This window comes from Rattus norvegicus, chromosome 13, assembly GCF_036323735.1.
Source record: "Rattus norvegicus strain BN/NHsdMcwi chromosome 13, GRCr8, whole genome shotgun sequence".
Classification (NCBI taxonomy): domain Eukaryota; kingdom Metazoa; phylum Chordata; class Mammalia; order Rodentia; family Muridae; genus Rattus; species Rattus norvegicus.
Window position 1 is genome coordinate 4,985,080 of NC_086031.1, and position 72,089 is coordinate 5,057,168.

Genomic DNA, 72,089 nt, shown 5'->3' on the forward strand with positions numbered 1-72,089 from the left:
TCTTAGAGGACTGCTATATCAGGTTTCTGTCTATAAGCACAGTTTGGTATCAGTCATAGTATCAGGGATTAGTGCCTGTGGACAAGATGGTTCTCAAGGTAGGGAGATCTCTGGATGGCCTTTTCTAAAGTATTTTCTTCATTTGTGTCCCTTCACTTCCCTTAGACAGAGACAATTTTGAGTTAATGTTTTTAGATGAGTGTGTGGTCCCATCCCTCCTATGGGGACCATTCTTTTTTTTTTTTTTTAACTTGAGTATTTCCCATATACACCTCGAGTGTTATTCCCTTTCCCGTCATCCGGGCAAACATCCCCCTCCCCTTCCTTATGGGTGCTCCCCTCCCAACCCTCCCCCCATTGCCGCCCTCCCCCCAGCAGTCCAGCTCACTGGGGGTTCAGTCCCAGCAGGACCCAAGGCTTTCCCTTCCACTGGCGCTCCTACTAGGATATTCATTGCTACCTATGAGGTCAGAGTACAGGGTCAGTCCATGTATAGTCTTTAGGTAATGGCTTAGTCCCTGGAAGCTCTGGTTGCTTGGCATTGTTGTACATATGGGGTCTCGAGCCCGCCCAAGCTCCCCCAGTTCTTTCTCTGATTCCCCCAACGGGGGTCCTATTCTCAGTTCAGTGGTTTGCTGCTGGCATTCACCTCTGTATTTGCTGTACTCTGGCTGTGTCTCTCAGGAGCGATCCACATCCGGCTCCTGTCGATCTGCACCTCTTTGCTTCATCCATCCTGTCTAATTGGGTGGCTGTATATGGATGGGCCACATGTGGGGCAGGCTCTGAATGGGTGTTCCTTCAGTCTCTGCTTCAATCTTTGCCTCTCTCTTCCCTGCCAAGGGTATTCTTGTTCCCCTTTTAAAGAAGGAGTGAAGCATTCACATTTTGATCATCCGTCTAGAGTTTCATTTGTTCTAGGCATCTAGGGTAATTCAAGCATTTGGGCTAATAGCCACTTATCAATGAGTGCATACCATGTATGTCTTTCTGTGATTGGGTTAGCTCACTCAGGATAATATTATCCAGTTCCAACCATTTGCCTACGAATTTCATAAAGCCGTTGTTTTTGATAGCTGTGTAATATTCCATTGTGTAGATGTACAACATTTTCTGTATCCATTCCTCTGTTGAAGGGCATCTGGGTTCTTTCCAGCTTCTGGCTATAATAAATAAGGCTGCAATGAACATAGTGGGCACGTGTCTTTTTTATATGTTGGGGCATCTTTTGGGTATATGCCCAAGAGAGGTATAGCTGGATCCTCAGGCAGTTCAATGTCCAATTTTCTGAGGATCCTCCAGACTGATTTCCAGAATGGTTGTACCAGTATGCAATCCCACTAACAATGGAGGAGTGTTCCTCTTTCTCCACATCCTTGCCAGCACCTGTTGTCCCCTGAGTTTTTGATCTTAGCCATTCTCACTTGTGTGAGGTGAAATCTCAGGGTTGTTTTGATTTGCATTTCCCTTATGACTAAAGATGTTGAACATTTCTTTACGTGTTTCTCAGCCATTCGGCATTCCTCAGCTGTGAATTCTTTGTTTAGCTCTGAACCCCATTTTTTTTTCTTTGTTAAAGTTTATTTTGCTATTTTTTTTTTATTAACTTGAGTATTTCTTATATACATTTCGAGTGTTATTCCCTTTCCCGGTTTCCGGGCAAACATCCCCCTCCCCCCTCCCCTTCCTTATGGGTGTTCCCCTCCCAACCCTCCCCCCATTGCCGCCCTCCCCCCATAGACTAGTTCACTGTGGGTTCGGTCTTAGCAGGACCCAGGGCTTCCCCTTCCACTGTCTGAACCCCATTTTTAATAGGGTTATTTGTTTCCCTGCGGTCTAACTTCTTGAGTTCTTTGTATATTTTGGATATAAGGCCTCTATCTGTTGTAGGATTGGTAAAGATCTTTTCCCAATCTGTTGGTTGCCATTTTGTCCTAACCACAGTGTCCTTTGCCTTACAGAAGCTTTGCAGTTTTATGAGATCCCATTTGTTGATTCTTGATCTTAGAGCGTAAGCCATTGGTGTTTTGTTTAGGAAATTTTTCCCAGTGCTATGGGGACCATTCTTATCTACTGGACGTGATCTCTTCAGGTTCTCTCTCCCTGGTATTGGGTATTTAGGCTAATGTCATCCCCATTGGGTCCCAGAACACTCTTGCATCTTTGATGTCTAGACTTTCTAGTAGTTCCCCAAGTTACAGACACCATATGTCTACTTATTTCTATTCATTCTACTGTCTCTCTGGACTTCTCTCCTGTCTCTTCTCATAATTGGTCCTGACACCACTTTTCCTTCTTCTTCTCCTGTCCCCTCATACTATGCTTCCATCTGCTTCTTTGGTGATTTTGTTCTCCCTTATAACTGAATTTGAAGTGTATGAACTTTTTCCTTTCTTTCTGTTATACTTCATACTATCTGTGAATTTTATTGTGTGTTTTCTGAATACAACAATGTTATCAGTGAGTATAGACCATGTATGTCCTTTTGTGTGTGGGTACTTCACTCATATTTTTTAGTCCCATCCATTTGCCAACAATATTCAAGAAGTCTTTTTTTTAGTTGCTGAGTAGTATGTAGTAGTTTAAATCTATTATGTTTTCTATATTTATTCTTCTGTTGAGGAATATCTTGATTCTTCCAGTTTCTGGCTTTTAGAACTAAGGTTGATATAGACATACTGTAACATGTGTCACTGCTATATGTTGGAGCATCTTTTAGGTATATCCCCAAGAGTGGTACATCTGGGTCTTCAGGTAGAGAACTCTTTCCACTGTTATGAGGAACTAACAGATTAATTTCCATAGTGTAATCCAACCAGCAACAGAGCAGTTTTCCTCTTTTTCACATTTTCACTTACATCTACTGCTGCCTAAGATTTTGACCTTCATTTGGTGTAAGTTGGAATATCAGGGTCATTTTGATTGTCATTTTCCTGATGAACAAGGAAGTTGAACATTTCTTTAGGTGCTTCTAGTTCATTTGAAATTCCTCAGTTGAAAATTCTTTGTTTAGCTCTATATGACATATTTAATTGGCTTATTTGGTTGTCTGGAATATTATTATTATTACTATTATTATTATTATTATTACTATTATTAATTACTGTACTAGAGATGTCACTATTTCAGAATACAGTAATGTAAACATGAATATTGACATCCAGGCACCAGTTTTTCTCATGTATTCCTGATTAGCAAATATGTCATTCAATCTTCACAGTAGAAGTTGAAAATGAGAGTCAATCTTGAAACTTTCGTCAGATGAAAATAAACTGAGTGCTTTGGAACATACTGGACCACAAAGAGAGTCCTAGACTATAAGACTTACTGAGTATATTTATGTGCTCCTAACTTGTGGACCCCTTTGAGAGTCAAAAGTCTCTTTCACAGGGATTTTCTTAGACCACTGAAAGACACAAATATTTACATTAAGTTTCATGATAGAAACAAAATTGTCTTTAACCTAGGTACAAAATGAAGGCACAGATAGCAGGTCTTTTCTTTGTCTGTGGGTCTGTGAGGAATCAGTGCTTTTTATCTAAAGCAGTTTCTAAATCCTCATAACAGGGTACCACTCAGTTACCATCTGACACCTCAATTATCAGTAAATTTGTTTCCAGGGCCTAATTAACAAATAATTGAGGTGACAAATGTAAATAAGATATCAATTGGAACTGCTGCTTAGATGAGTAGGAAGAACCACCACATGTAATTGGAAGGTCCAAGAAAGAGGTTGACAATGGAGGTTTTACAAAATGAAACTGAATGAAATTTCAGTCAGTAATGATGAAAAATAATTATTTAAGAATGTATATGTATCATGAAAAACTTTATAAGAAAAGAAACCCAGACCCAGAGTAGCCAAAGATTAGTTTCCTCATTTGTAGATTCTAGTTTCGATTTTTTTTTACATAAACATATAACTGCATGTGTCTGTAATCATAGATCTATAACATAAACCAAATTAGGAAAATATCAACTGCTATTTTAGCATGCTGTAACATGACTCTGGAAGAGAGAGGGCATTCACATTTTTGTGTCATATTTGATACTAAGCTTGAAGGGGCTCAAACCCCATATGAAAAACAATGCCAACCAACCAAAGGTTCCAGAGACCAAGCCGCTCAAACCTCATAGGTAGCAATGAATAGCCTAGTTAGAGCATCAGTGGAAAGGGAAGTCCTTGGTCCTGCCAAGACTGAACCTCCCAGTGAAAATGATTTTTGGAGGAAGGGTGGTAATAGGGAAGGATGGGGAGGGGAATCCCACATAGATGAGGAGGGGGACGATTAGGGGGATGTTGGCCTGGAAACCAAGAAGGGGAATAACAATCAAATTGTAAATAAGAAATACTCAAGTTAATAAAGATAAAAAATTCAAAAGGAAATAAGTTCCTAATTAAAAAAAATTTAGAAAGTCCAGGACACAATTAAAAGACCAAACCTAAAGAAAATAGGTATAGAATAGAGTGAAGATTCCCAACTCATTTTGTGAATATCAAATGTCATTCCTTATTTTTTTGATAACTTTCGATTGAAAGTCATTTTTTTTTTGGTTAAAGTGGCTACTCCAAGTTTGTATTGTGACCATGTGCTTCAATTATTTTTACAGCTTTTTAATTTGATGTGGTGTCTGTATTTGTTGCTGAGGTGTGCCTTCTATATGAAGCAAAATGGTAAGTCCTGTTTACTTATTCATTCTGTTAGTCTATTTCTCTTTTTCATTGAGAAATTGAATCCATCGAGGCAAAGATACATTAATGACCAGTGATTTTTGCTTCCTTTTATTTTTGTTGTAAGAAGCAATATTAAGTTTGTTTGGCTATCTTCTTTTGGGTTTGTTGCAAGGAAATAAACTTCTTACTTTTTCTTGGTGGTAGCTTCCCTCCTTGTGTTGGAATTCTCCATCTATTTTCCTTTATAGGGCTGGGTTTGTGGAAACATATTATTCAAATTTGGTTTTGTAATAAAATATCAGGGTTTAAAAATCTATGGTTATTGAGAGTTGTGTAGGTATGGTGACCTGGGTTCACATGTTTATTTTCTTATGGTCTGTATGACATCTCCCCAGGATCTTCTGACTTTTAGAGTCTTTATTGACAAATTTCATGTGATTCTGCTAGGTCTACCTTTACATGTATATATTTTTTTTACTTTTCCCCCTTAATGCTATTAATGTGCTTTCTTTGTTTTGTTTTTATTGGCTGTTTTGAACATTATGTGAGTGGAGGAATTTCTTTGTGGTCCAATCACTTTGGAGTTCTACAGGTTTCTTGTAGGTTTATGGGCATCTCTTTCTTTAGGTTAGGGAAGTTTTCTTCTATAATTTTGTTGAAGATGCTTGCTGGCACTTTGAGTCCCATAATCCCTAATGTAATAGAAGCAGTCAATAAGTTTCCCAACTAAAAAGAAACCAGGTGCAAATGGTTTCCTTGCAGAATTCTAATAGACCTTCAAAGAAGACTAATTCCAATACTCTTAAAAATATTCCACAAAATAGAAAAAGAACAAACACTACCAAGTGGTCTTCAGCATGTAAAAGAATGCAAACTGACCCATTCTTATTCCCTTGTACAAAGCTCAAGTAACAGTGGATCAAGTACCTCCACTTAAGACCAGATACATTGACAATAATAGAAGAGAAAGTGGGTAAGAACCTTGAACAAATGGTCACTGGAGAAAAATTCCTGAACCTAAAACCAATGAGTTATGCTCTAAGATCAAGAATTGACAAATGTGACCTCAAAAAATTAAAAATTGCATCTGTAAGGCAAAGGAAAGTGTCAATAGGACAAAATGGCAACCCACAGTTTGAGAAAAGTTCTTTAAGAACCCTATAGTCCATAGACGTCTATCCAAAATATACAAAGAACTCAAGAAATTAGACTCCAGAGAACCAAATAACTCTGTTGAAAATGGAGTACAGAGTTAAACACAGAATTCTCAATTGTGGAATTTTGCATACCTGAGAAACACTTTGAAATGTTCAACATCTTTTATCATTAGGGGAATGTAAATCAAAAGAATGTAGCTTCCACCTCACACCAGTCAAAATGACTAAGATAAAAAACTCAGGTATTTGCTGGTTTTAGGCAGGATATAGAGAAAGAGGAACCTCCTCCATTGCAGATGGGATTGCAAAATGGGGCAACCTCTGTGTTTATCAGGCTTGTGTGCCCTCACAAAATTCTACTACCTGAGGACACAGCTATACCACTCCTCAGTATATACTTAAAATTTCCTCTAACACATAAGATGGACATATACTACACTATGTGCATAGCAGCCTTATTTAAAATAGTGTGAAGCTGGGAACAACTCAGATGTCTCTTAACAGAGGAATGGATACAGAGAATGTCGTATTAATAGTTACACAATGGAGTACTAAACAGGCATTAAAACAATGAATTCATGGAATTCACTGGAAAGATGTACGGGACTGAAAATGATCATCCTGAGTGAGCTATCACAGTCCCAAAATAACACACACGGTATGTACTCACTGATAAGTGGTTATTAGGATAAAAGCTTAGAATATGCATCATACAACTTATAGATCCTATGAAGTTCAAGAATATGAAAGACCATCCCATATGGATCCATCCCATATGCAACACCACCAAACCCAGACATTATTGATGATGCCAAGTGCTTGTTGACAGGAGCCTGATATGGATGTTTCCTGAGAGGCTAGGCCAATATCTTACTGATACAGATATTGATGCTTGCAATGGATCATTGGACTGAGTAGTGTGACCTCAGTGGTGGAGTGAGAGGAAGGATTGAAGGAACTGAAGGGGTTTGAAACACCATAGGAAGAAAAACAATAACCTATCAGGCTCCCTAGAGCTCTTAGAGAATAATCCACCAACCAGAGAAAACATATGGAGGCACCCAAGTCTATAGCTGCATGTAGCAGACGATGGCCTTATCTGGCATGAAAGGGAGGGGAGGCCTTTGGTCCTATGAAGGCTAGATGCTTCAGCATAGGGGAAAGCTAGGGTGGTGGGGCAGCAGTGGGTGGTTAAGCACCCTTGGGAAGGCAGGGGGAGGTGGAGTAGGAGGCTTACTTTTCTGAGTGAAAACTGTGAATGGGGATAATATTTTAAATGCAAATATAACCGATAAAAACTAAGACTGAAAGGAAGGAAGGACAGAAGGAAAGAGAGAAGGAAGGAAGGAAGGAAGAAAGAAAGGAAGGAAGAAAGAAACAAAGAAAGAAAGAGAGAAAGAAAGAAAGAAAAAGAGAAAAAAAGAAAGAAAAAGAGAAAAAAGAAAGAAAGACATAATATCCCCAACTCCATCATTGGTCATCTCTGACCATTTATTGAATACCTCATTGATATTAAACCTTGACAAAGATTTGCATTAAAAATACCTTGACACTTTGGAATTGTTCAATGGGAGAGTTCTTTCCTATCATCTATAAGATCCTGTATTCAATCCCAGAACCAGAAAATATAAATCTAAAGATTGAAAATGGTGAGATGACCAATCAGGAAGGGTATTTCTGGTGGAAGCATGATAATCTGCAGTAAATCACTAAACTCCACATGATAGAAATAATCAATTACCGCAAGCTGTTTTTGACGTCAACACATGTGACATGCCATGCACAATCACACGATCACACAAATACACATACAAATGCATACAGGTATGTACATACTAAATATATAAGTAGATTTAACAGAATAAATTTAAAAGAGTGATTTTGCTAAATCCCTTAAGCTTTTGCTTCTCACAATTAACCTTCTCCCTAATGTAACAACCCTGTAACAAATTTGACTGCAGTAAAACTCAGATAAATAAGGGTACAAATTCAGCCTGTCTTATCTTTGCAAAACAGTACAAAGCAGAATTCATTACAAGGTTGCTCATCTACTGGAATGCAAATTATCATAAACTGCATATGAGCATTTGAGGCTATTGATAACACAATCACTGCTCTCCTGCCACCTGCTTCTCATAGGAGTGAGACATAGTGAATGTCAGGGAAGCACAAAAGCAATAAATGGCAAAGCTTAAAACTAGTCTGCTTTATCTGAAGTCATTATAACATATTCATCTGCTCCAGAGCATTTCTGTTTTATATCTCCCTCACTTAATTGTGACCCAGAGTTCAAATTGATTCCCTACAAATATCGTCTGTTATTTAATATGGAGTAACTATTAACAAATCATCCTAGGATGCACAGTCAATTATTATTTTGATGTCACAATTATCATACTAAATTCATGTACTTTTAAATGACCTCTGGGGGAGCATGAATATAACATGACTCTAAAGGGGTGTCAGTGTTACCTATGCTCATTCTGAAGTGATTAAGAAAATAGCCTTATTTTATAGGAATAGCTCTAGAATCTATCTGATTAGTAACTTTAGGGAAAGTCCTGACAATGATAGAGTTACAGTTAGAGGATCTTGATTTGATTTCTAATATTACTTAATATGGTTAAAGTTAAGAAATAATGCATTGTTGCCCTAACTCACCTTGGCCTGTGTACATCTCATGTGTTCTTTGTAGCATCAAAAACAGGGCTGCTAGGTAATGTGTAAATGTCTCAGTAAATGAAGAGTTTGAAACATATATTTGGATCTCCAGAACTCATAAAAGAACTCGTGTAGTGGCAAAAATTTTAAACTCAGGAAGAAATGAAGGTTCTCGGGCATTTAGAGCACCTGGTCATGAGGAATCAGTACAATTGAAAGCAAAAGAGGAAAATATACAATGTCAACCTGATTCACTTAACAGGTGTCACACACCTTCACACACACATGAACACATGTCTTCAGGAAAAACACTAAAGAATGTGCTCTGTTACCTTAACATCCACTTATAGAATATAACTGAAAACAAACTGAAGAAAATCGGGTTTGAGATTCTTCAAAGACCGATAGTGGGATTTACCAGAAGACAAAAGGTATATCAGGTTTAATACACAGAACTTCATGAAATGACAGTTAAAAATTGAAATAACAAAATGGATACTACTCTTCCTTCTCTGTCTTCTCTCCTCCCCCTCTCATCCTCTTCTACCTCTTTAACTGTCCGCAATCTCAAAAATATCCAGTCCCCCTTTTTCCCTCCTCTACCCAGTCATAGGCTCTATCCTTTATTGACCTGTTAAAATAGGGAGAAAGTTTGTATGAGATCACCTTACTAAGTTATTGACTGCTCACCAGGGGCAAGCTCTCTTGAGGAAGCAGAACGACCATCAGGACACAAAGAACATCAGGACAACCCACAACAAAAAGTGACTTAAATGTGCTTTTAATATAATAAAATAAAATCAGCAGACACAATTTCAGAAAATGGCATGAGGCTATGGTCTTTGTGGCCAAGTGTTCTGCTATATTGTAAAATGACAAAATGGTTCATGTGGAAGGGGAGAAAGAACTTACACATATTTCATTAATTGTTTTAATGTGTGTGTGTGTGTGTTTGTGTGTGTGTGTGTGTGTGTGTGTCCAGATTCTTGCATGGTATGGAACCTGATCCCCAAAATTGACTGCTTTTTCTAGCCTCATTGGGAAAGTATGTACCTAGTCCTGCCGTGACATGATGTTGCAGAATGTGTTGATACAGGGGAGGGGTGTTTTCCTTTTCTCAGAGAATAATTGGTGGGTGATTGTAAGCCACAATGTAGGTAACATAAATTGGAGCCCAGTCCTCTGCAACAGCAGAATGTGCTCTTAACTGTCAAACTATATCTGTAGCCAAAGCTATTTTCACTCCTTAACTCCCTAGTGAAATTGAAGCTTCACCCCTTGGGTCTTCCATTTTTTTTGTTTCTTTTTTTGTTTTTTTTCATTGTCCATTTCTCTTTTTTTTTCATTTTTTTATTTTTTTATTTTTTTTAACTTGAGTATTTCTTATTTACATTTCAAGTGTTATTCCCTTTCCCGGTTTACAGGCCAACATCCCCTTAATCCCTCCCCCTCCACTTCTTTATGGGTGTTGTCCTCCCATCCTTTCCCCATTGCCACCCTCCCTCAAAAAAATCATGTTCACTGGGGGTACAGTCTTAGCAGGACCCAGGGCTTCCCCTTAAACTGGTGATCTTACTAGGATACCCAATGCTACCTATGAGGTCAGAGTCCAGGGTCAGTCCATGTATAGTCTTTAGGTAGTGGCTTATTCCCTGGAAGCTCTGGTTGCTTGGCATTGTAGTTCATATGGGTACTCGAGCTCCTTCAAGCTCTTCCAGTTCTTTCTCTGATTCTTTCAACAGGGGTCCTGTTCTCAGTTCAGTGGTTTGCTGCTGGCATTCACCTCTGTATTTGTTGTATTCTTGCTGTGTCTCTCAGGAGAGATCAACATCCGACTCCTGTCTGCCTGCACTTCTTTGCTTCACCCAAATTGTCTAATTGGGAGGCTGTATATGTATGGGCCACATTTTGGGCAGACTCTGAATGGGTGTTCTTTCTGTCTCTGTTTTAATCTTTGCCTCTTTATTCCCTGCCAAGGGTATTCTTGTTCCCCATTTAAAGAAGGAGTGAAGCATTGACATTTTGATCATCCGTCTTGAGTTTCATGTGTTCTAGGCATCTAGGGTAATTCAAGCATTTGGGCTAATAGCCACTTATCAATGAGTGCATACCATGTGTGTTTCTCTGTGATTGGGTTACCTCACTCAGGATGATATTTTCCAGTTCCAACCATTTGCCTACAAATTTCATAAAGTCATTGTTTTTTATAGCTGTGTAATATTCCATTGTGTAGATGTACCACAATTTTTCTATCCATTCTTCTGTTGAAGGGCATCTGGGTCCTTTCCAGCTTCTGGCTATTATAAATAAGGCTGCTATGAACATAGTGGAGCACGTGTCTTTTTTATATGTTGGGGCGTCTTTTGGGTATATGCCCAAGAGAGGTATAGCTGGATCCTCAGGCAGTTCAATGTCCAATTTTCTGAGGAACGTCCAGACTGATTTACAGAATGGTGTACCAGTCTGCAATCTCACCAACAATGGAGGAGTGTTCCTCTTTCTCCATATTCTCGCCAGCATTTGCTGTCACCTGAGTTTTTGATCTTAGCCATTCTCACTGGCGTGAGGTGAAATCTCAGGGTTGTTTTGATTTGCCTTTCCCTTATGACTAAAGATGTTGAACATTTCTTTAGGTGTTTCTCACCTATTCGGCATTCCTCAGCTGTGAATTCTTTCTTTAGCTCTGAACCCCAATTTTAATAGGGTTATTTGTCTCCCTGAGGTCTAACTTCTTGAGTTCTTTGTTTATTTTGGATATAAGGCCTCTATCTGTTGTAGGATTGGTAAAGATTTTTTCCCAATCTGTTGGTTGCCATTTTGTCCTAATCACAGTGTCCTTTGCCTTACAGAAGCTTTGCAGTTTTATGCGATCCCATTTGTCGATTCTTGATCTTAGAGCATAAGCCATTGGTATTTTGTTCAGGAAATTTTTTTCAGTGCTCATGTGGTTGAGATGCTCCCCTAGTTTATCTTCTATTAGTTTGAGTATATCTGGTTTGATATCAAGGTCCTTGATCCAATTGGACTTAAGTTTTGTACAGGGTGATAAGCATGGAGCAATCTGCATTCTTCTACGTGTTGACCTCCAGTTGAACCAGCACCATTTGCTGAAAATGCTATCTTTTTTCCATTGGATGGTTTTAGCTCCTTTGTCAAAAATCAAGTGCCCATATGTGTGTGGGTTCATTTCTGGGTCTTCAATTCTGTGACATTGGTCTATCTGTCTGTCTCTGTACAAATACCATGCAGTTTTTATCACTATTGCTCTTTAGTACTGCTTGAGTTCAGGGATAGTGATTCCCCCTGAAGTCCTTTTATTGTTGAGGATAGTTTTAGCTATCCTGGTTTTTTATTATTCCAGATGAATTTGCAAATTGTTCTAACCCTTTGAAGAATTGGATTGGTATTTGATGGGGATTGCATTGAAATTGTAGATTGCTTTTGGTAAATTGGCGATTTCAGTATATTAAGCCTGCCAATCCATGAGCATGGGAGATCTTTCCATCTTCTGAGGTCTTCTTCAATTTCATTCTTCAGAGTCTTGAAGTTCTTATTGTACACATCTTTTACTTGCTTGCTTAAAGTCACACCAAGGTACTTTAAATTATTTGGGTCTATTATGAAGGGTGTCGTTTCCATAATTTCTTTCTCGGCTTGTTTCTCTTTTGTGTAGAGGAAGGCTACTGATTTATTTGAGTTAATTTTATACCCAGCTACTTTGCTGAAGTTGTCTATGAGCTTTAGTAGTTCTCTGGTGGAACTTTTGGGATCACTTAAATATACTATCATATCATCTGCAAAAAGTGTTATTTTGACTTCTTCTTTTCTGATCTGTATCCCCTTGACCTCCTTTTGTTGTCTGATTGTTCTGTTTAGAACTTCAAGAACTATATTGAATAAGTAGGGAGAGAGTGGGCAGCCTTGTCTATTCCCGGATTTTAGTGGGATTGCTTCAAGCTTCTCTCCATTTAGTTTAATGTTAGCAACGGGTTTGCTGTATATGGCTTTTACTAGGTATAGATATGGGCCTTGAATTCCTATTCTTTCCAGGACTTTTATCATGAAGTGTTGTTTAATTTTGTCAAATGCTTTCTCAGCATCTAATGAAATGATCATGTGGTTTCATTCTTTCAGTTTGTTTATATAATGCATCACGTTGATGGTTTTCCTTATTTAAACCATCCCTGCATGTCTGGGATGAAGCCTAATTGATCATGGTGGATGATTGTTTTGATGTGCTCTTGGATTCGGTTTGCCAGGATTTTATTGAGTATTTTTGCATCAATATTCATACTGGAAATTGGTTTGAAGTTCTCTGTCTTTGTTGGGTCTTTGTGTGGTTTAGGGATAAGATTAATTGTGGCTTCATAGAAGGAATTCGGTAGTGCTCCATCTGTTTCAATTTTGTGTAATAATTTGGATAATATTGGTATGAGGTCTTCTATGAAGTTCTGATAGAATTCTGCACTAAACCTGTCTGGACCTGTGCTCTTTTTGTTTGGGAGACCTTTAATGACTGCTTCTATTTCCTTAGGAGTTTGGGTTGTTTAAAAGTTTTATCTGTTCCTGATTTAACTTCGGTACATGGTATCTGTCTAGGAAATTGTCCATTTCCTGCAGATTTTCAAGTTTTGTTGAATATAGGCTTTTATAGTAAGATCTGATGATTTTGTGACTTTCTTCTGAATCTGTAGTTATGTCTCCCTTTTCAATTCTGATTTTGTTAATTTGGACACACTGTGTCCTCTTGTTAGTCTGGCTAAGGGTTTATCTATCTTGTTGATTTTCTCAAAGTTTGTACTTTTGGTTCTGTGGAGGGCCGTCCTCACATTGTCCATTGTAAGATGGCACTGATACCCGGCAGGATGCACCTAATAAAAGGGCAATACACAAGCGCCTGGTAAATTCCTCACTCAGGGGGCCACGTATGCTGTGGTACGTCATCTGGCACATCTGGCAGCGACCAGACAGAGAGTGACACGTCCGAGGCGAGCATAGTTTCCTATATAAGGGATGGTCTTTCCCTCACTCGGGGACTCCGTATTGCAAGCTTGTGCTCTCGCTCTCAAGATGCATTAAAGCTATTTCTGCAGAAGGATCCTTTGTGTCCTGCGTCATTCTTGCTGACGAGATGTAGCGTGGGACATTTGGTGCCAGAAACCCGGGAAAAAGACCTCATCAGCACCTGCGGAGACCCCTTGGTGACAAGGAGGATTCAGAACTGCAGGTAAAAAAAAAAAAAAAAAGTTCAGAGAGGCATGCCTTTCTTGGATTTTGGTCTGGGGTTGTCGCCGCCTTGGGAAGGATTTGTTGAGGCTATGGTATTTGTTCTCGGAGCCACCCTACTCTTTCTTAACTCTTTCTTAATATTATGTACTGTTTTCACCATTTCCGCTGCTAAAAGGACAGCAGCTGGAGGCGCGTCTCAGTCTCTCGTAAATAAGTGAGCTTCGCGCAGCTCCCCTTTACTGTTGGGGAGCAGGGACGCGATAGCACCGCCTGGGAAGTGCGCGTAAGACTCCCGTATATAAGAGAGTGGCATGTCTGTTTCTACTCACGCTTTGTCAGACGGACGTTGATAAGCCGCTGGGCGTTCTTGGTCCCTCATGGGATCCTCACAGTCTGTGATCACGGCTCTGGAAACGGTGCTAAAACAGAGGGACATTAAATTGGAGGAAGAACACTAAAAACTTTGTGAAAGAATTGGACAGGGTGGCTCCGTGCTTTGCCTGCTCAGGCTCGTTTACAATTGCTTCATGGGACAAACTTGGAAGGGACCTAGACAGAAAATTGGCGGAGAAAGATCTGCGTCTAGGAACTAAAGCCATATGGAAACTAGTCAAAAATTGCTTAGCAGATGAAGTGTGCAAGGCAGCACTTGTAGGAGGGCAGACCACACTTGAAATATTTCGAGAAAGTATGTCAGAAACTGAACGTAGTGAGAGATTAGACACGCGTAAGAAAAAGGACGTCCTGAGAAAGAAAAAGAGCCCTCCCATTAAGTCCGCGGACAAGGGAGTGTTAAAGCTTTCAGATTCCGGCACTTCCCTCTCTACACAGCAACTGGGAGGGGGAGCCAGCATATACCCTGTGAAAGAGCTAGAAGTGCTGAACCTCGACAGTTCTGATAGCTCTGAGAATGGAATCTTAGATTCAGAGGAGGAGGCCGAGTTAGATGAGGAAGCAGCGAGATATGAGGAAGAGAAATATCACCCCGAGGAACAAAAGAAAGGTAATAAAAAGCTTCTGCCGCGGCAGTAGCCAACCGCACCCCCTCCGTATAAGGCGCGCTCTTGCGCATTCTCTTTAGTCCCCGATAGGGTGAGAAGGAAGCTGCGGATGACATTCCCGGTCTTTGAAACGCAGGAGGTTGAGCGGGTTCATGCCCCAGTGGAATATAACCAAATAAAAGAGCTGGCGGAGTCTGTCAGAAAGTACGGAGTTACAGCCAGTTTCACCCTAAGCATTCTTGAAAGGCTGGCTCTAAATTATTTGACACCCGCCAATTGGCAGATGATTGCAAAAGCGACCCTTGTGAACATGGGCCAATATATGGAATGGAAAGCGCTTTGGTATGAGGCGGCTCAAACACAGGCCAGAGCTAATGCCACGGCGTTAATGCCTGAGCAGCGAGAATGGAAGTTTGAACTCTTGATAGGACAGGGTCGCTTTGCAGCGGACCAAGCTAATTACCATTGGGGTGCCTATATTCAAGTCTCCAGCTCGGCCATTAAGGCCTGGAAGGCACTCACTAGGAAAGGTGGGGCCGATAATCAACTTACTCGTATCATCCAAGGACCTCAGGAACCGTTCTCAGACTTCGTAGCCAGAATGACAGAAACTGCCGGACGAATATTTGGTGATGCGGAGCAAGCAGCACCGCTCATAGAACAGCTCGTTTACGAGCAAGCCACCCAGGAATGCCGGGTGGCTATAGCACCCAGAAAAAACAAAGGATTACAGGACTGGCTCAGAGTCTGCAGAGAACTCGGCGGGCCACTTACTAACGCAGGCTTCGCGGCCACCATTCTCCAGTCCCGGCAACGCCCCCTTAAAGGGACAGATACAAGATCATTTTTTCGATGTGGAAAAATGGGCCATTTAAAAAGAGACTGTAGGATAACCAAGGGATACAGGAGGCCTGCAACTATCTGTGCCCGATGTGGCAAGGGCTACCATAGGCCTGACCAGTGCCGCTCAGTGAGGAATATGAAGGGAAAATTACTCCCTCCCTTGGAAGCTCAGCCTAATGGGATGTCAAAAAATTGATCGTTGGGCCCCCGGTCCCAGGGCCCTCAAAGATATGGGAACCGCTTTCAGAAAGCCATGACCCTGACAGAGGAGACTCTCCAAGAGGTGACACAAAATTGGACCTGTGTGCCGCCTCCAACTTCATTCTAATGCCCCAGATGGGCATTCAGCCAAATCCTGCTCAGACTGTGGGGCCTTTGCCCCCAGGAACCATAGGCTTGGTCCTTGGGAGAGGATCTCTCGCCCTACAAGGACTGATAGTCCATCCAGGCCTTGTTGAAGCTCAGCACTCTTGATATTCAGATTCTTTGTTCAAGTCCCGATGGGTTTTTTTCCAAAAGTGAAGGAGATAGAATAGCACAGTTATTACTCCTTCCGTGCTCCCAAACCACAATTCAGGATACCAAGGGGCCCATGGGGCCCACTGGTAATGATTTGGCATATTTGGTGGTTCATCTTAACAACCGCCCAAAATTGAGCTTAGAAATTAATAGAAAGAAATTTGAAGGCATTCTGGATACTGGGGCTGATAAAAGTATAATTTCCTCAAAATGGTGGCCTCAATCATGGCCTACCATAAGATCTTCTCACTCGCTACAAGGCTTAGGCTACCAGTCGTGCCCTAAAATCAGGTCTGACACTCTAACTTGGACGACTGTAGATGGCCGACAGGGACAATTTGTTCCCTATGTACTTCCCCTACCTGTTAATCTTTGTGGGAGAGATGTTATGCAGACCATGGGACTAACCTTATCTAACGAATACCCCCCAGAAGTGGCCCACATGATGTCAAGGATGGGCTATAAGGAAGGGAAAGGCCTAGGGCGATTAGAACAGGGCTGCCTCACGCCCATTGAACCAGTCGCAAACCCCCATAAACAAGGCCTGGGTTTTTCCTAGGTGCCATTGAGGGTTCTATGCCCATACCCTGGCTTACAGAGGAAGCTATATGGGTTTCTCAATGGCATCTATCCTCTGAAAAATTAGAAGCTGCCACTAAATTGGTTAATGAACAATTGCAGCTTGGTCATTTAGAACCGTCCATTTCACCATGGAATACTCCTATTTTAGTGATAGAGAAAAAATCAGGAAAATGGAGACTTCTCTATGATTTGAGAGCCATTAATGCACAGATGCGTTTATTTGGCTCGATCCAACGAAGCCTACCCTTACTCTCCGCCTTACCTAAGCAATGGAAGATAATAATTATAGACATTAAGGATTGTTTCTTTTCCATCCCCTTGTGTCCACAGGACAGACAGAGGTTTGCATTTACTATACCAGCTACTAATCATCTTGAACCTGATAAGAGATTTCAGTGGAAGGTGCTGCCTCAAGGCATGGCCAATAGCCCCACTATTTGTCAGCTATATGTGCAACGAGCCCTTGAACCTATAAGGAAGCAATTTCCATCTTTGCTTCTGGCTCATTACATGGATGATATGTTAATATGTGATAAAGATTTAACAACCTTACAGACCTCATATCCCATCTTAATCAAAACATTGGGACGATGGGGACTACAAGTCGCTGTAGAAAAGGTTCAAATTGCAGAAATTGGCTCAGTTCTGGGATCGGTCATTTATCCTGAAAAAATAGTTCCCCAGAAATTAGAGATTCGCAGAGATCATTTGCATACCTTAAATGATTTCCAAAAGTTATTGGGAGATGTAAATTGGCTGAGACCATTTTTAAAGATTTCCTCTGCTGAGTTGAAGCCCTTATTTGATATTTTGGAAGGGGACTCTCATATCTCCTCTCCGAGAGCATTGACCCCAGCTGCACCGGGCCTTACAAGTTGTAGAAAAGGCCTTACAGGATGCTCAATTGCAGCGCATTGATGAAACCAAACCTTTTGATTTGTGCGTTTTTAAAACTATGCAATTACCAACAGCTGTCTTGTGGCAGAATGGGCCTTTATTATGGATCCATCCCAATGCATCTCCTGCTAAGATTATTGACTGGTATCCCGATGCAGTCGCTCAGCTTGCACTCCGTGGGTTGAAGGCAGCTATTACTCATTTTGGGAAAGAACCCAAAACTTTGATAGTACCATATACAGCCATTCAGGTTCAAACATTAGCTGCTACCTCAAATGCTTGGGCAGTGTTAGTTACTTCCTTTGCTGGACAGATAGATAATCATTATCCTAAACATCCCCTATTATGTTTTGCTAGATCACAACCTGTTGTTTTCCCTTGCGTCACATCCCACAGACCGTTAAAAGAAGGGATAACAGTGTATACGGATGGGTCAAAAACAGGGGTGGAAGCATATGTGGTAAATTCCCAAGTGTTCTCACGACAATATTTTGAAACCTCACCCCAAGTGGTAGAATGCCTAGTGGTCATGGAGGTCCTTGAAAAATTCCAGATGCCTCTAAATATTGTTTCAGATTCCTCCTATGTGGTCAATGCTGTTAATATCCTTGAAACCACCGGCGTAATTATACAACTAGCAAGGTAGCAGAGATTTTCCAAAAAATCCAAATTATTTTAATAAATAGGAGATTCCCTGTTTATATTACTCATATACGGGCCCATTCTGGACTCCCTGGTCCAATGAGTTCAGGGAATGATTTGGCTGACAAAGCCACAAAAATGATAGCTGTGGCCCTGGCCTCTCCTCTAGAGGCCGCTAAAACTTTTCATGGTAATTTCCATGTTACCTCGGAAATTTTACGCCGCCGCTTCTCTATAACTAGAAATGAGGCACGTGATATAGTCACCCAATGCCAACAGTGCTGCCAGTTCCTCCCAGTTCCTCACATCAGGGTCAACCCGAGAGGAATACAGCCATTGCAAATCTGGCAAATGGATGTTACTCATAATTCTACTTTTGGAATATTGCAGTATGTGCATGTATCTATAGATACATGTTCTGGCATTCTACATGCCACCCCACTTACAGGAGAAAAAACAACACATGTCATTCAGTACTGCCTTGAAGCATGGAGTACTTGGGGAAAGCCAAGATGTGTAAAAACTGACAATGGCCCTGCCTATACATCTCAAAAATTCCGTCAGTTTTGTGCTCAGATGCAAGTTACCCATCTGACCGGCCTGCCCTACATCCCTCAAGGACAGGGAATCATAGAGCGTGCTCATCGGACGCTCAAATCATATTTAATAAAACAAAGAGGGGGAATTATGATAGAACTCCCCTCAACACACCGAGTGGCCACTGCTTTGGCCTTTTTTACCTTAAATTTTTTAAATCTTGATGAAGCTGGGCAAACAGTGGCTGAGCGACATTGCTCAGAGCCCAAAAGGACAAAAGAATTAGTTAAATGTAAGGATGTATTGACAAACGAATGGAAGGGCCTGGATCGGATCCTGTTTTGATAAGATCCAGGGGAGCTGTTTGTGTTTTTCCACAGGATAATGAAAATCCAGTTTGGGTTCCGGGACGACTTACTCGGAATGTCAAGACAGAGGACCAAGAAGATGACAACTCTGGTGATCCTCATGCTGATCCAGGGAGTGCCAATAAAAGTGCAGAGCGAACTACGGTGGGGAATTATGTCAACCTTCCCCCTCCCAATGCCAGTGATGTATAATGCCCAAGTGTTTCCACATTTCTTTACTACCAACAAAGAATTGGGACTAGCCTATTTACCACTAGATTCCCAAATAAAGCAAGTAATAGAAAATAGGATTATTCCCCTCAAGGGCAGCCTTTGTTTTGGCATATTCAACAAAATATCTTCTGATCTTCCTTGCATTATGTTGAGTAATCAATCTTCTGCTTGGTTAAGGGAGGCCACATGGGGAACTGGTGAGGAAGACATTGTGGCTAACGCCACAGTTCTCTATGGTTGGTGGCCTTACATTAACTCCTCCACCTACCCTCTCCGTCAACCAAAGTTGGCACCCTTTTGTAGAGGGACCCAGGATGAAAAACTTACTTTGCCGTGGACTGGTTGCCAGTCCCGGGACTCTGCCTGGGCAGTCCAGAATTTTTTCTCCTTCTCCCCTGATTTGGGAGGCGGAGAGAACTTCACCACCATTGATCCTAGACGGTCCAATAATAATCCCTTTGATCAATGGATGCTTTGTGGCGTTAATGGTAGCTGCACTGATCTTACACCCATGGCGATGCTACTTGGAGGAAAGGGTGAAAAGGGACGGTTATCATTTTCCTGGACGGGGAATATCCACCCTTCAGCCTCTGTCTGGACAGCTACTCGTATAAAATATAAACCTTACTGGAGCATGGGGTTTAACCCTGCTCTGGTTTGTGTCTGGCCGCCATTTGTGTGGATTATAAGTAATGCCACTAAAGTTTCTAAATTGAATTGTACAGACGGTTCATGTTTTTATGCCCTGTGTTGGGATGCTAGCCAATATCCCATAGCGGTAGTTACCCGTATGCCTCGCTTTATCCCGGTCCCTGTTGAGACTCCGGGGACCCTGACCTTATTTAGAGGAAAGAGAGATTTTGGCATTTCTGCGATCATTGTTGGCATTATTGCTACAACGGCAGTTGCTGCCTCAGTTACTGCTTCGGCATTGGCCTTGTCAAACACAGTACAGACAACCCAAACTATCAATAATTTATTGGCTACCGTCTCAGTGGCTCTGGACAGACAGGCCTCGGCTAATACTCAGATACAAGGAGGCCTCATGCTTGTTAACCAACGTATAGATCTGGTCCAAGAGCAACTAGACATCCTATGGCAACTGGCCCAGCTTGGCTGTGAAGTAAAGCTCCCTGGCCTTTTTGTCACGTCTATACATTATGAACAATTTAACAAAGCTGCCAATTTGTCTAAAACCCTTTCACAGCATTTGTTACAGAATTGGACCTCGGATTTTGAATAGACGGTCAGGGAATTGAGAGCGGCCATCATTCAAGTAACCTCTACCCGACTGGATATGTCTTTGACAGAAGGATTGTCATCCTGGATCACCTCAGCAGTCTCTTATTTTAAGGAATGGGTTGGGGTGGGACTTTTTGGAGCAGTCCTCTGCTGCGGATTAGTGTTACTCCTCTGGTTGCTTTGCAAATTAAGATTTAAAACAAAGAGGGACAAAATTGTGATCGCCCAGGCGCTTATAGCCCTTGAACAAGGAGCGTCAGCCGATATTTGGTTAACCATGCTTAAGTAATAGGTCGCCGGCTGGACAGCTCTTGCACTCCTAGAACCTCGGTTCATTGCACAGGATTAGAGTGTCCGGCTTGAGCAGACCATGAGGGATGACGAGCTTAGCATCGCACAGGGAAGCTCTACCAAACATGCTCCCTGGAAGGCATGTCATATTACATGAGGGTATCTGCCCCAGTTTTCCCTCCCTCGAAAAAATGGCAGTGCGACTTGTCGGGAGTGCCCTGGGTCTCAACAACAGCTTAAGGGTATCTCTCTTGTACAGGTTCGCCAACTTTGTGCGAGGATATGACCTCTGCCTTCACCCTCCTATTTATGGGTGTCCTATTTGCTTAAAAACAGTTAAGGGGGAGATGTGGAGGGCCGTCCTCACATTCTCCATTGTAAGATGGCGCCGATATCCGGCAGGATGCACCTAATAAAAGGGCAATACGAAAGTGCCTGGTAAATTCCTCACTCAGGGGGACACGTATGCTGTGGTACATCATCTGGCACATCTGGCAGCGACCAGTCAGAGAGTGACACGTCCGAGGCGAGGATAGTTTCCTATATAAGGGATGGTCTTTCCCTCACTCGGGTTCTCCGTATTGCAAGCTTGTGCTCTCACTCTCAAGATGCATTAAAGCTATTTCTGCAGAAGGATCCTTTGTGTCCTGCGTCATTCTTGCTGGTGAGACATAGCGTGGGACATGGTTCTGTTGATTCTTTCTATGGTCCTTTTTGTTTCTACTTGGCTGATTTCAGCTCTGAGTTTGATTATTTCCTGCCTTCTACTCCTCCTGGGTGTATTTGTTTCTTTTGGTTCTAGAGCCTTTAGGTTTGCTGTCAAACTGGTGACATATGCTCTTTCCTGTTTCTTTCTGCAGGCACTCAGAACATGAGTTTTCCTCTTAGCACAGCTTTCATTGTGTCCCATAAGTTTGGGTATGTTGTACCTTCATTTTCATTAAATTCTAAGAAGTCTTTAATTTCTTGCTTTATTTCTTCCTTGACCAGGTTATCATTGAGTAGAGCATTGTTCAACCTCCAAGTATATGTGGGCGTTCGTCCCTTATTTTTATTGAAGACCAGATTTAGGCCGTGGTGGTCTGATAGCACGCATGGGATTATTTCTATCTTTCTGTACCTGTTGAGGCCCGTTTTTTGACCAATGATATGGTCAATTTTGGAGAAAGTACCATGAGGAACTGAGAAGAAGGTATATCCTTTTGCATTAGGATAGAATGTTCTATAAATATCTGTTAAGTCCATTTGGCTCATGACTTCTCTTAGTCTGTCTAACGTCTCTGTTTAATGTCTGTTTCCATGATCTGTCCATTGATGTGATTGGGGTGTTGAAATCTCCTACTAATATTGTGTGAGGTGCCATGTGTGTTTGGAGCTATAGGAAGGTTTCTTTTATGTATGTAGGTGCCCTTGTATTTGGGGCATAGATATTTAGGATTGAGAGTTCATCTTGGTGGATTTTTCCTTTTATGAATATGAAGTGTTCTTCCTTATATTTTTTGATGACTTTTAGTTGAAAATTGATTTTATTTGATATTAGAATAGCTACTCCAGCTTGCTTCTTCTGACCATTTGCTTGGAAAGTAGTTTTCCAGTCTTTCATTCTGAGGTTGTGTCTGTCTTTGTCTCTGAGGTGTATTTCCTGTTGGCAGCAGAATGCAGGTTCCTCGTTGCGTATCCAGTTTGTTAATCTATGTCTTTTTATTGGGGAGTTGTGGCCATTGATGTTGAGAGATATTAAGGAATAGTGATTTTGCTTCCTGTTATATTCATATTTGGATATGAGGTTATGTTTGTGTGTTTTTCCTCTCTTTGTTTTGTTGCCAAGACGATTAGTTTCTTGCTTCTTCGAGGGTATAACTTGTCTCCTTATGTTGGGCTTTACCATTTACTAGCCTTTGTAGTGCTGTATTTGTAGAAAGATATTGTGTAAATTTGGTTTTCTGATGGAATATCTTGGTTTCCCCATCTATGTTAATTGAGTGTTTTGCAGGATACAGTAACCTGGGCTGGCATTTGTGTTCTCTTAGGGTCTGTATGACATCAGTCCAGGATCTTCTGGCTTTCTTATTCTCTGGCAAAAAACTCTGGTGTGAAAAACTCTGATAGGTCTGCCTTTACTTGACCTTTTGCTCTTACTGCTTTTATATTCTTTCCTTATTTTGTGCATTTGGTGTTTTGACTATTATGCGACAGGAGAAGTTTCTTTTCTGGTCCAATCTATTTGGAGTTCTGTAGGCTTCTTGTATGCTTATGGGTATCTTTTTCTTTAGGTTAGGGAAGTTTTATTGTATAATTTTCTTGATGATATTTACTGGTCTTTTGAGCTGGGAGTCTTCACTCTCTTCTATACCTATTATCCTTAGGTTTGTTCTCCTCATTGAGTCCTGGATTTCCTGTATATTTTGGACCAGTAGCTTTTTCCTCTTTACATTATATTTGACAGGTGAGTCCATGATTTCTATGGAATCTTCTGCTCCAGAGATTCTCTCTTCTATCTCTTGTATTCTGTTGGTGAAGCTTATATCTATGGCTCCTTGTCTCTTCTTTTGGTTTTCTATATCCAGGGTTGTATCCATGTGTTCTTTCTTGATTGCTTCTATTTCCATTTTTAATTCCTTCAATTGTTTGATTGTGTTTTCCTGGAATTCTTTCAGGGATTTTTGTGATTCTTCTCTGTAGGATTCTACTTGTTTATTTATGTTTTCCTGTGTTTCTCTAAGGGAGTTCTTCACCTCTTTCTTGAAGTCCTCCAGCATCATGATCAAATATGATTTTGAAACTAGATCTTGCTTTTCTGGTGTGTTTGGATATTCAGTGTTTGCTGTGGTGAAAGAATGATGCCATGTAGTCTTGCTTTCTGTTGCTTGGATTCCTGCATTTGCCTCTCACCATCAGATTATCTCTAGTGTTTCTTTGTTCTTCTATTTCTGACAGTGCTAGACTGTCTTAAATGCCTATGTGTCAGGGGCGCTGTAGACCTGTTTTCCTGTTTTCTTTCAGCCAGTTATGGGAACAGAGTGTTCTGCTTTCAGTGGTGTAGTTTTTCCTATATACAGGTCTTCAGCTGTTCCTGTGGGCCCGTTTCCTGAGTTTACTAAACAGGTCGCTTGGAGTAGGAAGGTTTCTCTTACCTGTGGTCCCGAGGCTCAAGTTTGTTCGTGGGTTGCTGCCTATGAGCTCTCCGAGGGGGTAGCAACCATGAAGATCTGCACCGCCCTTTCCAGGATCTTCCGTGCACCAGGGTTCCAGATGGCGTTTGGTGTTTTCCTCTGGAATCATTAATGTGGGCAGAGTGCAGTCTCTTCTGGTTTCCCAGGCGTGTCTGCCTCTCTGAAGGTTTAGCCCTCCCTCCCACGGGATTTGGGTGCAGAGAACTGTTTATCTGGTCGGTCCCTTCAGGTTCTGGTGGTGTCTCAGACGCAGTGTACCTGCTGCTGGGGGTCTTCTGTTTTAAGTAGTTTCTTAGGTTTTTCACATGATTATCCTGTACTTTCTAATTAATACTAATTTATAAGTGAATAGAACCCATACTTGTCTTTTAGTGTCTACGTTACCTCATTTAGGTAGATCTCTTCTAGTTCTAAGAATTTGCCTATAAATTTGCTAATGACATTGTTTTTAATGACTCAGTAATAATCTATTGTACATATGTGCCATACTTTATTTATCTATTCTTTGCATGAGGGACAACTAGGTTAATTCTAGTTTCTGGCTACTACAAATTGCTACAAATATAGACGAGTAAGTGTCATCTATATTTTTGTATGTCTTGTGGTATGTTTGAGTTTCTTTGTGTATATTCCCAGGAGTAATATAGCTGGCCGATGCTGAAGATCTATTTCTGATTTTCTAAGAAAGCACAAAATTGATTTTCAAAGTGGTAGTAAAAGTTTGCACACTCACCAGCAATGTAATTTGTCCCTCAGACCACATCCTCACCAGCATAATTTATTTTTGTTTTGAATTGTCACTCTTCTGATGGGTGAAAGGTGGAATCTCAAAGTTGCTTTAGTTTGGTTTTTCCTGATTTCTAACAATGTTGAACCATTTGAAATTGAATTCTGGTTTATTATAAAATGAAAGATTTTTTTGTTGCTGTTTGGGAATTGCAAGTTCAAAAATGGGATAGGAACCCATATTTGAAATCAAATAATTATGACAGGAGGTATGTGCACCTCTAACCTTAGTGGTGGGAAGGACAGAGACAGGGAGGTCACATTTTTTTTGCTCTCAGGCTATCTAAAAATAACTACTCCAAGTTCTACAAGAATTCTTGTGTCAAAAGATTTTTCAAGTAAAAAATTCAGATACTGGATCTTGCTTAAGGTCTGAAGCTACCTTTATTAGGGAAACTGAAGCCAATCTCTTTAAATGACATTATCTTTAAATTAGAGACATTTTTATGTAAGTTTTATTTTCTTAACATAGTGTTTATTGTGTGATTGTATGTGAGTACATGTGTGTGTGTATGTGTGTGTTTTTGTGGGGTGTGTGTGTGTGTTTACATGTACATCTATTAATGTGTGCCTTGTGTATATGTGTGCACATCTGCCTTAGTTCTCTTGTAAAAGACAGAGTAGAATCAGTGCCATCAAAGCTTTTATTCCACCATGGGAGACCTTGGAATCAATCAAGTTGCCAAGCTTGGTGGTAACTATCTTCTAGGCATAATGTAATGTTCTGAATGATATACTCAGCGACTATTTCTGATTTCCAGTTTCTCATCAGAAACTAGATACATTAATCAGTGAGTTCTCATATAGAGACAGCAAAGAGATGCCGAATATAGTGACAACGATGGTCAAATTATTATATTGGTGAATCCCATGAGTAATTGGGATGGCACCCGCACCACCATGTTACCAAGAACTAGGCATAGGCATGGGGGATTTAACAAAAGACTCATACTTGGGTCATTCGTGTTACAAGAATGACCAAACTTTACTGAGGTTTACAGTACATGTACCCCAAATCCACCAGGTAGACAAACCCAGGAAGCACAGTAGAAAATCAAGGTTGCACCTTCAGGAAAAAAAAAAAAAAAACAGGAACAAAAAACAGGAATTGATTCAATGATGTTACAGGTGCAGGTGTTACCACCCATCAGCCAATCAGAAAAGGACAAGATGATCTTCTGTTAATAACAAAAGCTTCCACACATATCAGCAAGGCTCAGCAGGGGTCAAACACTGAGGGCCCAGGAGGGTCCAACAGAATTGTTCAAGATTCTTCATTTGCTGTGCATTATAATTCTAAATACTGAAGCCAAAGTCTCATTACTCCCCCCCCCCGAGTTGGGGGGGAAGTGATTTCTTCATGCTCAGAGAAGAAGATGCCATGGGGTAGTTAGACACTGAGAACAAGGCCATGAGGACTAGACAGTTGAAGTAAGAAAGATCAAGGCAGAACATCCCAAATTATATTTCAGAGTTATTAATAATGAAATAGACAAAATATATAGGTGATTGATATCTATCCAGCTCCAAACGTATTAATGTTTATTCCAAATATAAAATTTTTGTGTCTGTTATTTCAGTACTAAATTATCTAAGGTGGGGTAATACCCAGTTACACTTTATGAAGGCATAAGCAAAATTCTTAAGCTAATGACATAGAATCAATTTCAATAACAACCCCTGTCACTACTTTTACCACTGTTAGGAGACATAGTGAAAATTTCCCAGTGACACTTAAAACAGGTTCAAAATTTTTGAGATAAGAAAGAATTTATTTTACTGCTGGGTACTATATACATACTGAGGTGTAACCTAGCTCATTTGACTAGTAATAACTTTTGCAAAAATTTTTCAGTTTTCAATTTTAAAAGGCTTTTTTTTTCTCTGAGAAATGCAATTTTCTGGTTTAAAAACTAGACAATAATTTGCATAAACAAGGAACTCTTGTGTATAACAGTGAATATAATAGAATTTTTCTAGACCGCTAGGATAACAAGTATGTATTGGGAACAGAATTACTCCTTGGAATAAAAGAATTTTACATTTGAAAGAGCTAAGCTAAGTAACTTGTGCTACTTCTCACAGTCTTTTAACACAATGATTCCTCTATCAACATTATTTATTATTTCTGAAGCACTTGAAAAATGAAAAAAAACTGTTAATTTAAAAATCCAATGAAATCTTCACACATATGAAGCACACACACACACACACACACACACACACACACACATACACACACACAAACACATACCAACACACAAGCACACCTATTTTTAAACCTTTCATTACATTTATGAAATATACTTATAAGATCCTTAAACAGTTACGATCACCTATTTCTTTTGTTGTTGTTGTTGTTATTTGTTTCTTTCTTTCTTTCTTTTTCAATTTGATATTTTTTATTTATATTTCAAATAGTATTCCTTTTCCCAGTTTCCTGGCCATAAGCCCACTATCCTATCTCCATCCTCTTCTTCTGCTAGATATCTTTTATTTTTTATTTTTTTTATTATATATGTCTTTACTTACATTGCAAAGGTTACTCACCTTCCCAGTTTCCTGTCCATAAGCCCCAATTCCCTCCCCTCCCCATCCTCCATATGGGTATTACCATGCACTGTAAAGACCAAGTGCTTTCTCTTCCACTTGAACATAGCACCCTTATTTATAATAGCCAGAAGCTGGAAAGAACCCAGATGCCCTTCAGCAGAGGAATGGATTCAAAAAATGGGGTACGTCTACACAATGGAGTAATACGCAGCTATCAAAACCAATGACTTCATGAAATTCATAGGCAATTGGAATGAAGTAGAAAATATCATCCTGAGTAAGGTAACTCAATCACAGAAAAACACACTTGGTATGCACTCATTGATAAATGGATATAGTCAAAAAGCTCAAATTACCCATGATGCAATCTACACACTACAGAAAGCTCCTTCCCTTCTTCTATAAGGGTGTTACCCCTACACAACCACCCATACTTCCCACATCCCAGACCTGACATTCCCTTGCACTGACTGGTACAGCCTTTGTAAGACCAATGGCTTCTACTCAATTTGTTACTCTAAAAGGCCATCCTCTCCTACATATGCAGCTATAGCCATGGGTCTGTCTATGTTTAGTCTTTGGATAGTGGCTTAGTCCCTGGGAGCTCTGGTTTTCTTGTTCTTACAGAGTTTCAGGTCCCTTCAGCTCCTTCAGACTTTTCTGTAATTACACCAATGAGGATCCCATTCTATGTTCAATGGTTTGCCGCTAGTATTCACATCTATATCGGTCATGCTCTGGCTAAGTCCCTCAGGAGATGGATATATCAGGTTCCTGTCATCATGCACTTCTTGGCTTCATCAATATCATATATATATATATATATATATATATATATATATATATATATATATATATTTTTTTTTTCTTTTAATAAAATTCTCAGAAACTGAATCCAAAACACATCAGAAAGATTATATATGTTGACCAAGTTGTCTTCATCCTAAGGATGCAGGGATGGTTCAATATACAGAAATCAATCAATGTAATCCACTATGTAAACAAACTATAAGCAAAAAGCCCACATGACCATCTCATTAGGTACTGAGAAATCATTTGACGAAATTTGACACCCATTCATATTAAAAGTTTTTGCAAAAGCAATTCTTATCAATACCTGGTTGAGTAGTATTCCTGGAAATTAGTTCCCTAGTATTTCTAATGTGGATAAAATAAAGGTGTTCATACTTAGAGAACAATATTGTGAATAGAAAAGCTAGTTCTAGTCAATGAAAGTAAAGGAAGCTGTAAAAATGCAGCAAAATGAGTGGGCTGGTTTATGTCTCTCTCTTTTTTTGGCCTTATTTATGATTATGGAGACATTTTACAAATGGTAAATTTAATTTGCATTTTCATGAAATTCTAATATCTGCCCACATTAAAAAAATAAATAAAAAAATAAAAAATAAAAGTTTTTGCAAGATCAGGAATTCAAAGCCCATACTGAAACATAGTAAAAGCAGTATTCAGCAAACCAGTAGCTAACGTCAACCTAGATGGAGAGAAACTTGAAGCAATCCCACTATTTAATTAGGGCCTAGACAAAGCTGCCCACTCTATCCCTACCTACTCAATATAATACTCGAAGTCCTAGCTAGAGCAATCAAACGACAAAAGGAAGTCATAGGAATAAAAATTAGAAAAGAAAAAGTCAAAATATCACTATGTGAAGATGATACGATAGTATAATTAAGTGACCCCAAAAGTTCCACCAGAGAACTACTAAGCCTGATAAACAAATTCAGCAAAGTGTCTGGGTATAAAATTAATTCAAACAAATCCGTAGTCTTCCTCTACATAAAGGTAAACAGGCTGAGAAAGAAATTAGGGTAATTATACCCTTCTCAATAGACACAAATATAATAAAATAACTTGGTGTGACTTTTACTAAGCAGGTGAAAGATCTGTATGACAAGAACTTCAATCCCTGAAGAAAGAAATTGAAGAAGATGTCAGAAGAAGGAGAAACCTCCCATGATCATTCATTGGCAGGATTAATGAAGTCAAATTGGCCATTTTGTCAAAAACTATCTACAAACTTAATTCAATTCCCATCAAAATACCAACTCAATTCTTAATAAAGTTAGAAAGAGCAATTTGTAAATTCATTTGAATTATCAACAATCCCAGGGATGCAAAAACTCTTCTCAGCAATAAAAGAAATTCTTGGGGAATCACTATCTCTGACCTCAAGCTATATTACAGTTCAGTGTTGATAAAAACTGTATGGCATTGGTACAGGGACAAACAGGTATATCATGGGAAAAGAATTCAAGTCCCAGAAATGAACCCACACACCTATGGTCACTTGGTCTTTGACTGAAGTTTCCTAGATCTTATTGAAGTGTAAGAGTTATTAAGAAGCTTTGCCTGGTAGAAAGGAGGTAGTTTACCGGTTTCCTACAAAAGACCCTGAAGGCTTTAAGTAGCTTTCTACCCACTGCCTCAGGTCAAGATTAGGCCAAGTACTGGCTTCCTATTTCAGGTCAAGCCTAGGCTGAGTTCTATTCTCCATGCACAGTTCTAGGGAGGAGCCAGGACATTTTTGAAAAACTTCAGAATGTAATGGCTAGTAATCCCAGATAGAGTTTTAAAGCATGTCATATGCTTGGTAGCCAATAGATTTCGAGGTCAAAATGCTTAGACAATAAGTTTCAACTGTAAACTTGCTGATGTACCTGTACCCCTAAAATGTATGAAAACTGATTGTGACTGCCATTCAGGGTAACCTTACAGTCACTAGCAAGGAGGGGATAGCTGAAAGTCCAACCTGACTGGCTGGAAAATAAACCTCTTGCATTTGCATCAACTTTCATTTCCCTGTCACATTTAGGGCATCTTCTGATAGTTAAGAATCACTTTAAGCCTTATAAGAAAATGGTACTAAAACCTAGATGAATTCAAATCAAACAAATCTTATCATACTTCAGAAGGCTTAAGTCCAAGTGTATCAAAAACCTCCATGTAAAACCAGATAAATTCAAATTAAAAGAAGAAAAAGCAGGGAAGAGCCTCAAGTACAGGGGAACTGGGAATAATCTCCTGAACAAAACACCAATGGGACATGCTCTAAGATCTAGAAGCAAATAGGACCTCATATAACTGCAAAGGTTCTGTAAGACAAAGGATACTGTCATTAAGACAAAACTGCAACCAATAGACTGGGAAAAGATCTCAATCAATCCTATATCAGATAGAAAACTCATATCAAATATATACAACAAACTCAAGAAGTTAGACTGCAGAGAATCAAATAACCTTATTAAAAATGGGGCATGGAGCGAAACAAAGAATTTTCAGTTGAGGACTATCAAAGAGATGCAAAGAACCTAAAGAAGTGTACAATATCTGTAGCATCACAGAAATGCAAATCAAAACAATCCTTAGAATCCACCTCATGCCAGTCAAAATGGCTAAGATCAAAAACTCAGGTGACAGCACAAGTTGTCAAGGATATGTAGAAAGAGGAACACTCCTTCCTTGTTGGTGGGATTGGAAGCTGGCACAACCACTCTGGAAAAGAGTCTGGAGGTTCCTCATAAAATTGCATATAGTACTACCTGAGGACCCAGCTATACCTCTCCTGGGCATATACCCAAAAGATGCTCCAGCATACAACAAACACACATGCTCCAATATTTTCACAGCAGCCCTATTTACAATACCCAGAAGCTGGAAAGAACCCAGATGTCCTTCCACAGAGGAACAGATACAGAAAATGTGGTAAATCAACATAATAGAGTACTACTCAGCTATCAAAAACAATGACTTCATAACATTCATAGGAAAATGGATTGAACTAGAAAATATCATCCAGAATGAGGTAACTCAATCACAGAAATACACACATGGTATGTACATGGTATGTAGATATTTGCCCCAAAGTTAGAATTACCAAAGATACAATTGACAAATCACATGAAACTCAAGAAGAAGGATGACCAAAATGGTGATGCTTCACTCCTTCTAAAAAGAGTGAATAAAACTATTCATAGGAGGGGATATGGAGGAAAACTTTGGAGCAGAAACTGAAGGAATGCCATTCAGAGCCAGTTCCACATGTGGTCAGTCTATCTATCTATCTATCTATCTATCTATCTATCTATCTATCTATCTATCTATCTGTCCAGCCACCAAAACTAGATAACATTGATGAAGCTAAGAAGTGCATGTTGACAGGAACTGGATATAATTGTCTCCTGAGAGACACAGCCTGAGCATGTCAGATACAGAGGCTAATGCTAGCAGCAAACCATTGAACTGAGAACTGGACCCCCATTTGAAGAAGTAAACAAAGGATCGAAAGAGATGAAGTGGCTTGCAACTCCATAAAAACAAGAATACCAATCAACCAGAACTCCCAGTGACTAAATGAATACCTAAATACTATCCATGGGTTGACCTATGGCTTCAGTTTCATATGTAGCAAAGCATGGCCTTGTTGTGCACCAATGGAAGGAGAAGCCTTTGGTTCTACCAAAGTTGGACTCCCAGTGTAGAGGATTGTTGCGGGGGAGAGGTGGGGTGGATGGGGAGGGGACCACCCTTATAGAAGAAATGAACGGGGATGGGATAGTGGGTTTATGTCTGGGAAACCAGGAAAGGGAATAACATTTGAAATGTAAATATAAATTTTCCAATAAAGGAAAAAAACAAAAGGACTAGTGATTGTTGTTATCTGTTATATTTTGTTATTAGACATGGAGTTCTGTTAGCGTGGCTCTTTTCTTTTGGTTTCGTAGCAAGGAGAATAATTTCTTGTGTTTACTTGGGTGCAGTTTACTTCCTTGTATTGGAGATTGCCGTCTATTATCCTTTGTAGTGCTGGATTTGTGCAAAGATATTGTGTAAATTTAGTTTTGTCATAAAACATCTTGGATTTTCCACCTACATTAATTGAGAGTTTTGCTGGATGTAGTATCCTGGGCTGGTATATGTGTTCTCTTAAGGTCTGTAAGATATCTGCCCCAAATCTTCTGGCTTTCATAGTCTCTGGTGAGAAGTCTGGTTTAATTCTGATAGATCTGCATTTATATTACTTGACCTTTTTCCCTTCCTGCTTATGATAATTTTGTATGTTAGTTTTTGTTTTCGTTTTATGTGTTTAATATCTTGACTATAATGTGTGGGGAGTAATTTTTCTTATGGTCCAATCTATTTGGAGTTCTGTAGGTTTTTTGTATGTTTATGGGCACTTCTTTGCTTGGGTTAGGGAAGTTTTCTTCTATAATTTTGTTGAAGATATTTTCTGTCCCTTTAATTTGTGATTCATTGCTCTCCTCTATACCTATTATCCTTAGGTTTGATCTTCTCATTTGTCATTTATTTCTTGGATGTTGTGGGTTGGGAGCTTTTTGCATTTTACATTATCTTTTATGGTTGTTTCAATGTTTTCTATGGAATCTTCTGCTCCTGATAATCTCTCTTCTATCTGTTGTGTTTTGTCAGTGATGCTTTCCTCTAATACTCCTCATCCCTTTCTTAGTTTTCAATCTCCATCCATGTCTCCCTTTTTGATTTCTTTATTGTTTCATTTTCCATTTTAAATCACTGATGGCTTTTTACAATTTATTGTCCTGTTTAGTTTGCTTTCCTATGATTTTTAAGGGATTTTTTTTTTTTGTTAACACTTTAAGGGCTTCTATTCGCTTACCTGTATTGTTTTGAATTTCTTAAAGGGAGTTATTTATTTCCTTCTTAAAGTTCTCCATCTTCATCATAGGATGTGATTTTAAATCCAAATCTTGCCTTTTGGTGTGTTTGAACATCCATGAATTTGCTATTTTGCAATTAATTCACATATGTAAACAACTTGAAGTTTGTAATGGCATCGATAGAAGGACTGGCTCTAAACCTTGTACTTTTAAACATTTTTTTTAACAAATAAATTCCATACCAAAGCGAAGATATGATTTTAGTTTTGTTATCAAATGAGATTATGACTGTATAACTCAATCTAGCTAATTACTTCCTGTTAAATAACAACCATTTCTAAATTTCTCATTACAAACAACATAGAATAACCACTTTCAGTACCCCAAAACTCCAGGTATTTGGGACAATGACTCTTCTATAACGTCTTTAAGCTGTATATGGGGATTGAGATATCACTGTGTGTAGGGGGTAGGAAGAATAACACAAATGCTGTAGCCAGATATGTCCTGGCTGGACCGTGCTAAAACTCCTTGAGACCAGGGATCCAAGTAGGCCCACTCTGAAAAATGCAACTCTCAAGACAAAAGTTTAGAATCAAGATATCTTTTTTTTGATTCTCCTGAATCAAATAGCATTTGATCCAATTGATAAGATATAATTGCCCACCAAAACATACAAAGCCCTGTTCACATTCATCCCTTAAGAACATTCATAACAACCTGTAAAGGTACAGCATAGAATCTTAACGTCAGCCTCAATGTTCTCTCCATGGCTACTCTTTCAGTCTCCTCCTGTCTCCTTCTCCTCCCTGAAACTTTTCTCCTGCCCAGTTTCTCCCTCTCTCAAATCTGATCAGTATGACTCTGTGAGGTTTCCAGAGCCTAATCACACTTTTTAACCAAAGGACAAAATCTCTCTCCCAAAACACGGTGTTCCTTAGTCTGTAACCAGAAAGTCTTGTATCATGCATTCTCTCTCAGAGTAATAATATAACCATAAAACTCAAAGTTACACCCATAATGAAGATTAAACAATTTTTAAAAAGAATGTAAGGTAAATAATAGTGTTAAACAAAGAGACTGATAGGCTTTTATAATCTATACTATCAGGAAATTAACCCAAAATTCCCGTGGAGCCCACATTAAGAGAATCCTGTTGTGATAAATATCAAAAATAACTACATATCCTCACTAGCTGGCATCAACAAGCCATAGCGGGGTAATTCATAAAAGAAACTAAACACCTTCTATCAATTCTGATATCAATAAGCAACTTATCAAACCTGAAATTTAGCCCAAAAATATCCATCTGTTAAGCTCTCTACCCAGAACCACAGATTTTTATTTTACCTTAATACCCGTAATATATATATCTGTTAAGCTCTCTACATAGAGACAGCATTTTATTTATTAATAACTTCTATAATATATGTCTGTATTCACTCTGCATGGTGTTATCACACAGACTTTTATCACAACTCTTTACTTGGAGTCATTGACAAATTTTTCCCTACCTAAGTTCCAAACCAGGGGTGAAAATCCATGATTCAGGTAATTTCTATACTCCCTTCTTAAATCACACCTTAATAATACCTGTTATTAAGAAATAGCTTTTCTAACTAGGATTTCAACTCAAAATTTCTATGAATTACATATTAGTAGGAATATGAGTATCCTGAAAGACTTTCTAAACAACTTTTCTTAAAAGCAGATTTTAATCTCTAAGTTTCTGAACTGCCATTACTTACCACACAGCAGGGAACCTAGTAGGCCTTTTCTTTGTTTAACGTTCCAGGAGTTGGGCCATCATGTGATTTAACATGGCACAGGTCCCTTCTTACATAGAAAATAAAACTTTCTCTTAACTGTTAGGATTACTAGTGGATTCTCACACATCAGAATGGTTCATCATCTGTTGTAAAATTATATAAAAATGACTGTCTTTTACCTGACTAGGTCCGACACCATAGTGTCCCAAGGTATCTGCTAAATATTTTGCCAGAAGCACACATCCCAACTCTGTGGCCGCCAAGTATCTTTGCTGCCACACACTTTCCCAAAGTCAAATTGCCACATGAAAGAACATATAACCCAATAACATTTGATCCAATCGATAAGATATAATTGCCCACCTAAACATACAAAGCCCTGTTCACATCCATCCCTTAATAATATTCATAACAACCTGTAAAGAAACATCATGGAATCTTAACACCAGCCTCCACATTCTCTCCACAGCTACCCTGCCAGGCTCCTCCTTTCTCCTCCTTCTTTTCATTCCAGTCTCCTCCTCTTCCCTCAAACTTTTCTTCTGCCTTCCTTCTTGTCCAATGGCAGTCCTCATTCTATCTTATATCTTCCTTACCTGTATGACATCATCTCACACATCCTGTTCCTGCCTTTGTGTGTCCTGAGGCCACCAGGTGGGTAGCTTGGAGTATAAGTGTTTGTTGTACCTCTGCTCTCTGGTGTGTAGGTTCTCCTGGTGACTGGCTTTTGGCTCTTCATGTAGACAGATAGGGGAAGTACTGTTCCTGATTGTTCCTATGTTCCTTTGTACAGAGGGCACCAGCTGTGTTTCTTCTTGGCCAAGAATATGATTAAAATAGTTGACTCCTCTGAGCTCTAGGGATTGTCTGCACTTCTGCCAAGATTACTTGTTGCAATTCCAAATAACTTGGATTTTTTTCCTAGCATCCACATCTGGATGCTTGTATAAGATTCAAAGAATCATTTGCCCCCTTGGTAGTCACAGACATATACATGTACACTCAAAGTTACTAAAACAAAACAAACAAACAAAACATATATATATATATATATATATATATATATATATATATATATATGTTAATTTATAAGGCAGGAGAGGTGACACAGTGGATATCAGTGATTGCTGTCAAACTTCAGGACCTAAAAAAACTACAGAGTTGAACCCCATGAACTACAGGAAGGAATAGGAAAACTGACTATCACAAGTTGTCTTCTGAGTTACAAAGACACGCTATGGTTATGGTTCAGGTCCATTCACACATAAAGTAAATAAATATAAGTTGTATTTAAATTTTTAAAATATTTAGAAAAGCTGTAAATTGATGAACATTTTATTACAAATATTGCTTTTTTAATGGGTATTATCTCTAGAAATTCAAGTTTAGGAACAAGTATTACCCTCTGAAACTCCACTATGCTTAAATCTAAATGGTTTTAAAGAATTCTCTTACTGGTAGGGACTATCTCAAGTCTAATGTTTTTTCTCTTCATATCTTATATTCTCAGTTAAAGCTGTTTTTAAGGGCTGTGGTAATATCATAGCTGGTAAAGTGCTTACCTGTCAACAATGAGGACCTGAGTTTGATTCTACAAAAAAATATGTTAAAAAAACAAATCTGATGAAAGAGTAATATCTCAATAGCTAAGAATTTTTGCTTCTATTCTAGGACTGATTTTGATTTCCAACACCCATGTCAGGTGGCTAACAATTGCATAAAATTCAATTTCCAGTGATTTGTCGTACCCTCTTCTAACGTCCGCTAGCACCACCCCACAGGCATATACATTAAATAATATACATAAAAAGTTTAAGGCCAGTTTTCTCATGTTATATTCTTGCAAACCAAGAGCTGGGGACATGGTGTAAACCTGTATAGACAAAGTATATAACACCTTAAAATAGAGCCTTATTTTTCTCTTTGGCCTCTTCCTGCAAGCATACACAAAAGTGTATTCATACACGTGAACACACACACACACATGTACACACAATTTTATGAAAGTTGATAGACATATGTCTGCATTCTTAGTATTAATTAGTAGAGAATTTAATTAAACAATGCTAGAATTCATTTATCCAAATGGGTACCCTTTTCTTTAGTTTCTTCTTTTCCATAGCTACAGTATAGTTGCCCTTCATTTCTTCATTCAAGTACCTTCTGTGCAGTGATCAACACTGAGCTTAGTACCAAAGGTAGCACAGATTTAGACCACTAGAGAAGAAATATTTCCAAATATGTCATGAGCAAGGAAAGATCCAGCTTTCTAGTCTAGTTTTCATTAGAAAAGAGAATTTTAGCAAGGAGTATTTATGTAGAAATCTTTCCCCAGCACAACAGAAGTCTGCATGGGCCTGAGATTTTCTTTCTACTGTAGTGTGTGATAGATGTGCTATTCTCCATTACCTGAAACTGAGGGATTGTTTTTAAAATAAATGTTCAAAAAGAGTGCTAGGTCTAACTAAACCATAAAATTGACAAAATGAAAATAAAATGTCAGAAAAAAAAAAATATATATATATATATATATATATATATATATATATATATATATATATAACTTCTAACAATATGAAGTCACTACTTGGCACATAAAGTCTAAATTATTAGAGATTTAATAGCTAAAGTAAGCTAAAATATTATTCTAGGAAAATAAGAACAAAAAGTATAATCCAAATTTGAGGACTTCATAATTATGTTTCAGGAAGTAAAAGCTTATAATATTATGGACCGTGATACATGATTTAGTCCACAATTGAAAAAGAAGAAAGTATTTTACTGTTGAATTGACATGAACAAAAATCCATGTGTGCCTTGTTATTTAAATTTAATTATTTCTTAAATATATGATAATTATATAAGTTAAGAGACACATGATGACATTTTTACATATGCCCATATTGTATAATTAAATATTTGTCATTTTATTAACTTATACTACATTAGAATAAAGTAGAGCTAGATGCCTTTGCTGGTAAAAACTGCACATGGTGAGGGGAGAGAAACAAATGCTGCAAATTTTCCTCAGACATCCAAATTCTCATGAGTGCACTTTTATACCTACCTCTCCAACATATACAATAAATAAATGAAATGTTTAAGATAAAGTTCATATTTCTGTGTTGTGGAGCTCAGAAAATCCTTAAACCTCAGTGTGCTACATGTCAATCTCTATTCAATGGAGACACTTCTTTAGCAACCTCTTCTGCTATGGGTTCACAGAAAATAAGTCAATGATAAAAATAAAACCTTTAAGACTCAGCTTATCTCCAGTTCTAAATACACTATAGAATGGTAACTCCCTTAATTGATTTAAGTATTTAATTCATTTTTAAACTAGGTTAGCAAAATTTGAGATGTACAAATACTGAGAGATCATGTTATGTTTGTCAATATTAATAATTAACCATCAGCTCGACTGAACCTGGAAACACCTAGAAAAGAAGTCTCATGGAGAGAATACTAAGATTGGACTAATTAAGTGGGGGGGGTTCATTCAATGTGGGCAGCGTCATTCAATGGCCTAAAGTACTGGACTGGATAAAAAAAGAAAGCTCATAGAACACAGCATCCATTTCTCTGCTTGTGATACAATTTGAAGACAAGTCTCAAGCTTCTGCCGCCATGATCCCTTCCCTCCTGGATAGATGATATCTTCAAAGTGTGACCTACAATAAATTATTTATTCCTTGAGTTTCTTCTATCACATATTTTTCTTTCAACAATAAAAATAACTAATATTGGTAGGAATTAGAACTGCATTGAGAAAAAGACAAAGACTGACAAAAAGATCAACTGGAGCTCAGCTACAATTGCCAGGTCAGTGTGTGAGCAAGGAGGAAAAGCTAATAACCATGAAGACTGAAGAAGTATTGAAAGACACGAATAATCTAATATCCCTGAGTTTTGCCTTTTTTATCTGCAGCTTGAGATAGTTCCTCATAGAGATTATTTGAAAATCAGCCTGATATTTCTATACTTTTAATATTTCACTATAAATACAATGAATTGGGAACACAAGAAATTACATCATCTGTAAAGTGTTTCATTGTGAAAACATAAGTAACTGAGTTCTGATCATTGTGGAAAAGCCAGTTCTATGATGTTCCCTTATGTTATCAGACACAGACTTAAAGAAGCAACAAGCTCTGTGGAGCTTGTGTTTCAGACACTACAGCACATTAGTCTAACTACAAACACATGGGCACTAGAGAAAATTTCCTGCACAAAACAGCAATGGCTTATGCTCTAAGACTAATAATCAACAAATGGGATCCCATAAAACTGCAAAGCTTCTGAAAGGCACAGGGCACTCTTGGCAAGAAAAAATGTCAACCAACAGATTGGGAAAAGATCTTTACCAATCCTCCTACAGATAGAGAGCTTAAATCCAAAATATACAAAGAACTCAAGAATTTTGATGGCAGGGTGACAACCCTATTTAAAAATGGAGTCAGAGCTAAACAAAGAATTCACAGCTCAGGAATGCTGAATGGCTGAGAGACACATAAAGAAATTTTCAACATCTTTAGTCATAAGGGAAATGCAAATCAAAACAACCCTGAGATTTCACCTCACACAAGTGACAATGGCTAAGATCAAAAACACAAGTGACAGTAGATGGTGGGGAGGATGTGGAGATAGAGGAACACTCCTCCATTGTTGGTGGGATTACAATCTGGTACAACCATTCTGGAAATCAGAATGGAGGTTTCTCAGAAAATTGGACATTGAACTACCTGAGGCCCAGCTATAGCACTCTTGGGCATATACCCAAAAGATGCCCCAACATATAACAAAGACACATGCTCCACTATGTTCATAGCAGCCTTATTTATAATAGCCAGAAGCTGGAAAGAACCCAGATGCCCTACAACAGAGGAATGGATACAGAAAATGTGGTTCATCTACACAATGGAATATTACTCAGGTATCAAAAACAATGACTTTATGAAATTCATAGGCAAATGGATGGAACTGGAAAATATCATCCTGAGTGAGATAACCCAATCACAGAAAAACACACATGGTATGCACTCATTGATAAGAGGCTATTAGGCCAAATGCTTGAAATGCCCTAGTTGCACAGAACACATGAAACTCAAGAGGGATGACCAAAATTCGAAAGCTTCACTCCTTCTTTAGAAGGGGAACAAGAATAACCTTGGGAGGGAATAGGGAGGCAAAGTTTACAGCAAGGCAGAAGTAACACCCATTCATAGCCTGTCCCACATGTGGCCCATAAATATACAGCCAACAAACTAGATAAGATGGATGAAGCAAAGATGTTCAGACTGACAGGAACTGGATGTAGATCTCTCCTGAGAGACACAGCCAGAATATAGCAAATACATAGGCGAATGCCAGCGGGAAACTCCTGAACTGAGAATAGGACCCCCTTTGAAGAAATCAGAGAAAGGACTGAAAGAGCTTGAAGGGGCTTGACATCCTATATGAACATCAATGCCAAACATTGAGCTTCCAGGGACTAACCCACTATCCAAAGACTACACATGGACTGACCCTGGGCTCCAACTTCATAGGTAGCAATGAATAGCCTTGTAAGAGCACCAGTGGATGGGGAATCCCTTGATCATTCCAGGACTGAACCCCCAGTGAACATGAATGTCGGGGGGAGGGCGGTAATGTAGGGAGGATGGGGAGGGAAACACCCATATAGAAGGAGAGAGGGAGGGGTTAGGGGAATGTTGGCTGGGAGACCGGGAAAGGGAATAACAATCCAAAAGTAAATGAGGAATACCCAAGTTAATAAAGATGGAAAATAAAAAGGAGTGGGAACATCCACGTTTTGGTCATCCTTCTTCTTGAGCTTACCGTGGTCTGTGGATTTCATCTTGGGTAGTACCAGCTTTGGGGATTATATCCACTCACCAATGATTGCATACCAAGTGTGTTTTTATAGGTGTGCCTTACCTTACTCAGGATGGTATTTTTTAGTTCATTCCACTTCCCTATGGAATTTCATGAAGTCATTGTTTTTGACAGCTGAGTAATACTCCATTGTGGAGATGTACCACAGTTTTTTGAATACATTCCTCTGTAGAAGGGCATCTGGGTTCTTTCCAGCTTCTGGCTATTATAAATAAGGCTTCTATGAACATTGTGGTGCATGTGTCTTTGTTGTATGTTGGAAAATCTTTTGGGTAAATGCCCAAGAGAGGTATAGCTGGGTCCTCAGGTATTGGAATGTCCAATTTTCTGAGGAACCTCCATTCTGATATCCACAATGGTTGCAACAGTTTGCAATCCCACCAATAATGAAGGAGTGCTCTTCTTTCTCCTCATCTTTGTGAGCATCTGCTGTCACATGAGGTTTTTTTGTTTGTTTGTTTGTTTAGTTTTGTTTTGTTTTTTATCTTAGCCATTTTGACTGATAGGAGGTGGAATCTCAGGGTTATTTTAATTTGCATTTTCATGTTGACTAAGGATGTTGAACATTTCTTTAGGTGCTTTTTGGCCACTTGGTAATCTTCATTTGAGAATGTTTTATTTAGCCCTGTACCCCATTTTTAATAGGGTAATAGGGCTCTCTGGGGAATTTCTTAAGATATTTGTATATTTTGGATATTAGCCCTCTATCAGATGTAGGAATTGTAAAGAACTTTTCCCAATCTCTTGGTTGCTGTGCTAATGACAGTGTCTTTTGCCTTACAGAAGCTTTGCAGTTTTATGAGGTCCCATTTGTCAATTCTTGGTCGTAGAGCTTAAGCCATTGGCATTTTGTTCAGGAAATTTTCCCCAGGGCTCATGTGTTTGAGACTCTTTCTCACATTTTCTTCTATAAGCTTGTGTGTATCTGGTTTGATGTGGAGGTCTTTTATCCACTTGGACTTAAACTTTGTACATGATGGTAAGAATAGATCCATTTGTATTCTACTTGCTGCCCTCCAGCTGTACCAGCACCATTTGTTGAACTTGCTCTTTCTTCCACTGGATGGTTTTAGGTCCTTTGTTAAAGATCAAATGACCATAGGTGTGCGGTTTCATTTCTGGGTCTTCAATTCTGTTACATGGATCTATTTACCCGTCTCTGTACCAATACCATACAGGTTTTTTTAACTATTTCTCTGTAATACTGCTTGAAATCAGGGATGGTGATTTCCCCAGAAGTTCTTTTATTGTTGATTATAGGTTTCAATATCCTGCATTTTATTTATTTTTTTGTTATTCCAAATGAATTTGCGTTCTAATTCTAAATAGAAATACTGAATTACTAAATTACTCTTTATGTGTAAAAAAATTGAGTTGTAATTTTGAAGGGATTGCATTGAATATGTAGATTGCTTTTGCCAAAATGGACATCTTTACTGTATTATTCCTGCCAATCCATAAACATGGAAGATCTTTCCATCTTCTGAGATCTTCCTCAATTTCTTTTGTCAGAGGCTTGAAGTCTTTGTCATACAGATCTTTCATTGCTTGGATAAAGTCACAACAAGACATTTTATGTTAGTTGGGACTTTTGTGAAGAGTGTCATTTCCATAATTTCTTTCTCATCCTGTTTATCCTTTGAATAGAAGAAGGCTACTTATTTGTTTGAGTGAATTTTATACCCCAACCGTTTGCTGATGTTGTTAATTTGATTAAGTAGTTCTCTTGTGGAACTTTTGGGATCAATTAAGTACACTATCATATCATCTACAAATAGGAATATTTTGACTTCTTCCCTTCTGCTTTGTAACCCTTTTTCCTCCTTTCATTGTCTGATTTCTCTGGCTAGGACTTCGAGCACATTATTGAATAAGTAATGACAAAGTGGGCAGGATTGCCTAGTCCCTGATTTTAGTGGGATTGCTTCAAGTTTCTCTCAACTTAGATTGATATTAGCTACCAGTTTGCTGTATATTGCTTTTACTATGTTTAGATATGGGCCTTCAATTCCTGATCTATCCAGGACTTTTATCATGAGGGGTGTTGAATTTTGTCAAATGCTTTCGCAGCATCTAATGAAATGATCATGTGGTTCTTATCTTTGAGTATATTTATATAGTGGATTACACTGATGGAGTTTTGTATATTAAACCATTCCTGCATTCCTGGGATGAAACCTACTTGATCATGATGAATGGTTGCTTTGAAGTTATCTTGGATTCAGTTTGCAAGAATTTTATTTAGTATTTTTGCATCAATATTCATAAGGGAAATTGGTCTGAAGTTCTCTTACTTTGTTGGGTCTTTGAGTGGTTGCAGTATAAGAGTAATTGTAGCTTCATAGAAGGAATTCCGTAGTGCTCCATCTGTTTCTATTTTGTGGAATTGTTTGGACAATATTGGTATGAGGTCTTCTATGAAGTTCTGATAGAAGTCTGCACTGAACCCATCTGGACATGGGCTCTTTTTTGCTGGGAGACTTTTAATAACTGCTTCTATTTCTTTAGGAGTTATTGGGTTGTTTCGATGATTTACTTGTTCTTGGTTTAACTTTGGTCCCTGGTATTTTCTTTCTAGAAAATTGTACATTTCCTCTGGATTTTCCAGTTTTGTGAATATAGGCTTTTGTAGTAGAATCTAATGATTTTTTTTTAATTTCTTCAGATTCTGTTATGTCTTCCTTTTCATTTCTGATTTTGTAAATTTGCATATATTCTCTGTGACCTCTGTTTACTCCGGCTAATGGTTTCTCTATCTTGTTGATTTTCTCAAATAACCAGCAACTGATTTTGTTGGTTCTTTGTATAGTACTTTTCGTTTCTACTTGGTTGATTCCACCCCTGTGTTTGATTATTTCCTTCCTTCTACCACTCTTGGGTTTATTTATTTCTTGTTGTTCTAGAGCTTTTAGGTGTGTTGTCAAGTTGCTAACTTGTGCTCTCTCCTGTTTCTTTTTGTAGGCACTCAGAGCTATGAGTTTTCCTGTTTGTACTGCTTTCCTTGTGTCCCATAAATTTTGGAATGCCATATCTTCATTTTCATTAAATTCTAAGTAGTCTTTAATTTCTCACTTTACTTCTTCCTTTACCATGTTGTCACTGAGTAGAGCATTGTTCAGTGTCCATGTGTAAATGTGCTTTCTGTCATTATTTTTGTTATTGAAGAATAGGCTTTATGTTTGGTGATCTGATGAGATGCATGGCATTATTTCTATCATACTGTATCTGTTGAGGCCTATTTTGTGACTGATTATATGGTCAATTTTGGAGAAGGTTCCATGAGGTGGTCAGAAGAAGATATATCCATTTGATTTATGAAGGAATGTTATATAAATATCTGTTAAACCCTTTTGGTTCATAACTTCTGTTAGTTTCTGTATGTCTCTGTTTAATTTCTGTTTCCATGATCTGTCCATTGATGAGAGTTTGGTGCTGAAATCTCCTACTATTATTGTGTGAGGTGCTTTCAACAAAACTCCCGTCCTCTATGTGTTCTACAACAACAAATTTAAAGAGAAATGGCAGTGGAATAATCTAAGTTAAAGAAACAACACATGAGAAATTAGTAGAATCACTAGATACAATATAGCAGAAATTGTGGTGACTGTAATGGTGCTTATAGTTATGGACATGGTAATCAACATACTACTACAAGGTTAGAAAGACATAAAATTGTGGTAGTTACATCCGGGCATTGTTAGAAAGAACAGAAAACAATCTGGGAGTACATTGCCAAAGATGATGTCTTATAATGTATACAGAAATGATAGCATTGGTAGTAAATGATAAGTGGGCCATCAGTAAAACAGAATTAATTGAAAGCAAGGCATCATGTAATCTGAAAATTATACTATGCATAGAAAAAAAGCATGGTGTATAACAGGGTAATTATGGGCTGTGAAAAGTGTTGAGAGAATGTGGCAACTGTTGGAAACCTAGAAAATGGATTAGAGAAAATCTTAAGATACAAAACCATCACTTGCCAGCTCTATATTGATGCATTAAAAATTTAAAGGGTAACAGATCATTTAGGAAGCTATTAAGCTTTAGGAAGGCATTGAAACCTCAATCTCAATTGGTGGTGGGTTATGATGTAGGTGGCATAAGTGAGAATTTGGCAGGAGCTGAAAAGCAAGATTCATATAAGGAAAATGGTAAGTTTGAAACTCATATATTTAATGTGGGTTATCTTCACACTGTCAATTACACAGTGCTCAGTCATGCCAGGGAGCTCTCAGATATCTGGAAACATTTCATCACCACATATTGCCATATTATTACAGTGCTCAATATATTAGTCATTATGTGATGCAAATAACTCTGACTTCACAAAGATTTGTTCTCAAAAGGTAGCAAAGTATTTCACTAGAGATCTTAAGATTTTGTAATTTCAGAAATTGGAATTAGACAGTGGTTTGTTAAGGTGAGGTGATCAGGGACAAGAAAATGTAACACATCACTCTCTTTGGCCTTTCAGACATCACTTGCACCAATGGATTCTCATGAATGAGGCTTAGATTGAAAGGAACTATTGACATTTCATTAACACTAACACCACATTTGTGCTGTAGCAAAGACCAGAATAAATTCTTTTTCATACAGTGTTTTACAGACAGTACGTATACAGGTATTTAAAAATAAAGATCCTAGAATCAATTATAGGGAAAGTCTGATAATGATCATGCAGTTCATGCCTTTTGTTTCATTGTCTTCATGAAAATGTTTAACCCAATGTGAGCTTGTGATTCCTGGAGAAGAGTAGTAAAGGATATCCACAAAGTCTTTCCCTCTTGGATGGTTTACCACATAAAATGGTGACTTCAGTTTAGTAAATCTTTTATAACATTGCTGTATTACTTTATGTTTTCCTTTATTCATACCAAAGAGACATTAACATAATAATACTGTGATGGGGTCGGAAAATGCGTCAATATAGAAAAGCGCTTACTGTGCCTTTATATGGACCTGACTTTGAAATTCTAGCAACAGTGTGAAGATCCAGGCATGGATGATAGTATTTGAAAGTGAGAAGGTACAGGCAGGAGGGTCATTGGTCTTTTTTGCTTCTATCTTAGCTCCAGATACAATTAGAGACCTTGTCTCAAGAGAATAAGATAGCAATTGACAAAGCTGAAAACCTGATGTAACTTGTGGCTTCTACACAAACTCTTGATGAAACTTACACTATCTTGTAACCAAAGAAGTTATGCTGCCCTTTATGCAGATTTTGATAGAGGCAAACTTGTAAATTTGTTATTTCTACAAAATTAGCATGTTAACCACTTTCAGGCAAATCAATTTCATCATGAAAAATAGTAAATAAATAAATTTCTCTCACACATATTTCCAATTACAGGGTAGGATGATAGAGGGGAAAAATGCCCAGAAACATTTGGAAGCACTCCCAAAACAAATAAAAGCCTGAGAAACAAAGTTACACCCTTGGTTCCTGAAAGCCATGTGTCCTTATTAATTCAGACTATTAATATTAATGTATTCTGGGAGAGGAAGCTAAGTACCTACTCTTCTATTCTGCAATTCAGAATTTGAATATTTCAAGATCTTGAATAAATGGCGTGTTACTCATGCTATTTTGTCTCAAATGAAGGAAAACCAGAAAATCATCAATTATGCTCTCTTATTTGGTTACAGTTCTGCCTCAAAAGATATCAAAACATAACCACAAATAAAGTCTCAGGGCATAAAGATAGATAAGTGTATTTTGGATAGTGTAGTTTGTGAAGAACAGCTCTTTTTTTCCACCCATCCACAGGACAAGTATCTAAGAAGCAGCTGGTTCTATGACTTTATTATGAACTGTAACCCCATTTGATGAGTACACTTTCTATAATCAAGGAAAATTAGACACAGAATAAGAAGGCTTTCAAGATTCATTATTGGTGTATTTCTTGTTTTTTTAAGTGCTGTGAAGTCAGATGATTTCTAAAGAAAGTGCACGAGAAAATGGATACTAAAGAAAATAATAGGAGCAGCTTTATCACAGATAAACTGATGTTTATATAAGGGATACAAACTCCAGCTAGTACAGAGCTCACACAATACTCCTTATTTTCTATATTCTATTGTTTTAAAGATATTTTTAACTGGAGATTTACTTTTAAAATACTTTATTTTCAATAAGTATACACTTTGACAATTGTATACATGAATCCAATGTAGGCTGACTACTCTATTTGTCAGATATAAATAGTAATAATATGCACTATAAGTTAATGGAACATCAAAACAGGAAAAATAAACCTTGCCAGCTGGGGGTTTTGTTTGCAATTAAGATTGTTGAGATTAAGTTATTATGATACTTATTGAAATATTTACAGAACAACTTTGAATTTGTTGTAAATTACATCATTGTATTGTAATATTTCTATTCATAATTAACTATAATTTTTCTTAGATTTGATATAAACTGCAAAACATAATTTGTTTCTTTGTTTTCTATATTTATTTATTTATTTATTTATTTATTTATTTATTTATTTATTTAGTGTTTTCGAGACAGGATCTCTCTGTGTAGTCCCCTTTGTCCTAGAAGTAGCTGTGTTGCCCAGGATGGCTTTGAATTCACAGAGATTTGTCTACTTCTGCCTCCCAAGTGTTCAACTTACATGACATTTTGACTTCATTCTCTTGACATATATGCTTATCCATGACCCTTCTATTTCAATGCATTTTCCTACGAACATATAACAGACAACACCTCCACTCCTGTGAACACCTTGCTCATGTATACAGAAGACAGAACAGAATTGAACTAGCTACAGTGGTTAAGAACAATACCAGAAGTCCTACAGCAGCAACTAACCTGGGCCTATGGGAACTCACAGAGATTGAACCACAAACTGAAGGGCCTGGAGGGCTGAATCTAGGCCTCCAACATATTTGTAAAAGTTCTACATCTTGGTTTTCATGTAGATCCCCTAAGAATTATAGTAGTGGGTGTCTCTGTATCTGTTGCCTGCCATTGCATTCCCTTACCCTACCTATATCGTCTAGTTGGGCCTCAGTGGGAGAGGAGGTGCTTAGTACTACTGGCACTAGATGGTTCAAGGTGGAGTGGTAGCAGAGAGAGAGTCTTTACCTTCTCTGAGGAGAAGGGGAGGAAGAATTGAGTGGAAGGAATTGTAAGGACTGCAGGGAGAAGAGAGAAAGGAGGGAGATTTGATTGGTATGTAATGTGAAAAAATTATGAGAAAAGAAAAAAAAAAGAAAGTATATGCTAGGGATGGTTTTCTTATGCAGACTCAGGGTAGGTAAGGTAGCCTGACAGGTTAATCCTGGTGTACTCTAAAATATACCTTGATTTAACTGGACAATTGTGGATTTGGTCTTTTATATTTGCTCTTTTGAGGTTAAATATTATCTTTACTTACCTCTGTCCTATAATTATCAGTTCATCCCTACAAGTCCTTCTTTTCAGATTAATGTCTCTTTTAATTTTTCATGTACTCTTTATATTAGGAATATCTGTGTGACCATGTTGTGACTATTTATAAGACTCTTGTTGGCAAACAACTGAAGATAACAATTCTCCACTTCCTAAAATATTTCTGTAGACAGCAATTTTTGAGTAAAAGATCGTGTCCTCCAGAGTCCTCCATTTGTAGTTGACTCTTATTTAGATATTATAGAGCTGACAATAAAAGGTGAGAAATAGTGATTGTACCATCTAAGTTTTGTTACCACAAAGCATTTTGTAACCTGTCTTTTGGCTCATTCCTTCCCAAATCTTCCCCTGCTATGTTCCCTGAGCTCTAGAGGAAGTACAAATACCTTGTTTAGGGGTGAGTAGCAGACATAGCTAAGTCTCAACAATCCCCCCACCCTACACCCCTGTCTCCATGAGAATGTCCTCATCCAATAAGATTTCTAAACCCTCTGGGGCCTCCAGTCGCTTGAGGTGCATCTTCTCTGACTTAACCAAGACCTAGAAGTCCTCTGTCATATATGTGCCAAGGGCCTCACATCAGCTGGCAATGCTGCCTAGTTGGTGACCAAGTGTCTGAGAGATCGCAGGGGTCCAGGATAATTGAGTCTACTGGTCTTCCTACAGGCTTGCCCTCCTCCCTAGCATTTTCTAAATTTTCCCTAATTAAACCACAGGGGTTAGCAGCATTTGTTCATTGGTTGGGTGTACACATCTGCATCTCTTTCATCTTATTTTGGGTCTTCAGAGGGCGGTCATGTTAGGTCTCCTTTTGTGAGTACTCCATACCCTCAGTAATAGTCTCAGGCTTCGGGGCCTCCCCTTGTGTTGCTTCTCACTTTGGGCCTATTGCTAGACCTTATTTTCCTCAGGTTCTTCTCAATTTCCATTCCTGCAGGGTATTTTTCTGTTTGTTTGTTTGTTTGTTTTTTTCAGATAGGAAAAAATATGGGTCAGAGTTTTAACTGTGGGATAAAAAACCCATCACTCACTTGATTCCCTATCTTTCTGCTAGAGGTAGGGTCTATATGTTCCCTCTCCCCACTGTAGAGCATTGCATATAAGGTCTCTTCCTTTGCGTAGTGAAGTCTCTCACCTCCCAGGTCTCTGGTGTATTCTAGAGGGTCGTCCCAATCTCCTACCTCCTGAGGTTGTCTGTTCTCCCTCAGGGCTTCAGTCCATTTCCCCTATACAATACTAGGTCATCGCCCCCTCTTCCTCCACACCCCTTCCCCTTTCCCTTTCCCTCCCAGGTAAATACCTCCTTACACCCTTGTGGTTAATTTCTTCTTCCCCCCAATTGGGACTGAGGGATCTTCACTTAAGCACTGTAGCCTGTTGACCTTTTTGAGTTCTGTGGACTGTGTCTTGGGTATTCTGTACCGTTTTGATTAGTATCCACTTAATAGGGAGCACATACCAGTTATGTCTTTCGGGTATGAGTTACCTCAATCTAGTTCCATGCAACTGTGTGCAAAATTCAGGATGTCCTCATTCTTAATAACAGAATAGTTTTCCATTGGGTAAATGAACCACAATTTCTATATTTATTCTTCTGTTGTGGGACATCCGGCTTTTTTTTCCAGCTTCTGGCTATCACACATAAGGCAGAACATAGCAGATTTTACCGAACAAGTGAAAAACCTAAATGACAATAACTTCAGGTCTCTTTTTTTTCATTTCTTTTTTTTTAATTTATTTAATACTTAATAATAATTCTTTGGTTTCCGGGCAAACATCCCCCTCCCTCCTCCCCTTCCTTATGGGTGTTCCCCTCCCAACCCTCCCCCCATTGCCGCCCTCCCCCCAACAGTCTAGTTCACTGGGGGTTCAGTCTTAGCAGGACCCAGGGCTTCCCTTTCCAACGGTGCTCTTACTAGGATATTCATTGCTACCTATGAGGTCAGAGTCCAGGGTCAATCCATGTATAGTCTTTAGGTAGTGGCTTAGTCCCTGGAAGCTCTGGTTGCTTGGCATTGTTGTACATATGGGGTCTCGAGCCCCTTCAAGCTCTTCCAGTTCTTTCTCTGATTCCTTCAACGGGGGTCCTATTCTCAGTTCAGTGGTTTGCTGCTGGCATTCGCCTCTGTATTTGCTGTATTCTGGTTGTGTCTCTCAGGAGCGATCTACATCCGGCTCCTGTCGGTCTGCACTTCTTTGCTTCATCCATCTTGTCTAATTGGGTGGCTGTATATGTATGGGCCACATGTGGGGCAGGCTCTGAATGGGAGTTCCTTCAGTCTCTGTTTTAATCTTTTCCTCTCTCTTCCCTGCCAAGGGTATTCTTGTTCCCCTTTTAGAGAAGGAATGAAGCATTCACATTTTGATCATCTGTCTTGAGTTTCATTTGTTCTAGGCATCTAGGGTAATTCAAACATTTGGGCTAATAGACACTTATCAGTGAGTGCATACCATGTACGTCTTTCTGTGATTGGGTTAGCTCACCCAGGATCATATTTTCCATTTCCAACCATTTGCCTACGAATTTCATAAAGCTGTTGTTTTTGATAGCTGAGTAATATTCCATTATGTAGATGTACCACATTTTCTGTATCCATTCCTCTGTTGAAGGGCATCTGGGTCCTTTCCAGCTTCTGGCTATTATAAAGAAGGCTGTGATGAACATAGTAGAGTACCTGTCTTTTTTATATGTTGGGGCATCTTTTGGGTATATGCCCAAGAGAGGTATAGCTGGATCCTCAGGCAGTTCAATGTCCAATTTTCTGAGGAACCTCCAGACTGATTTACAGAATGGTTGTACCAGTCTGCAATCCCACCTACAATGGAGGAGTGTTCCTCTTTCTCCGCATCCTCGCCAGCATCTGCTGTCACCTGACTTTTTGATCTTAGCCATTCTCACTGGTGTGAGGTGAAATCTCAGGGTTGTTTTGATTTGCATTTCCCTTTTGACTAAAGATGTTAAACATTTCTTTAGGTGTTTCTCAGCCATTCGTCATTCCTCAGCTGTGAATTCTTTGTTTAGCTCTGAACCCCATTTTTTAATAGGGTTATTTGTCTCCCTGCGGTCTAACTTCTTGAGTTCTTTGTATATTTTGGATATAAAGCCTCTATCTGTTGTAGGATTGGTAAAGATCTTTTCCCAATCTGTTGATTGCCATTTTGTCCTAACCACAGTATCCTTTGCCTAACAGAAGCTTTGCAGTTTTATGAGATCCCATTTGTCATTTCTTGTTCTTAGAGCATAAGCCATTGGTGTTTTGTTCAGGAAATTTTTTCCAGTGCCCATGTGTTCCAGATGCTTCCCTAGTTTTTCTTCTATTAGTTTGAGTGTGTCTGGTTTGATGTGAAGGTCCTTGATCCACTTGGACTTAAGCTTTGTACAGGGTGATAAGCATGGATCAATCTGCATTCTTCTACATGTTGACCTCCAATTGAACCAGCACCATTTGCTGTAAAGGCTATCTTTTTTCCATTGCATGGTTTTGGCTCCTTTGTCAAAAGTCAAGTGACCATAAGTGTGTGGGTTCATTTCTGGGTCTTCGATTCTATTCCATTGGTCTATCTGTCTGTCTCTGTACCAATACCATGCAGTTTTTATCACTATTGCTCTTTAATACTGCTTGAGTTCAGGGATAGTGATTCCCCCTGAAGTCCTTTTATTGTTGAGGATAGTTTTAGCAATCCTGGGTTTTTTATTATTCCAGATGTAATCCCTCTTTCTGGTTTACTGTGCATAAGCACCGTATCGGATCTCCTCTCCCCTTCTTCTATGTGGGTGTTCCCTCTCCACAAACACCCACCCCTTCCCGCCTCCCTGCCCTGATATTCCCCTACACTGGGTGTGGGGGCTGCCTTGGCAGGAACAAGGACTTCTTCTCTCATTAGTGCCCAACAAGTCCATGTTTTGCTACATATACACCTGGAGCCATAGGTTTATCCATGTGTACTCTTTGGGTAGTGGTTTAGTCCCTGGGAGCTCTGGTTGGCTTGGTATTGTTGTTCATATGGGGTTGCAAGACCCTTCATCTCAGAGAAAGTATTGAAGGTGGCATTTATCAATCTTGATCTTAGATTGTAAGCTGTTGCAGTTCTGTTAGGAAATTTCCCCCCTGTACAAACATCTTCCAGGCTTTTTCCCACTTTCTCTTCCATTAGATTTAGTATATCTGGTTTTATCTTGAGGTCCTTGATCCAGTTGGACTTAAGCTTTGTGCAAGATAACAAATAAGGGTATATTTTCATTTTTCTGCATACAAACAGACAGTTAATCCATCACTATTTGTTGAAGATGCTTTAATTTTCCATTGTATAATTTTGAATTCTTTGTCAAATACTAAATGTTTGTAGTGTGTGGTTTTAATTCTGGATCCCCAATTCTCTTCCATTGATCAACCTGCCTGTTTCTTTGCTAATACCATGAAATTTTTGTCACTCTTTTTCTGTTATAGAGCTTGAGATCAGGGACGGTGGTTCCCCCAATCCATTCTTTTATTTTTATGAAATGTTTTTGTTATTCTGGGTTTTTTGCTTTTCCAGATGAATTTGAGAATTGCTCTTTCTAAGCCTTTGAAAAATTATGTTCGGGGTTTTGGTTTGAATTGCAATGAATCTGTAGATTGCCTTTGGTATATTGGTTATTTTTACTATGTTAATTCTGCCAATCCATGAGCATGGGAGATCTCCATTTCTGAGATATGTTTCTTTATTAAGAGTACACGTGGATAAACCTATGGCTCCAGGTGCATATGTAGCAAAACATGGCCTTGTTGGGCACTAATGGGAGAAGAAGTCCTGCCAAGGATGCCCCCAAACCCAGTGTAGGGGAATATCAGGGCAGGGAGGCGGGAATGGGTGGGTGGTTGTGGAGAGGGAACACCCACATAGAAGAAGGGGAGAATGGATCCGATACAGTGCTTATGGACAGTAAACCAGAAAGAGGGATTACATTTGAAATGTAAATAAAAAATCAAATTAAAAAAAGCATTGATAAATAGGACCTTATGAAACAGGAAAGCATCTGTATGGCAAAAGATAAATCAGCAACCTACAGTTTGGGAAAAATCTTCACTAAGGCCTACGGCAGAGAGAGGGCTAATGTCCAAGATATATAAGGAAATCAAGAAACTAACCACCTAAAAACCAAAGAACCCATTCAAATACAGGGTACAGAAAAAAACTGAGAATTTACCAACGAGGAATCTTGAATGGCTGAGAAGCACCTAAGTCTTTTGTTATGAGAGAAATGCCAATAAAAATGACTTGAAGATTCCACCTTATAACAATCAGAATGGCTAAGATAAAAACCTAATGTGACAACATATATTAACGAAAACGTGGAGAAAGAGGATCCTTCTCCATCGCATATGGGATTGCAAACTGGTACATTACTCTGTCAGTCAATTTGGACGTTCCTTAGAATTTTGGTAATTGGTCTAGCTTTAGATCCAGCAATTACACTCTTGGTAATATACCCAAAAGATGCCTTAGCATGCCACAGGGGCATGTGAAAAGTAAATATAAACAGATTGTTTTCTGTGAATTTTAAAATACAATTGCTGTAGTTTGGATGTATTTTTTATTTACAATGACCACTCACATTCTTTGCCTGGTATGTGTGTGTTTACATTCACTTATTTATGTGCTTGGATTTAAATAAAAATATTAGGTGCTGTCCCTCAGTGCGGTGATTGGATTTCCTTCACTGGCCTGGGATCATCGATTTGTTTAGGTTTTCGGGGCCTGTAATTATCTTACAAAGTAGAGGAACATGAATCTTCACTACGTGGGAGTAGCTTTTTGAGACCTCAGGACTGATCATTCTGGACCACAAATCCAGACTCGGGAGTTGGCTGTGAAATTCAGTCATGATCTTACAGAGATTTATTTATTAACCTGCAATCTATAAGTATCTCTGCCAACTATTTTCCCAACCAGAATTTAGGGGTATTGAATTTCCCTTAGGATCATGCCTTTGCTTACCATTTACCCTGAATTCATTGGTTGGGATATTCAACTGTAGCAGGGGACTTGCCTCTTCTATGATTCATGTCTTAACGTGGCAACTAGGATGTCAGTTATCAGGGAGGTCTTGGAAAATTAAACTTTACTCATCCACTACTCAAATTTTAAGTCTTGTTTTAAATATTTTATTATATTGGTGTAGGTGTCTCTTGTTTTGTGTCCATCCCAGAAACAATTTATAAAAACAAATGTCATAAAAGTTTATACAGAAACTGCTGCTGGGTGGTTCATTTGGGCACAAGCTTTTTGTTGCTAATTATCCAAATCAGTTCTACTATCTTCTATCTGGATTTCCTTACAAGGATACACAACAAAACAGAATATATAATCAACTTGTGCATGAGAATGTTTCCTAGTAATAGCAGAATAATATGAAAAAAAATCTTTATAATGTTAGTAACACCACAAAATGGCACACTAATCTTAACATTTTATTTAAGTCTTATCATTTCATCAAGGCCAAAATGTTTTACCTAGACTTTTAACATTAGGTAGTAGGCAAGTGACCTCCAAGGGTTTATCAGATCCACATAGCTGGAATTGCAAGTGTAAACTTTGGATATGGAGTGCTAGGCCTCCTTTAGGTGTGTTTTAGAAAGTCTAGTTTAATTTCCTATGCTTATGTGACAAATTAACACTATGCTAGCTACTCAGTGTCCCACTGCCTTGTTGTGAATTAAAAAGAGCTGTGTTATTTGATCATTTTCTTGGATTTATTAGGAAACAATGCTAGGTTATATGCTGTATATAAACAAATCAACTAAGATGGCAGAGTGAAAACAGTTGGAGAACTTTGTAAGGCTTAGATCTGAAGGTCAGAATGGGAAAACCTAATGCCCAGTGCTGCTTGTTACCCTGAATACTTTGCCCTGGAAAAAGTCAGTGCACTGAAATTTCACTGACCATCAGTAGACAGAAATTCCTGTGTGCTGAGAGGGGGAGTGAAGTGGCAGATGTGTCAGTAGTACCACTTATTTTCTCTCACAAATTGATAGTAGTATAGATCTTATATTCTGACTGTTTGAATTATAGAATTTGATATAAGAACCATTAATTTTAAACTCTAAACATACTTTTTCTTCCCAAAACTGGTTTTGTTGTTGGTTTTTTTCCCCTTCAAGGCAATTTCCCAGGTTTCAGTTTTTGCTACTGGAACACATCTTGTTCATTTAATCTAACCTCCCTATTGACTGAAAATGTTATGGTTAAACTGTAGTTGAGCAGAACATCCACTTTCCTCTGTAGACATTCTCTCTTTTTTTTTCTGCTCCTGTGATATGACACACTAACAACACCAATTTAGTGAAAAAGGTCTCTCTTGACTGAGTGGGCCAAGGCACACTCTGATATCATGGAAAAGTCAAGGGAGCAAGAACTCACAGTCATGGGCAAATGAAGAAATTAACTGACTGCATCCATGTAGGAGCTCAGTTCATTCCTCTTTTCATTCAATTCAGGGTATAGCCCATGAAATGATGCCTAAATTCAAGGTGGTTTTCCCCATGTCAACCCGGTTATGAAAATACTTCACAGGATTACTAACAGACTAACCTAACCTAGACAATTGCTCATTAAAACATTTTTTTTCTAGCTGATTCTACCATGTGGTACGTCTGCTATCAAAATTAATCAGCATAGATATTGTATACAACCTCCTCAGAAAATTGGAATCAAAGAAATTTGTTTCGTTTGTTTTTTTATATATTTTTAAATTTGTTGATTAAATGAGAGACCTGAATAGCACATGAAACAAAACTGAGCCTTCAGTAGAATATGCGTGGCTCAGTACTGAACTCTAGACTTGTGGCAGAAAGATGTCATAATTAATGCTCATTAGACAGACCAAAATAATCTAGAAATAAAAGTTTTTCTAACAGGAAATATTTGCATTTTCCAGGATATAAATATTTTCATTTATTCTTTACAGATGTGCACAGTTTTAATCAACACTTTAAAACAAAGAGGCACATGGATGGAGATAGAAAATATTATCTTGAATGAGATAGCACAGACCAAAAAGGACATTAGCCAAGAAAAGGACAGAATACATATGATACAATATACAGAACTTAACAACGAGCTAAAGGGCCCAAATGGGGAATGGTTTGATCATAGGAGGCAGAGGGAGGGAGGGAAAAGGAGATCAAGATCAGGTGTAGTGATGTCAAGACAGGAGAGAATCCTTGATGGCCAAAGAATGAATGGAAATATGCAACCCTGAGGAGTGGGAGGTGAGGGGTAATCCACTAGAAAGTACCAGAGACCTGGGAAGTGAGAGACTTCCAGGACACAAAGGAAGGGGCTCAAGGTAAAATGCTCAACAATTGGGAGAGGGAACTTTTAGAGTCTACCACCAGAAGAAAGACAGGACATCAAATGGCAGGATGGGGTTCCCATCCCACAGTCAAAAACTCGGACCCAGAATTATTCCTGTCTAAAAAAACTACAGGTACATTAGAGAAGCTAATGAGGAAAAGGAAGTCCAATGACCCGCCCAACTTAGGATCGATCGGAACGGGAGGTTCCAAGGCCTGACACTATTACTGATATTGTTGTGTACATACAGAGAGGAGGCTCGAATGGCTGCCCTCTGAGAAGCCCAATAAGCAGCTGGATGATACAGATGCTGACACCTACATTAAACCAGTAGACTGAATTCGGGGACCCATGTGGTTAAATTAGGAAAGGTTTGAAGATGGTGAGGGGGAAAGTGATCCCATAGGAAAACCAGCAGCCTCAACTAACCCAGACCTCCAAGGAAGTCTCAGACTCTGAGCCACCAACCAGGCAGCATACAATAAATGGTGTGATGCCCTGGACACATATATAGCAGAGGAATTCCTGGTCTGGCCTCAGTGAAAGAAAAAGTGCCTAATCCACTATAGACTATATATTAGGGAAGCATTGCAGGGAGGGTTTGGGTAGGAGGCTGCAGATATCATCTTTCAAACTGAGGAGAGTGGGAATGGTATGAGGAAATATCAGAAGGAGGCTAGGAGTGGGATAACACTAGACTGGAAGAAAAGTTTAAAAATAAATATTTAAAAATGATAAAATTCAAGTTCATGGGGAATACATGGTGATGAGAAAGGAAATCTGTGCAACAGAATACAATCTATAAATCACAAAAATTCATAATATTACAAACAAATATATTTAAAAGCCAATAATATTAAACTATACTTAGGGAGAAACAAAACTCTTATCACTCCTACAAAATCATGTTTTGTCAAATCTTGTATTTATGAGATGTATGGTCCGTGAAAAATCACTATGTCAAACACAAGATTAAAATCATCTAAAGATTAAAAAACAACAATGAGCAAACAGCAAAAAAAAAATTAAAGAGGCCTTAAATATGTACTTAGGATATGAAGTAGACTGATCAGAAGAAAAATAAAACCTGGAGTAGACTTGATATGAGCATATAATATGCTGCCCTCTAAAATTGTAGTCGTAAATAGCAGTCTAATTTAGATGAAAGATAACGAACAAAGGAGAAAGAAAAAGCAGGTCTAAAGAAGCCATAGTCAGTCATCTTTCTTTCTAGGTATTTATTGCACCTTAATTCAAAATTGAAATCACACAGGCAGAGTTATGTAAGTAAAGACAACATAAACATTGACTGCAGGTCCACACAAGCAGCAGAGAAAACAATGACACACTCTCCTTGAATATAACTGTCCTTTATTTTGATTAATAACACAAAAGAACCTGAACATTTAAACCACAAGAAAATGTGATTTTCATATCTAATTTTTATTTTGTTTTTAAGTAAAAAGGCCCTAAGATTATTGTGATTATGGAAGTCACAACATATTTTCATAAAATCACATAGAATATACATATGAACACTATATCCCTCATTTTCTGTGTTGTGTGTGTGAGTGTGTATCTGTGTGGTAGGGAAGATTATATTGTGTGTGTACATGTACAAGGATCTTCATGAATATGGAAAGGTATATGTACCTTTGTATTTATCAATGAGGAGACACAAGACTGAAGCCCAGTGTCTTTCTCAATTGTAATCCACATTACTAAACAAACTTGAGCTCATTTTTGGCAAGTAAGACTATCCAGATTGTCCTGGGAATTAGGTGTCTCTGTCTCCTAAATGCTGGGATTATAGGAGGGTAAAGCCTACCATTTTCACCATGCTTTTATATGTTTATAGTGATGTAATTTATTTTCTCAATTATGTTTATGCGAGCCAGAAGCTTACAGAATCTTCAACTTCTGCGTTGCCACAGAGGTAAATGGAAAGAAAAGCATGGGTTGGGTAGGTCATAGTAGCTATGATAGCTATTGTTTCTATCAGTCCAATGTGAAAACACAAGCTGAGATGAAGTCCCTTATTCCATGAAATGACTCTTCTTTGCTCCAGCTCTGTTTATTGTGTGGGGCTACTGTTGTGGGGCTGTTTCCTCCAAATTGAAGCATTCCATTCTGGAAGAAGTCTTATTAAAATTCACCTGTACCATCGTGTAGGCTGCCACTTTTTCTGATTCACAGTGTTCTCTGCTTACAGAAGCTTCTCAGTTTCATGAAGTCCCATGTTTAATTGATGATCTTTGGTCTTATATTATTGGTGAACTTTGGAGAATTTTGTCTAAGGTCTCATTGTGTTCAAGGCTATTTCCTAATTATTTTTCTATCATGTTAAGTGTGTCAGGGTTTATGGTAATGTCCTTAATCTACTTGTACTTACATTTAGAGAAGGGTGAGAGAAATTATGCTATATGTATTCTTCTCTATGCAAATAGGTAGTTTGGTAGAATCTATTTGTTGACGATGATTTCTCTTTGCCACTGCATTTTCAAAGTCAGGTGTCCATATGTGAGAATTTATTTATGAGTCTTCAATTCAATTTCTTTCATCATTGTGTCAAATATTATGTTTTTTTTTTGTTTGTTTGTTCAGGCTTGTTTTACCTAGCCTTACTTTTGTTTGTTTGTTTTTTGTTTTTTCATATGAAGTTGAGAATTGTCATTTCAAAGTTTGTAAAGAATTGTGTTGGAATTTTCATGGTCATTGCATTGCATCTGTATATTGCTTTTGGTAAAATCACAATCTTTACTATGTTAATCCTATTTATTCATGAGCATGGGAGATCTTTCCCACTCCTTATGTCTTTTTAATTCTTTAAGATCTTGAAGTTCTTGTCATAAGATCTTTCACTTCTCCAATTTCTTTTTTCAATCATAGAAGTGGTTGACTACCTTTGTTAGAGTTACCCCAAGACATTTTATATAGCTTGAGGCCATTGTGAAGAGTGTTGATTCCCAGCTTTCTTCCTCAGTCTGTTTGATATTTATATATAGAAGAGGTACTGATTTCTTTGAGTTAATTTTGAATCCAGCTACTTTAGTGAAAACTTTTATGAGTTGTAGGAGATCCCTAGTAAAAATTTTAGGAGCACTTTTGTGTACTAACAAATCATCTGCAAATAATAATATTTTGAATTATTCCTTTTCAATTTGTATCCCTTTAATCAGGAAGGTATTTTACTATTGTAGATAAAAGTACACATGCTATATTCGATAGATATAGAAAGATTAGACAAATTTGTTCCTTATTTTAGTGAAAGTGTTTTGAGTTTCTCTCCATTTAATTTGGTGTTGGCCACTGGCTTCCTGTAAATTGCCTATACTGTTTTTAGGTATGTCATTTTTACTCTAAATATTCTAGTACTTATAAAATAAATGTGTGCTGTACTTTGTTCAAGAAACTTTGAGCATCTACTGACATGACCCTGTGAGACTTTTAGTTTAAGATTTTTTTTAGTTAATGGTTTTATTATGTTCAATCATCACTCAATCTCTGAAAGGAATCCTACTTTTTCAAGATCAGTGATCATTTGGATATATTTTTAGATTTGTTTTGTAAATGTGTTACTAAGAACTTTTTCAACTGTATTCCTAAGGGGCATTGGTAATTTTGTTTCTTTGTTGAGTACTTATGAGATTGAAGTATCAGAGTAACTGTGGCCTCATTAAAACCCAAAAAAATCAATTAGACATTTATCCTTAAAGGTCCTTCTGCTTCTACTTCTCAGAATAAATTAAGGAGTACTGACATAAACATTTTTTTTAATTAAAGTCTGGTAGATTTCTGATCCTAGAATATTTTCTTTTACCTTTTTTTTATTTTACAACTTGAGACTTTTAATAATTACTTCAATTCACTACAGTTATAGGGCTATTAGCATTGTTTATAGGAACTTGACTTAAGTTGGGTACAATGTAAAAAATTATTAAATTCTTTTAGATTTTCTAATTTTGTTAAAAATAGGTTTTTATGTTACATGATTGTCTGTGTCTTTGATATAGTCCATCTTATTTATGATTATTTGTATTTGGATACTACCTCTCACTTTCAGTTGTTTTGGATAAGGCTTTGTCTTTCTTTTTGAGTTTTCTCATAAAAACAACTGTTTTTTTCACTGATTCTTTATAATAATTGTTCTCTTTATTTCTATTTTATTAATTTCATCCCTCAATAGGATTATTTTTGCTATCTGCTCCTTTTGTATTCTTCTTTGTATTAATTGTTCTCTTTGTATTTTATTAACTTCAGCCCTCCATTGATTACTTTTTTTCTTTTTTCTTTTCTTTTTTCTTTTTTTTTAATTTTTTTAATCTTTATTATCTTGGGTATTTCTTATTTACATTTCAATTGTTATTCCCTTCCTGGTTTCTGGGCCAACATCTCCCAAACCCTTCCCCCTCCCCTTGTATATGGCTGTTCCGCTCCGTGTCTTCCCCCCATTAACACCCTACCTGCAACAATAAAATTCACTGGGGGTTCAGTCTTGGCAGGATCAAGGGCTTCCCCTTCCACTGGTGCTCTTACTAGGCTAATCATTGCTACCTATGATGTTGGAGCCCAGGGTCAGTCCATGTGTATGTAGTCTTTGGGTAGTGACTTAGTCCCTGGAAGCTCTGATTGGTTGGCATTCTTGTTCATATGGGGTCTTGATCCCCTTCAAGCTTTTTCAGTCCTTTCTCTGATTCCTTCAAAGGGGTCCCCTTCTCAGTACAGTGGTTTGCTACTGGCATTCACCTATGTATTTGCTGTATTCTGGCTGTGTCTCTCAGGAGAGATCTACATCCGGTACCTGTCACTCTGCACCTCTCTGCTTCATCCATCTTGTTTAATTGGGTGGCTGTTTAAGTATGAGCCACATGTGGGGAAGGCTCTAAATGGGTGTTCCTTCTGCCTCTGTTTTAAACTTTGCCTCCCTATTCCCTGCCAAGGGTATTCTTGTTCCTCTTTTACAGAAGAAGTGAAGCATTCACAGTTTGGTCATCCCTCTTGAGTTTCATGTGTTCTGTGCATCTGGGGTAATTCAAGCATTTGGGCTAATAGCCACATATTAATGAGTGCATACCATGTGTGTTTTTCTGTGATTGGGTTACCTCACTCAGGATGATATTTTCCTGTTCCATCCATTTGCCTACGAATTTCATTAACTCATTGTTTATGATAGCTAAATAATATTCCAATGTGTAGATGTACTACATTGTATGTATCCATTCCTCTGTTGAAGGGCATCTGGGTCTTTTCCAGCTTCTGGCTATTATAAATAAGGCTGATATGAACATAGTGGAGGATGTGTCTTTGTTATATGTTGGAGCATCCTTTGGGTACATACCCAAGAGAGGTATAGCTTGGTCCTCAGGTAGTGCAAAGTCCAGTTTTCTGAGGGACATCCAAACTAATTTCCAGAATGTTTGTACCACTCTGCAATCCCACCAACAATGGAGGAGTGTTCTTCTTTCTCCACATCCTTGCCAGCACCTGCTGTGGCCAGAGTTTTTGATTTAGACATTCTGACAGGTGTGAAGTGGAATCTCAGGGTTGTTTTGATTTGCATTTCCTCCTGACTAAAGATGTTGAATATTTCTTTAGGTGTTTCACAGCCATTCGGCATTCCTCAGCTGTGAATTCTTTTTTTATCTCTGAACTCCATTTCTTAATAGGGTTATTTGAAGGGGTGTTGGATTTTGTCAAATGCTTTCTCAGCATCTAATGAAATGATCATGTGGTTTTTATCTTTCAGTTTGTTTATATAATGGATCACGTGGATGGTTTTCTTTATATTAAACCATCCCTGCATGCCTGGCATGAAGCCTACTTGATCATGGTGGATGACTGTTTTGATGTGCTCTTGAATTCAGTTCGCCAGAATTTTATTCAATATTTTTGTGTCGATATTCATAAGGGAATTTGGTCTGAAGTTCTCTTTCTTTGTTGGGTCTTTGTGCTGTAGGTATAAGAGTAATTGTGGCTTCATAGAAAAAATTTTGTAGTGCTCCATCTGTTTCAATTTTGTGGAATAGTTTGGATAGTATTGGTATGAGGTCTTCTGCGAAGGTCAGATAGAATTCTGCAGTAAACCTATCTGAACCTGGGCTCTTTTTGTTTGGTAGACCTTTACTGACTACTTCTATTTCTTTAGGAGTTATGGGGTTGTTTAAATGGTTTATCTGTTCCTTATTTAACTTTGGTACCTGGTCTCTGTCTAGGAAATTGTCCATTTACTGTAGATTTTCAAGTTTTATTGAATATAGGCTTTTGTAGTAGGATCTGATGATTTTTTTGAATTTCCTTTGATTCTGTAGTTATGTCTCCCTTTTCATTTCTTATTGTGTTAATTTGTACACACTCTCTGTGTCTTCTCGTTAGTCTGGCTAAGGCTTTATTTATCTTGTTGATTTTCTCAAAGAACCAACTTTTGGTTCTGTTCATCATTGATTATTTTATCATCTACACTGGGTAATATTGTTTGGTTATGCTCTAGAGTTTTCAGTTGTGCTATTATGCAATTAGCATGATATTTTTCTTTAAATTTTCTTAAATGTAGGGAGTTAATATTTTGAACGTTCTTTTTTCAAATTTTATTAATTTTGAATATTTTATATATTTACATTTCAAATTCTATCACTATTAGTTTCAGTGTATCTTGTTTTTATGTTGAAGTCTTTGATCCACTTGAACTTGAGCTTGGTACAAGGAGACAGAGAGGACATTATTCTACATTCTGACATCCAGTTGAATGAGCACTATTTGGTGAACATATTTTCTTTTTTTCATTGGATGGTTTTAGCTTTTTATTCAAAGATTAAATGACCGTAGGTGTGTGGGTTTATTTATGGATCTTTACTTCTATTTCATTGATCTACCTACCTGACTCTAGATCAGTACCTATTATCACTACTTCTCTGTACTAACATCTCTTGAAGTTAAGGATGGTGATTACCATAAGAGTTTTTTTATTGTTGAAATTAGTTTTTCCTTCTCCTGGGTTTTTAGCTATTCCAAGTGAGTCTACAAATTGTTCTTTATAACTCTATGAAGACTAGAGTTGGAATTGTTGTGAGGAGCTGTCCTCACATACTCCATTACAAGATGGCACCGGCATCCGGCAGAACGCTCCTAGTAAAAAGGGCAATACGCAGGCGCCTGGTAACTTCCCTACTCAAAGGGACACGTACGCTTTGGTACGTCATCTGGCATAATTGGCAGCGACCAGTCAGAGAGTGACACGTCCTAGGCGAGGATAGTTTCCTATATAAGGGACGGTTATTCCTCACTCGGCGTCTCCGCATTGTAAGCTTATGCTCTCCCTCTCAAGACGCATTAAAGCTTTTCTGCAGAAGGATCCTGTGTGTGCCGTGTCGTTCCTGCTGGCGAGACGTAGCGCGGGACAAATTTTGATGGGTATTGCATTGAATCTGTAGATTGCTTTTGTCAAGATGGCCATTTTTACTATATTAATCCTACCAATCCATGATTGTGGGAGATCTTTCAATCTTCTGAGATCTCCTTTGATTTCTTTCTTCAGAGACTTAAAGTTTGGTAATACAGATCATTCACTTGTTTGGTTAGAGTCACACAAAGTATTTTACATTATTTATGGCTACTGTGAAGGGTGTTGTTTCCCTAATTTCTTACTCAGCCTGATTATCATTTGCATAGAGGAAGGCTACTGATTTATTTGAGTAATTTTATATTGAACTGAAGTTTTATAATGCTGAAGTTCTTTATCAGCTATAGGTGTTGACTGGTATATTTTTTCGGGTCAATTATGTATACTATTATATCATCTGCACCGAGTGATATTTTGACTTCTTCTTTTCCAGTTTGTATCATTTGACCACTTATTGTTGTCAAATTTCTCTGGCTACAACTGTACTGTATTATATAGGTAGGGAGACAATAGGCAGCCTTGTCCAGTTCCTGATTTTAGGGGGATTGCTTCAAGTTTCTGTCCTTTTAATTTGATGTTGGCTACTGATTTGGTATATATTGCTTTTTATTATGTTTACATATGGACCTTGAATTCTTGAACTTTGCAGGACTTTTATCATGAAGACATGTTGAATTTTGTCAAGTGCTTTCTCAGCATCAAATGAAATGATCATGTGTTTTTGTTTCCCTTCAATTCCTTTATATAATGGATTACATTGATTATTTCCATATATTGAACATTTCTTTCTTCAGTGAGATTTGATCATAGTGAATGATCTTTTTGATGTGTTCTACTATTCTGGTTGTGATAATTTTATTGAGTACTTTTATTGATATTCATGTGAGAAGTTGTTCTGAAGTTCTCTTTCTTTTAGGGTTTTTGTGTAGTTTAAGTTTAAGCATAATTGTGGCTTCATAGAATGAATTGGGTAGATTATCTTCTGTGTATTAGTTTATATAAGATGTCCAGGCCCAAACTATTTCATTTGTCTTTTTTATTTCCCATCCTTCGTCCTCCCACTGGATAATGCATTGTAAAAGTCCACTTTTCCTAAAGGTTCCAGTCAAATAAAATTTCACGCAATCTTCACAAAAATGTTTACTCACAACACTCACGTTTTGAATCTGAAAAATTAAACCTAGAATATCATGTGACCCAGCTATAACTATTCTGGGCATAACACAAGACTCTATCTTACTGCAGAGGTATTTGCATAGCCACATACCTTGCTGTTCTTTATACAGTAGAAAGGAAGTGCAATTCATATGAATTCTAGCAATATGATTGCTTTCTTTTCCTACCATTTGTTCTGCTATGCTGCACTGTGCTACCCTCATCATGTAATCCTAGATAACACAGTGATGTATGACTACAAGCTACAATGTTTGACTCTGTAATTTCAAATATAGGAAAAGAAATGAAGGCTTAAACACTGCAGTATATTTATTTAAATGCCCCTGTTTGTTTTATTACAGTCTGTACTGCCAAAAGATGCACACACAATTTCCCATCCTTTCCTCTACTGAAATCTATTATGCTTTTATTTTCTTATAATAATGTATCAATTTCCCCATACTATTTCAAAAGGTCTATCCCACTTGTTTTTTATATGTTTAGTTATATAGTCTAAACTAGCCTTATATGAAAGGCTAAGTTTTCTATATAATTAACAAAACCAGAAATATCAACAGCACTTCAAAAGATAAGGATGCAAGATATGTTTCATAGAATTGTTTATGATTTGCCTACTAACATTTACTTCTCCTGTTTATTCAGGTTTGTCTTACAGAATACAAAGATAACTTTGGAAAGTTTTTTCTTTCTAATAAAATTAATTGGAGTTTAGAAGTGAGTGTGAACAAAGATAAGGAAAACTATGGTCTGGTATCAAGTCCAAAGTAAATACTGTCCTGGGAGATGGCTCAATGGGTAAAGGCATAGGGTGTGAATCTCCAGTATGTACACATAATGCCAGTCATAAGACATGTATACCCATGCCTTGTTCCTGTGAATCCTAGGGGCCCACTAGCCCATACTTCCAGTCCCCACTGTGGGTTTTTAGTTCAACAACAGAGTTTACATCAATGAAACTAAAGAAGTACTAAAGAAGATACTTGATATCATCTGCTGGGATCCACAAATGCATGCACAGATGGATACAGCTACACAGTGACATGCACACAGCACAAACTCACATCCATAAATCTATATTCAAAAAACAACCACAAAGATACACAAAAACAGTTAATTGACTATAGGGTAGTGTTTAATTTCTTGTCATCATCAAGTGTGTGGCAGTTCCTGGCAGTAAGCAGAATGGATTAAGCAGGAAGATAGTTCAGGCTTTGTTTTAACTATGGCATTATTCTAATTTATCTACAAATACATATTTCATAATCTTACGCAAAACTATGTATCCATGTAGATGAGATTCCACAATCATACAAGGCACCCACACATATACACTTGTACATACACACACACACACACACACACACACACACACACACACACACACACACACTTTTGAGCAATCTGACATGGAGACTCTGAACTGAATGTGTTGAATGGGAAGACACTCTTCATATGTGGTTGGTAGCAGTCAAGGTACTGTCGTGTATAGCAGAATAAGAAGAGAAAGACCAACATCTGCATTTATCTCTTTGCTGTCTGAATGGAAAGAAAATGTAACAATCTGCCTTAAACTCCTATGCTATGCCTCACTCACAGTACATTTGGGGGGGGGGGTGAACTGCACAATTCTTGTACCTTTCAGCAAAGATATATCAAGTATTTTCCCAAAAATAGGCAAATTATTTCAAATATGTATGTATGCTTTCCAACATTTCTATGTTGACAATCAAGTGCCACTCAGAATTAAAGAATATAGGCATGTCACAAGTCACCAGCCTTACTTGTTACATGGTTGAAAAAGGTCAAGAGAGGGAAGAACTGAATCTGTAGATATTCTTTTCCATCTCTGGCTTATAACCTAGAACTACCAGGCAACTAGTTACTTTGGTTTGCCCCTAGTAAAGCCTAGTACAGTGTTTTGCATCAGAGTGAATGAAAATCAGTTTACTTACTTTTCTTTGAGACATCATCTTGCTGCATACTTAAGCAGAATTGGCTTTGTAGTCTCTTCGTAAGGACTAGCACACTTTTTTTTTATGGCCTATTATATGACTTTCCTTATGAAGCATCGCCTAAATCTCTAAATCAATTGTTCCGAACCTGAGGGTCAAAGCACTTTGGGGTCAAAATACCCTGCATATCAAATATTCATATTATGTTCTTTCTGATGTTACTGTGGATATTTCCAGATAGAGTTTTGCTGTGGAGTCCTGGCTATCTTAGAACTCACTTTGTATACCAGGCTGGCCTCACACTCAAAAGGATCTATCAGATAGGCCTTCAGATTTCTAGGATTAAAGGCAGTATCACCACTTCCTTGCTTACATTATAATATCTTAGAACTCACTTTGTAGACCAGGCTGGCCTCACACTCAAAAGGATTTATCAGATAGGCCTCCAGATTTCTAGGATTAAAGGCAGTATCACCACTTCCTTGCTTACATTATAATTCTTTTTATATTAGATATTTTTTATTTACATGTCAAATGTTATCCCACTTTTCTGGTTTTCTGCCCATAAACCCCAGTCCCATCACCGTGAACCCTTCTATGAGAGTGTTCCCATAGAATAACTACCCAACCATTCCTGCTTCTCCCACCCTGACATCCCCCTACACAGGGGCATTCAGTCTTGGCAGGAAGAAGGGTTTCTCCTCCCATTGATTCCCAACAAGGACATTCTCTGCTATATATGCAGCTGGAGCCATGGGTCTGCTCAAGTGTCTTCAGATGGTGGTTTTGTCCCTGGGAGAACTGGTGGGTTGCTATTGTTTTTCTAATGGGGTTTCAAGCCCCATCAGCTCTTTCAAACCTCTCTCTAATTCCTCCATTAAGGAACCAAATTCTTGTTTCAATGGTTGGCTATGAGAATACACCTCTGTATTTGTTTGGCTCTGACACAGGCTTTCAGTGGACAGCTATATCTGGTTCCTATCAGCATGCACTTCTTGGCATCAGCAACATTGTCTAGGTTTGGTTGCTGTATACAGAATGCAGCCCAAGATGGGGCAGTCACTGAATGGACTTTCCTTCAGTCTCTGGTCCAAACTTTGCCTCCATATTTCTATGAATATTTGTTCCCTTTTCTAAGAGGGACTGAATCCTGCACACTTTGGTCATCCTTCTTATTGAGCTTCATGTACTCTGTGGATTGTGTCATAAGTAATATCTATATCTATATCTATCTATCTATCTATCTATCTATCTATCTATCTCTATCTATCTATCTATCTATCTATCTAAAATTGGTTTACTTCACTCAGGATGATATTTCTTATTCCATCACTTTACTTAAAAAATTCATGAAGATATTGTTTGACTATATGAGTAAATTGTGTAAATGTACCACATTTTCTGTATCCATTTCTCTGTTGAAGGGCATCTGGGTTCTTTCCAGCTTCTGGCTATTATAAATAAGGCTGTTATGAACATAGTGGAGGACGTCTTTTGTTATATGTTGGAGCATCCTTTGGGTACATACCCAAGAGAGGTATAGCTTGGTCCTCATGTAGTGCAAAGTCCAGTTTTCTGAGGAACATCCAAAGTGATTTCCAGAATGTTTGTACCACTCTGCAATCCCACCAACAATGGAGGAGTGTTCTTCTTTCTCCACATCTTTGCCAGCCCCTGCTGTTGCCAGAGTTTTTGACTTAGACATTCTGATTCGTGTGAGGTGGAATCTCAGGGTTGTTTTGATTCGCATTTCCCTATGACTGAAGATGCTGAACATTTCTTTAGGTGCTTCTCAGCCATTAGTCATTCCTCGGTTGTGAATTAATTGTTTAGCTCTGAACCCCATTTTTATTAGGGTTATTTGTCTCCCTGTGGTCTAATTTCATGAGTTCTTTGTATATTTTGGATATAAGTCCTCTATCAGTTGTAGGATTGATAAAGATCTATTCCCAGTCTGGTGATTGTCGTTTTGTCCTAACCACAGTGTCCTTTGCCTTACAGAGGCTTTGCAGTTTTATGAGATCCCATTTGTTCATTCTTGATCTTAGAGCATAAGCCATTGGAGGTTTGTTCTCTTAATTTTCTCCAGTGCCCATGTGTTCGAGATTCCCCTCCCCCCTTTTTCTTTTATTATTTTGAGTGTATCTGGTTTGTATGGATGTCTTTGATCCACTTGGACTTTAGCTTTGTACAGAGTGATAAGAATGAATCATTCTGAATTCTTCTACATGTTGACCTCCATTTGAACCAGCACCATTTGCTGAAAAGGCTATCTTTTTACCATGGGATGGTTTTGGCCCCTCATCATAAAACAAGTGACATTAGGTGTGTGGCTTTATTTCTGGGTCTTCAAATTTATTCTACTTGTCTATCTGCCTGTCTCTGTACCAATACATACATTTTTTTTATCACTATTGCTCTGTAATACTGCTTGAGATCAGGGATAGTGATTCCTCCAGAGGTCCTTTTATTGTTGAGGATAGTTTTAGCTATCCTGGGTTTTTTGTTATTCCAAATGAATTTGCAAACTGTTCTGTCTAACTCTCTAAAGAACTGAATTGGTATTTTGATAGGGATTGCATTGAATCTATAGATCGCTTTTGGTAAAATGGCCATTTTTACTAAATTAATCCCGCCAATCCATGAGCATGGGAGATCTTTACATCTTCTGTGGTCTTCTTCAGTTTCTTTCTTTAGATACTTGAAGTTCTTTTTTTTTTTTTTTTTTTTTTTTTTGTTCTTTTTTTTCTGAGTTGGGTTCCGAACCCAGGGCCTTGCGCTTCATAGGTCAGCGCTCTACCACTGAGCTAAATCCCCAGCCCTTGAAGTTCTTTTCATACAGATCTTTTACTTGCCTGGTTAAAGTCACACCGAGGTATTTTATATTATTCAAGACTATTATGAAGGATGTCGTTTCCATAATTTCTTTCTCGGCTTGTTTCTCTTTTGTGTAGAGGAAGGTTACTGATTATTTGACTTAATTGTATAGCCAGCCATGTAGCTGAAGTTGTTTATCAGCTTTAGTAGTTCTCTGGTGGAACTTTTGGGATCATTTAAATATACAATCATATCGTCTGCAAACAGTGATATTTTCACTTCTTAATTTCCAATCTGTATCCCTTTGATCTCCTTTTGTTGTCTGATTGCTTTCACTAGGATCTCGAGAACTATATTGAATAAGTATGGAGAGAGTGGGCAGCCTTGTCTAGTCCCTGATTTTAGTGGGATCGCTTTAGGTTACTCTCCATTTTGTTTCAAGTTAGCGACTGGTTTGCTGTATATGACTTTTACTATGTTTAGGTATGGGCCTTGGATTCCTGTTAATTCCAGGACTTTTATCATGAAGGGGTGTTGAATTTTGTCAAATGCCTTTTCATCATCTCATGAAATGATCATGTGGTTTTTATCTTTCAGCTTGTTTAAATAGTGGATTACCTTGATGGTTTTCCATATATTAAACCATCCCTGGATTCCTGGAATGAACCCTACTGGATCAAGTTGCATGATTGTTTTGATGTGCTCTTGGATTCAATTTGCCAGAATTTTATTGAGTATCTTTGCATCGATACTCAGACGGGAAATTGATCTGAAGTTCTCTTTCCTTGTTGGGTCTTTGTTTGGTTTATGTATACGAGTAATTGTGACTTAATAGAAGGCTTTTGTTTTCTTAGTATCTGTATGATATCTTCATAGTATCTTTACCATTTGTAGTCTCTCTTGAGAAGTCTGCTGTAATTCTGATTAGTCTAATTCTATTTTTTACTGGACATTTTATCTTTACTGTTTTTAAAATTCTTTCTTTCTATTGTGCATTTGTTGTTTTTACTATTATGTGATGCAAGGAATTTCTTTTCTGGTCCAATCCATTTGGAGTTTTATAGGTTTCTTTTATGTCTCAGCACATCTCTTTCTTTAGGTTACAGAAGTTAACCTGTAAAATCTTGTTGAAGATAGGTACTGGCCCTTTTAGTTTGGAAGCATTGCACCCTTGTATACCTATTATCCTTAGGTTTGATCTTCTCATTGTGTCCTGGATTTCCTGGATATATTGGGTTAAGAGGATCATCTGTTTTACATTTTTTTTCATGGTTGTATCAGTGATTTCTCTGGTATCCTCTGCTCCTTAGATTCTCTCTTCTATTTCTTCTTTTCTGTTGGTAATGGGCATCTATGAATCCTGATATCTTTCTTAGGCTTTCTATCTCCAGACTTGTCGCCATTTGTGATTTATTTACTGATTCTATTTTCAGTTTTACATCCTGTTTTTTTTTTTTTTCAATTACTTCACCTCTTTAGGGCTTCCACCTGTTTACCTATGTTGACCTGTGTTTTTAAAGAGAGTTGTTTTTACCTTTCTTAAAGTCCTCTAAAATCATGATATGTGATTTTAAGTCAAAATCTTGCTTTTATGGTGTGTTGGGTTATTCAGGACTTGCTGTGCTCCTGGAACTGGGTTCTGATGATGGCATGTGGCCTTTGTTTCTGTCGTTTTGTTTCTTGAACTTGCCTCTCGCCATCTGTTTATCTCTGGTGTTCGTTGGTCTTGCTGTCTCTGGCAGTGGCTTAATTCTCCTACAAGTGTGTGTGTCAGCACTACTGTGAGTCCAGCTCTCTCCCACGGAGATCTGCGTCTGTGGTACAGGTTCGTCTCAGGGCACAGAGAGGATAAGGAAGAATCCTGTCCCAGAATCCACCTTAGTTCCAGTGTACTGAGGAATCCATTCAGGTTTATTTTGGGACGGGAATGTGAGCAGAAGTGGTGGTCTCACCTGTGCTCTCAGGTGTGTCACCAGTTCCGGAATATCAACTCTCTGCCAGCAGTATCTGTGTATAGATATCTGTGGCACCAGGTCAGCTTAGAGTGCAGACAGAAACAGAAAGAATCCTGTACCAGACTACTCCTTGATTCCTGTGGTCTGAGGGCTCCGAGCAGGCCCCTAGGAGCAGAAGTGGTGGTCTTACCTGTGCTCTCCTGTGTGTCAGAATTTCTTGGATAACAGCATTCTAGCAGTGGGATTTGGGTACAGAGAGCTGTGTCACAGGGTCAGCTCCAGGTGCAGAAAGCAGAAGGATCCTTTACCAGTCACAATCACTTTCAACGTGTTATTGTAAATTATTTTGTGTGCATGTATATTT